Consider the following 70,079-nt stretch of genomic DNA (forward strand, 5'->3'; position numbering starts at 1 on the left):
GACGTTTAGATTGGTGCTTCATCTTTGTGTCTCTTGTCCCTTCATTTTTTTGCCCCCCCCCCCAGGGTGAATCCACCGTGGGCCGGGGCAGTTTCTGCCTCAGATAACCTGTTCATTGGTGAGAGTGGGGTGTTGAAGTCTCTCACTTTTAATGTATGAGGTTCAGTGTGTGAATTAAGCTTTAGTACTGTTTCTTTTACAAACGTGGGTGCCTTTACATTTGGGGAATAGATGCTCAGAATTGTATGGATCTGTAAACATGAAGCAAGCTTGAGAGTAGCTTAGGCTGTACAGCAAGATACTGTCTTTTACTAGGCTTTTTAGGGAGGACAGTTACATAGGGGGAAAACAGTAAGCATCCAATCAAAAAAATAAAACTGAGTCTGTGTGCAGATGTCGTCATCGGGTATATAGAGAATTCTAAGAAATTCTTTCTGCAACTGCCTTTTAAACCTTTTACCTTTATGGGTATGGGTGATCTGCCTGTATGTATGCCTGTGTGCTGTGTGAATGCCTGATACCACAGAGGTTAGAGAAGAGGAGGGCGTGGATCCCCTAGAAATGGAGTTTACTTACAGTTGTGAGCCGCCATGACGGTGCTCAAAACCGAACCTGGATCCTCTGCAAGAACAGGAATCATTCTTTCCTTCACTCATTCAACAACCCACTAGGGTAAAAGAGTCAAGCAAATTTCTAAAACTTGAGATACGCAAAAGCACATGTATCTCTGTACAAATGCAACCAATAATAGGAAGTTAGATTAAGAAAACCGTTTTACCATACTTCCAAAAAGAATGAAATAGGGAAACAAGTAACAAAATAAATAGAACATTTACACTCCAAATAAGATATTGCTAAAAAAAAAAAAAAAAGAAAAAAAAATTTACAGATCTAAATAAATGGGAGTTATTTAGGATGGCAATCCTCCCAAACAAATCTTTAGATTTCACATAATCCTCATCAAAATCCCTCTAATTTCTTTTTAAAAATAGACAAACTGATCCTAAAGTTAAGGTAGGTATCCCAAGTCTACACACACGCACACACACACACACGATCAATTCTGAAAAAGAAAAGCTTCAATAGTCTTAAAAAGATTTCGGACTAGAGAGATGGCTCAGTGTTAAGAGCACAGATTCAGTTCTCAGCCACCCTCCCCTTCCCCGCCCACATACACACACACATTAAATATTTTTTACTGTTTTTTTAAAAAAAAAAAGAATGTTCACACTGGATTTAAAATTTAATAGAAAACCACAATAAACAAGATAGCATAGTACTGATGCAGAGAGAGGTGCAGAGGTCAGTGGAATAGAGTTTAATGTATGTGAGCAGATGTTCACACTTCAAGCCAGCTGATTTTTGACAAATGTTTTAAGCCCATTCAATAAGCAAAGAATAGATCACTCAATAAATTCTGACAGGACAACTATATAAACCCTTGCAAAGAAAGAAAAGTTTGACATCCCCCCTTCCCCAAGAGCTGAGAGATGGATCATAAGTTATGGGCAGGAGTTGCTCTTGCAGAGGATCTGAGTTTGAGTGCTAGCACCCACATGGTGGCTCACAACCATCCGTAACTCTCACTCCAGGGTATCAGATTCCTTCTTCTAAATGACCTCCAATTAGGCAATACTTTCTAGATATGATTTTCAGTTCTCATGAGAGGGACTCAGGAGAAAAGCAGAACCCCTGATCCCTTCCTTGGCCAGGTTCACTCCTTGGGAGCTTATCACCTGGGAACCAGAGTACAGGCTATAGGGATATCTGGGGCCTGCTGCTCCAGGTGATTCACAGCATCCTTTGTTTGGGACAAGCCCCACCTTTTTTGCCTTCCCAGCCTGGAGTGGTGCCTCTGACCAGGTGAGCTGGAGGGAAGCAGGTACAAGGCGGTAGACTTTTGTTCTTAGTGAGTTTTTGTAGACTTGTTGAATAAATGCTTCTTTGCCTGCTGCGGGATCTTAGGGCCATTCCCAGCGATGGTAAATGGCTGTTTCTTGTCATTCTGTCTCTTTCTTTGTTCCCACTGTTAAGTTTGTCTCTTTGGGAGCACATCTATGAAGTACTTTGTGGTCACAGTCTCTAAAGCAGAATTCCCTAAGCTGGTTTTTGTTTTGCTTGGGGGTTTTATTTTTCTTTATTTGCTGTTTTCCTGTTGTGCTGTTTGTGTCTGAAGCAGGGTCTTGTCAATGGTCCAAGCTGGTCTGGAACTCTCAATCCTTCTGCCTTAGCCTCCCAGGTGCTGCGATTACAGTTGTACATCTCCATGCCTGGCTCTGAACTGGTATTTTTGTCTTGTAAATATCCTAAGATTTTGTTCCAGAACTCAAACATGCCCGACAGAATGTTCTCTTGCTTAGGCCTGTGTTTTCTTTATTTATATGTTATTTTGTAGGAAAAAAAAAAATATAATGACCATTTAGTTAGATTTCAGTTTTGTGGCTCAGGAAAGACTTAGCTGGGTGGAGACCACTTAATATTTATCGAGAAGTTGGGCTAGACTGGCAGTTCCAGGCTGTTGTGTTTATAAAAAGATAAAGAGAGACGTTATATGTTCTATGGAGGTGTAGTCAGGTATGGGGGAAGGGGGTGCCTCGGAAGACCCATGCTATGGCATCCCTTCCCCCTGAGGGACCAGCCACACAACAGTATAGTATAGAATAGAGTTTATTAAGGGCATGGGGAGGGGAGTTAAGAGGACAGTAGAGGCAGAGAGAGGCAGAGAGAGAGAGAGAAAAATAGAGTAGAGGAGTAGAGGCCGGCCATGAGCACATGGAGAGAGGAGGGGAGAGAAGGGAAGAGCAAGAGAGCAAGAGAGGAGCAAGAGAGAGCAAGGAGGGGGCAAGCAGCCCCTTTTATAGTGAGTCAGGCCTACTTTGCTGTTGCCCGGTAACTGTGGGGCGGAGCTTAGACAGAATGCTAACACAGGCAGACTGGATTTCTATGCCTAGTGTCTTGGCAGGGATGGGGAGAACACAGGACAGCTGAGCCTCTCTCTCCCTAGGGACTCAGAGTCTGTTCACATACTGTCTTCGGTAAGATGCTCCAAGTTTTTATGTGGTGGCTCAGAGCTTCAGTAAGTGACTGTTCCTGGAGACTAGTGAGGAATGACAACCTCTGTCTGAAGTCTCAAAAAGCTTCAAATTGATCTGAAATTTAGATATGATGTCCCTGCTTAGAAAAGGAATAAGGTTTAGAACGATGCAGCTGTTGAGGTTTGACATCAGTAAAAGAAGATCGGAAGCCACAAGATCAAATTGAAATTGGAGGAAGGCTTAGAGCTGAATAAATCCCTCTCATGCTATAAGGAATGTAATTTTGGTTTTTTGTTTTGTTTTGTTTTATGTTTTTCGAGACAGGGTTTCACTGTGTAGCCCTGGCTGTCCTGGAACTCACTCTGTAGACCAGGCTGGCTTCAAACTCAGAAATCCACCTGCCTCTGCCTCCCAAGTGCTGGGATTAAAGGCGTGCGCCACCACTGGAATGTAATTTTGCAGGTATGTAATTTTGTTCCCTATTGCATCCAGGATTACCTGAGGTTCACATCCGTAGAGACTCGAATATGGGAGCCTCGAATATGAGGCCTCTGTCAGACTTCAAAAAGGTGAAAGCCCCTTTCTCATTAGGATCCTCCCAGTCCAGGACAAAGTCAGGGTCACCAATAAATCCCTTGGATGGAGATTGGATCTCCCCCACAAAGAAGAGAGAAAATTGTTGCTTCCAGTGGCCCCCACTTTTCAGGTTAGACATGGTTCTTGGGGAGGCTTGTAACCCTGCATCTTTGGGCATCCTAGTATAACATACCCTGGTCAGCATATTTCAGACTAGGTAGAATCCTCAGGCCAAAGCTGGTTTAAGTTAAACCAGGTGGCCACTAGATGGAGCGCTAGCTTTTGCTGAGGCGGAACAGTTGCTCTAGCTGTGGCCTTAAGTTGGGTTTGTCTTTTGGTTCTCTGCTCAGTCAGCTCTTCTGACTAGTGATGATTCCTCATAAAGTAGGGAAAGGATTCTGGAGTCAGTCGCTGGACTGGTTTTTGAAGCTTTTGTCCTGTGGAACAAGTAAGCCAGCTTACTCTGCCTCAGCTTCTGAAGACACTTGAATTGTAAGATGTATTCTCAGAGTGGCTTGGCTTTCTGTAGTCTCAGGGTCCAGGTTAGTATAGATGCACACGGTTTCAGCTCAGCTGAAAGAAAGCAGGGCTTTGTTTTATTTTTTGTTTTTTTGTTTGAAGCTCCTTGTGTTGTCTCCTGTAGGTTTGATAATGGTCTTTTCCAATTTCTCTGAGAGTCTTACTGGTCCAATTGGCCTTTCCCTCATGACATGCTCTGTCAGTGACCATTGGGGCTCTGCACTTAGCAATAGAGCTGGTCAGGCTGTCATTGGCTGAAACATGTCAGTCCGAGTATGGGTCAAACACTGTTTGGGGACTTTCCCTCATGTATGCAGTCAGTGGTCTTCCTAAGTTAGGTCATAAGCCAAAGTAAGCCCTGGGAATTCTTTAATGAAAGTGGAGGGATCCTGGCTAAGTCACCCTAATTGGATTGTGTTTAGGACCAGTCAAACATAAATACCATAATCCCTCTTAGCCACTTCTTAAGGAAGAAGGATGTTTTTCCAGAAGGTAGTTCTTCATTGTAAGCACTAGAGATCTGGCTTAATGGTTAAGAGCATGTACTGCTCCTGCAGGGACCTGGGTTTGATTCCCAGCGTTCATCTCAGATGGCTCACAACTGGCTGTAACTCCATTGCCAAAGGAGCTGATACTCTTTTCAGGCCTCCACAGCACCTGTACTCATCTGTACTATGAGTGTATACACACACACACACACACACACTATATATCTACATATCTACAAAGCTACACATCTACATATCTACACATATATACATATACACATATACACATACATACATACATACATACATACAAATATACATACATACATATATACAATGTATATGGGCCTGATGCATGAAGGCCAGAAGAGAGCACTGGATACCCTGGAACTGGAGTTATACATAGTTGTGAATGGTCATATTGTTGCTGGGAATTAAAGGCAGGTTCTCTGTAAGAGCAGCAAGTGCTCTCAACTGCTGAGCCATCTCTCTAAATCTTTATTTTTACTTTTAATTGCATGTGCACCTGCATGTGTGTGTATGCATGTGTGTGTATGTGTATATATGCATGTGTGTATGTATGCACGTGTGTGGATACATGGGTGCATAAATGTGCACTTTGCGCTTATATATACATATGTGCATGTGTATGTGCATATGTATGTATTTGTGTGTATGTATGCATGTGTATGGTGTATGCATGTGTGTATGTATGCATGTGTATATACATATATACATATGCACACACATATATACATTATATGTATAATGTGTATACATTATATACATCAGGACCATAGGGTGCACAAACAGATGCAGGCAAAGCATCCATAAACATAGATTTTTAAATATTTAAGATAACTCTGTAAATGTTTAGATTTTATTAACTTGTGCTTGAGTGTATATAACTGCACCACATGTATGCAAGTGCCCAAGGACACCAGATGAGGGTGTAGAATGCCCTGGAGCTGGAGTTACAGGCACTTGTGGGCCACCTGCAGCGTCTGGGAATTGAACCTGGATTCTCTGCGAGAGGCTTAAGTGCTGTTAACTGTGGAGCCATTGTTCCAGCTCCATAAAAAATAAGTCTTAAAAAAACAAACCACGTGGTAATCAGTCTCTAAATCCCACATTATTCTAGAGGATTAGCTTAAGGCACAGTGACGCTGTGGAGGGATTTCTCCACTCAGTCACCTTGGCTCCAATGTATGCTAAGCTAATCGGGAAACAGATTGCAAGTGTGACTTTAAAGGTCTTCTTGAATATGAAATGTAGAAATAATGAACCAACCCTCTTCCCCTAAATTGGTCCTGGTTGGAAACACCCAGTAAGTAACTTGCAAACACTGAGGTCAGGCAGTAGATGGCAAGATGACTTAGTAGCGTAGTTACTCGGAGCTGCCTCTTAGAGAAACCTATCAGGTCACCCCGCTCTGGTGTTCACAGACCAGCTAAAGCCAGCTTCACCCTCAGAAAGCAGCAGCCCTGGGTGCCTTTTTCAGCATCATGTATATTTTGGCCTCCCTGCCTTTAAAGGATCTGAGAAAGCTCTGGTTCTTATCCTGCCTCACCTGCCTGCCTTCAGTATGCCTAGACACACAACCAAACATGTAGGTCAAAGAAAACAGAAAAGAAGAATGGAAGGAAGGAGAAAGGGAAGAGATGGAGGGAGACGGAAAGGCGTGGAGAACCTGAAATTTCTGCCACAGGAAATCGTGTTTGGTCTGTCCCCTCTCCTGGCTAAATGACCCTAGGTAAGTACTTGGATTGGTCTCCTCCAACCTCTTTGGACTTAGCAGAGGAATAACATAAGTCAAAGTCATTAACCTAATAAAAATATTTAGTTACAAATGACTGAAGCCTTGTGTAAACAAGCTTAAACCTAGTAAACAGGAGGGGAAATTATTTGGTCAACACAACAATCTTTTGGTTATTTTAGACAGGGCCTCTAGCCTAGCCTGGCCTCAGCACTGCCCTCTAGTGTCAGTTTCTGAAGTACTGGGATCGGTGACATGGGCAACCACACCCAGTCGGGTTAGCAGCTTTACAAGGTCTGTGAATTCAAACCCACTGTCTCCACACACATTTGAGGCCGCCCTTAGTCCCGGCATTACCTCTGTCTATCCCTACCCTTTCTCCCAGTCTCCCAAGGAGGAAATGTCTTTCCTTGTAGTTCTGACCAAAATCCCAGGCTAGCCCGGGGTCCAAAGTCATCATTAAATTAACTTCCTGGGAGGAGGGAGGCTTGACAAAAACTGTCACACTTGGTTATACCAAGTGCCCCTTGTTAAAGAGGGGGATTGCAGGACAGTTAAATAAATCAGCAGAAGCCAGGATGGCGGAGCAGCTAGCTCTCTTTCCACTCTTTCATCTGTTCATCCAGTACACCTCAGTATGTTTTCCTGGAAGCTCTTCCTCTTATACTTTCCACAGGTAAAAGGTTTCACTTATCCACCACACGGCCTTCTAGCATATGTGCCTTTAAAGCAGTCATAAGTTCTAAGCTGTATAGGATCATATATGTCTTTCTACTGTAGACTTTCCTAGTGTAGTGTTCACAGGTGTTGGGAGACCCTGCTATTAAGGTCACAGTCACCATGTCCATAGGTCTCCAAGACAGGTGCAAAATGGAGGACTCCCCTCCTCAGCAGGCTTCCTCTCCTGTCTGACCTTGTCTGGAGAGCACAACTCCCATATCCTCCACTTGAGGAAAGTCATGTAGTCTTTGGCCAAATTGCAGGTTAAACTTCCTCTCTCCTGACAAGAACCTGCCTGGCAAGTTCCTAGAATTCCTCTTCATGTAAATGAGGCATTGCCAGCACCTCTGCCCTAGTCAATAATGTACACCCACCCTAGAAACCCCTACCCACTCCCCAAGATCTATATAGCTTTTCTTCACCCTAAATAAAGTTGAGCAGTCTCACTGAAGCTGAAGTCATTCATTGTACTTATGGCTGTCTGAGCCCTGCCCCACACCTCTGCTTCTGTCACCCTAGTGGCTACTGGCGGATAACCTCCGAGGAAGAGGAGGCCCACACACAGAGACAAGGATTAAACATTTCCAGAACCTATTATAGCAACTGGCATGTAGTATATACTAATTAAATATCTTTAATTCATTTGATAATTATCTATTAGATACCATGGTGTCTAATAATAACATTGTCAACTTGACAGGGTCTAGAATTACCTACCCAAGAGACAAAACTTCAGGCATGTCTGTAAGGGAGTTTCTAGATTGAGTTAATACAGGTAACTCACCCAAAATATTGGTTGCACTATTCCACAGGCTAGGTGGCACAAGCCTTTAATCAATGGGACACAGAGGCAAGTGGATCTCTGTGAGTTCCAGGTCAGCTAAAGCTACACAATGAGGCTCTGTCTAAAATCAAAACAAGAACAAAAACAAAAAACAACTTATGTTTTTATTACTTAGTAATTGTGCACAGATTTGCATATAAAAGAACCAGCAATGATTGACCTCATTGAACAAAGCAATAACAGCAAAAACTCTGTAGAAGCTCATTAAACTAACTTAGTTTCTACTTCAAAAGGAATCTTCCAAATCTCTAGTTTAGTAAAATAAATCTATATCACTGGCAATCAAAAATTTTAATTTCTTCCAGGTTCAGGAACAGTGTTAGTTATTAGAAATAGATTATGTAGAATTGTTTCTCACATAGACAAGGATGAAATGCTTATTTTGTTAGAGCAAACAGATATACACCAGGGTTTCAAATAGCAAGGTTGTCCAGATGCCAGATTTTTCTCAGATGTCCTTTTAAATGTGTAAGCCACTGAAAGGTCAGCATTATACTTATAATGAAACCTTTTAGGGCTGGAGAGATTGCTCAGCACTTAAAAGCAATGGCTTCTCTACCAGAGGGCCCAGGTTCAATTGCCAGCATCCACATGGAGATTTGCAATCTTCTGTAACTCCAATTTCAGGGAGTTACAGAAGTCCAACAAGGGCACTGCATACATGTGGGGCACAGACATACATGCAGACAAAACAGCCATACACATAAACATTTTTTAAAGTTTATAAGTGATGATAATGATACTGGTGATGAAAACTTGTCACAGAGGGATCCCCCAGAGCTCACAATTATCCATTTTAAACAGGTGCCTGTTGGTTTCTGGAATCTGAAGCTAAAGGAAGGAAATAGCAATTTCTCCAATGTGTTGTGAAAAGGTTCCATTATTTGTACTGATGTTCCTTTAAGAGAACAAAGTTGGGTACAGTTGTGAGGATGGGCAGCTTCTCTTGTTAGACCCTGGTGGTGGTTTGAGTGAGACATCTACCATTTACCAATAGCTTTGACCATTTAAATACTTCGTCACTCCCCATCCCACCCCCAGCCTCCATTGGTGATGCTTTGGGGAGGATTAGGAGGTGTGGCCTTGGAGGAAGTAGGTCACAGTATTTGAGAATTTAAAGACAAAAAGAAGGAGAAGAAGAAGGAGGAGAGAAAGGGGGAGGAGGCGGAAGAGGAGGAAAAAAGAGAAAAGAAAGGAAAGCAGAAAAGCAAAGCTATCTCTACTTTGCTGTGCTTCAAGATGTGAGACCCCCTCCTCGTGTGCCTGTCACCGTGTTGTCCACCTCTGCCATGATGAATTCTTCTCCCTCTGGGACTTTAAGCCAAATAAACCCTTCTTTAAATTGTCTGGGACATGGTGTTTTATCACATCAACAGAAAAGTAATTCTCACACCCTCTGTAAATCACATCATGCACAGTCTCCAGGAGTTGTCTATCTTTCTCCTTCAGTCCCCTGGGGCTGCCTTGTATTTCCCCTTTCTCAGTGGGGTTAACCAAGCTACTCAGCCTGGCCCAAAGGAAAGCAGGGCTGTGCTCTATCCTGGTGTGCCCACTGATCATGCTGGCTCTTGGGCCTATACATATTTCTAGGCACAGAGCCATAAGACATCGATGTACTAAACTTAAAATAGTTGTTTACTTAAAAGACTTCAGCACAAACTAATTTGTAAGTGAGCCTTGGCTTATTTAAGACAGTTTCCAAGGATGCCAGAAATCAGAAGTAGAAACACAGTAGTCTTTAAACAAAACTTAAAATCTTGTCTTTTTAGTCAATTACAGGATGTTACAGAGAATAATATCCTTAAGAATGTCTTGTTTCTCAAATGAAAGGGCCGGTGCAGATCCAGAACTGCAGGATCTCCATGACACAAGGCAATAATAGTATATCCAAGAGAAGTCCCTGTGAGGATTCAGTATACGTGCTGTAGCAGAAGCCAGAGGCCTTGAAGCAGACCAACGACTCATTGCAATGAACATTTGCAAGTAGAGATGTGTGGACAGCAGGAGGAGGAGACCCTATCCTCTATCAACATCTATTCTGATTCTTCAGCCACCCAGAGGTTTATATTCTCATTTTTCCAGGATTTGGCATTATTTCTCATGTAGTCACTTACTACTCTGGGAAAAAGAGAACCATTCGGATACATAGGAATAGCATGAGCTATAATATCCATTGGTTTCTTAGGCTTTATCGTGTGAGCTCATCATATATTTACAGTAGGCCTAGACGTAGACACCCGAGCCTATTTCACTTCAGCTACTATAATTATTGCTATTCCAACAGGAGTCAAAGTATTTAGCTGACTAGCAACATTGCATGGAGGAAACATCAAATGATCACCAGCAATACTATGAGCTCTAGGATTTATCTTCCTATTCACAGTAGTCGGACTAACTGGAATTGTTCTATCAAACTCCTCATTAGATATTGTACTCCGTGACACTTACGACGTAGTAGCTCACTTCCATCATGTTCTGACTATGGGAGCGGTATTCGCTATCATAGCTGGCTTCATACACTGATTTCCCCATTCTCTGGTATATTGTGTGACACACTGTGACACACCACAGCTTCCAAGACAAGATCTTTAAAAAAAAAAAAAAATTATCTTATTTTATTCTTTTTTCGGGTGGGCAAGGGTGGAGAGTAGATACAAAGGAATGGGGAGAATTCACAAAGAATCAATAAAAAGTTCAAAAAAAAAGAATGTCCTGTTTCATTAGACATAAAGTGGGTTCTAGTTTTTCTTCTGATGTCTTCACATTAGAACATTTACAATTTTTAAATAGATGACTCTCATCTTATTAGATTTTCTCCCGATAGCTTTTTTCCTAATAAATAATGAAAAGTCCAACAGTTTAAATCATTAATATTGAAGTTTCAAAATGTCTGAGGACTCCAGGTGGCCAGCTATGTGTTCAGACCGCTTTATATGTTGCCCAGGTCCCCAGTAGATGAATACACTATACAAAGCACGAGTTATTTATTTATTTATTTTAGCTAGCCACTCATTTCCACCCTCTAATTGATCAATTACCTTTCTCAGCAACCTCATGATTTTCCCCAAATAGTTAATGGATGCCTGGGCAAAGACAGAGCACAGTTTTAAAATATTCAGTTGCATTATTTTTATTTATGCGGAGGTGTGTGCACATGAGTGCAGGTGCACACAGAGGCCAGATGAGGACGCTGGATTCCATGGCGCTGGGAGTTGATGGTGAGTCACATGATGTGGATGTTAAGAACTGAACTCCAGTCTTCCATAAGAGCAGTGGACAGTCTTGACTGTTGAACCATCTCTCCAGCTGCTCCCTCCCCATTTTAATATCACTTACATTTTGAATTTTTGAAAGGTTAAATTGAGGTAGGATAGAAGGATTAGGAATTTGGGGGGGGGGAATCTGAGAAAGAACCCCTCCATCTTGGAGTCTTAGAAAAATCAATTTCTTGCTACTGGAGAAGGGGGAATTTCAGTACCATTTCTGTAGAGATCATGAACACGAATTTCTAGAAAGAAGCTGAGTCTTGCAAAGGCCGATTGCTTTGAATGGCAGTGGTGTGGAGAGATCGTAATGTTCCAGGTCCAGAGCCTAATTGTTGTGAGGTATCCACCAGAGAAGACCACTTAGACACTGGTTCAAGGCAATGGAGAGTCTTTATTAGCTGGCCTCTGATTATACTGGGTGTTTGGGATTCCAGTGAAATCCCAAGCCTTCCCCAGGGTAAGCTTTTGAGGACAAAATTATGTCCTGGGTTGACATACTTCAGTTAACAAGCCCAGTTAGCCAGAAACAGAACTACAGAAGCCAAAAGGCAGGGTTAGTACATTTAGAGACTTTCCAAGAATTATGGACTTTAATGGATCAGGCCTTTGTTTTAGTTTTGGCAAGTGGTGCTGTCTGCGTGCTGAGTTTTACAGTCTGAACAGTGCTTCCACTACAGAGTCAGTTGTGCCAAGGTCTGGGAGCCTTCTCATTACAGAATTATGACTTATTTGGGCATATCTTTAGTCCCCTAAATAGCCATTTCTGGCCCATCCCTGTGTCTGACATACAACCTGTGATTAATGGATAAGACCCTTTTGGAATCTGTTAGCTTAACAGACCATTCTCAGACCACCAGCCCAAAAAGCTAAGAATCTGATCAGGTGGCATTTGAAGATTTTGCTCTGTGTGTGTGATTATTTAAATAGGAATGGCCCCCATAGACTCACATGTTTGAATGCTTGGTCACCAGGGAGTGGCACTGTTAGGAGATAGGGCCTTGTTGGAGTAGGTATGGCCTTATTGGAGATGGTGTATCACTGGAGACAGTGGGCTTTGACGTTTCAGAAGCTCAAACCAGGCCTAGAGCAGGCACTTCCTGCTACCTCCAGATCTAGATGTAGAACTCTCAGCTCCTCCTCCTGCACCATGTCTGCCTGCATGCTGCCAAGCTTCCTGCCATAATGATAATGAACTGAACCTCTGAACCTGTAAGCCAGTCCCCAATGAAATGTTTTCCTTTATAGGAGTTGCCTTAGTCATGGTGTCTCTTTATAGCAACAGAACCCTAACCAAGACACTCCAATTGGCTGTTACTCTCCTCTCTTCTGTCAGTGTATTTTTAAAGGGTCTTGATTTTATGATTTTCTTTGTTCTGTTGCCATAAGAACTCCATGAAACTGCTTTTATGTTGGAACATAGAATTTAAAGTAACCAAATTGACAAGGCTAAAGACTCCTTTTACATATAGGTATTTTATGTTAAAACATCAATGACCCAGCTTACGGACCAAGTCTATATGGCCTGGGATACCGCCTCATTCTACTCCCCTGACATTGTCTGAGAATCCCAAATCATCATAAGCCTATATTGAAAATCTCTTTGAATCCAATTGCAATACTTTCTTCAAGATTAGTGTACTCAAGGAGACTGAAGAAGGAATGTCAGAATCAGAGAGATCCAAGAAAGCTTCTCAGCAGTCAAGGTGCCCCCTAACTTTAGGAAAACAAGACCCAAGATGGTGAGGAAAAGGGTGGACCAGATAGCTCAACAGAAAACAGTACTTGTCTTTGAGTATGATGTTCTGATTTCAATTTTCAGTATCCTATGGTGGAAGGAGACAAGTCCTACAGGTTGTTCTCTGACCCCAACATGTATACAATGGTACACATACACACATCACCACCACCACCACCAAATAAAAATAAATAAATGTGTAAAAATCTATATCTATCTATCTATCTATCTATCTATCTATCTATCTATCTATCTATATCTTTCAAAGCATGTTGGAAGACAAGGAAATGTTACAAAACCTGGCATGTTAGTATGGGGTGGACTAGATGGCCTTGGTCTCAGAACACTGACTCTTTGGAACAAGAAGTAACTATACAGAAACTAGGACATTCAGATAAGCCAGTGCCTTTAAAGAGAGCAGAAAAAAGATGAGTCAAAAGAGCTCTCTAAAAGAAACATGGAGAAGGCCTGATTCTATCAGTGTCATACCAAGTTTTGTTTTGCAGAAATGAAGATATCCTAGAGACATTTATGTCTCTCAATTTGACTGTCAGGCTATTGAAACAATGGACCTTAAAGAAATGAGAATTTCCCCAGGAATCTAACCAGGGAGAAGGAAAATGTGACAGCCAGCAGGGAAAACTCCATGAAAAGGGTTTCACACAGTTTTAACATCCTGTCATTCTCCCTGACAGGAAGAGACTGGAGTCCAGACAACCATGGGTCAATGGGAAGAACCACACGGTCTCCAGTACTGCTTACATGTGACTATCCTTGACTCCTTATTTAAACTTTAAAATCATATCAGGACCCCAAAGATAGACATGAGGGGTTTGCTGCATCTCTTTGTTCCACTTCCAAATGTGGCCACATAGAATGAATCTTCTTTGTCTGTTTTTCATTAACAGGCTATTTTCATTGGCTTGTTGAGGACAGGTGGCCAAACTTGGCTTCTGACACATCCTTCAGATTTGTTAACAGTGCCTGATAGGGAATCATTATACAGTGAGTCACTGGAAATATGTGAATGCTTGTGTTGCTTAAAACAACGAACAGCCGGGCGGTGGTGGCGCACGCCTTTAATCCCAGCACTTGGGAGGCAGAGGCAGGTGGATTTCTGAGTTCGAGGCCAGCCTGGTCTACAGAGTGAGTTCCAGGACAGCCAGGGCTACACAGAGAAACCCTGTCTCCAAAAACCAAAAAAAAAAAAAAAAAAAAAAAAAAAAGCTGGGTGTGGTAGCATGCACTTGTAATATCAACATTGGGAAGATGGAGATTGGATGATCTCTGAGGTTTGCTGGTCAGCTAACCTTGGCTAATTATCAAGTCCCATATCCCTGTGAGGTACTATCTTATAATAAAACAAGATAGTCAAGTCCTGAGAGACAAGAGGCAACATCCAAGGTTGACTTCCTGCCTACATACGCACATAAACATGCGCGCACGCTCGTGCACACACACACACACACACACACACACACACACACCATCTTCCACAGTACACACAAAAGAAAAAAAGGCAAAAGAAATTTCTTCAAAAAAATAAAAGATTTGTGTTACTTTTATATAATAAAAGTGTGCCTAGCAACACATGATAATTAAAAAAAAAGGGGGGGGGGTAATGGGAAGAGGGTTGAGCGAAATAAGATGCCAAGCCAGGACACAGAGAATTCAGCGTTTGAATATTGAAATGGGGACCAGGGACACAATCATCTTTTGTGTCTTGGGCCTAATTACCATGTTTGAGGCCTGGGATTTAAAATGGCCTATTCAGAAAGAAAATTCACACTTCATTATAGCAAATTTCAATTGGAGTCCATGATTTCCCTCCAGTTGTGAGCTGTACTTGTGAAACAGCTGTGCAGAGCAGCCAAGGAGAGCGGTGAACGACAGTTCATTAATCAGTGCCTTATATCATATGACACAGGCTGGGAACGAAACTATGACTCAAGAGTCCTGAGCTCTAGAGCGGTGTTTGTGAATAAAACGCCATGTTGGATGGTTCATCCATCAGCTATCCTTGAAACTCTAAACCAACTTCAAAACAAACCTAACTCCATCCTGCAAGTGGGAGGTCTTGGAAGCTGTTGATTGGTACTGGTGGGTGAAGGGATAAGAAAAGGCCATTTTTCAGTCAGCCTTCCTCAGACTCTTCAAAATCTGCTTGGATTCCCACCGTCCTGCCTCCCTGGGGACAGTTGGTCTTTGTTTAAGCAACACACACACTGGTCTTTATCCAGGCATTCACTCACGTACTTACTGAGGACTTGCTGTGTAATGATTACCCTGTCATCACTGTTATCTGAGGGTCACAGTAATGACCCTGTCCCATGCCGGTCAATGCTCTAAGTGCATTAAATCAATTTTGTGTCACAAGGACCTTGTGAAGGGGAGGCTGATAGCTCGAGTTTACACAGAGAGGTTTGATAATTTATCAAGGTCACCCACTCTTAATTGGAAAGCCAGTATTAGGACCAAATGGTTTTCACCACAGTCTACACTCTCAACCACGTGATATGCTGCTTCTGAAGAAAAAAAAATGGCCTCATCCCTGTCATACATAGCCTGCTCTGAAAAGTGTCCCTGGTTATCCTACCTACCTCTTCATTCAAGTTTCTGAAGGAGCTGCACACTCCGTGGCTAATCGCAGCTTTCTCCTGACCCCTGTAATTGCCTCAGGCTGCAACTCGGACCCACCGAGGGCCAGCAAGTTATGAGGGAGCTGCTTTTCAGGTTTCCAAGAAGAAGCCCTGTTTTTCTTCTCTGTGGCTTTTCAGCCTATGAGAAGCACCCAGTTTCTCTCTTTGCTGCTGTGCAGTAGTGTTCTCCACAGAGATACAATCTGAGTGAACAGAGTGGAGAAGAACATGGGTTCTGGGCCAGGCCTGCAGCACTCAATTCCAAGAGTACAGGGCTGCTGGGGTTGCCTGAGGCAATTCCTTCTTTTGACTTGGTTTATTATTATTGTTATTGTTGCTGTTGTTTTATTTTATTTTATTTTTTGGTTCCTTAAGATGGATAGCACTGTGTAGTCCTAGCTGGTCCGAAACTCACTTTGTAGGCATTGAACCCAAAGAGGTCCACCCACCCCTGTGTCCCCATTGCTGAGAACTAGGAGTGTATTGCCACTGCCGCCACCCCCATCCTACTAAATGAAGTCACTATTTTTTTTTTAATATATGAGCTGGACTGATGACTCAGCAGTTAAGAACATGGGCTGCTTTTTTTAGATGACCAAGGTTTTATTCCTAGCACCTCCGTGGCAGTTCATAACTGTCTGTAACTCCAGTTCCAGAGTGTCCGGTGCCATAGTAAGACTTTTAGGAGTAACAGGCACATATGTGTACACATACATACATGCACGTAACTCACCTGGACTCCTAAAATAAAAACAAATTAATGTTTAACGGTTTAATATTATTTAACAGTTTAATATCATTGACTTTCTCAATTTTTACCCAGAGCTGAGTTTACTGGATAAGCCCACAGCATCAGGTTCCTATATGAGGAATGTAGGGACTCTTCAAGTGTCAAATACACAAACACAGTTTGGTGCTGTTGTCCAACACACAGTGGGCTTTGCTTTTGTTTGTTTGTTTGTTTGTTTGTTTGTTTGTTTTTGAGACACAGTTTCTTTATATAACAGCCCTGACTGTCCTGAAGTATACTATGAAGAGCAGGCTGGTCTTGAGCTTGAACTCACAGAAATCCTCCTGCCTCTGCCTCTTGAGTGCTGGGGTTAAAGGCGTGCACCACCATAACTGTTTTGTTTTTGTTTCTGTGTTTTTTTTCTTTATGCTGTACCAGCGATTCAGGTGCTTCTTGGCTTTATTTATAGCAGGCAAGTGCTCTACCACTGAGCTGCTATGCTCAGCTCTGTTTCCCTTTATTTTCAGACAGCATCTCTTCAGGATGCTCACACCGGCCTGAATCTTGTCATCCTCACCAGTAACCAGGATTAGGTGCCACCCCACCTGGCCAATGCATACCTTTTAATTTTGTGTGTGAACCAGGGACAGGGCTCTGAATATAGAACCATTCTTGTGTATTGCACTTTTATCTAGACAGAAGACAGCAAGGGCATAGATAATTCTTCAAAACTGTCTATTTTGTCATTATAGTTATTTCCTGTTAATGTTAAAATTTCCTGAAATGCTGCCTCAGCAGAACGATGGTCAGAGACCAGAGTCTCTTGAACACAGGACAAAGTCAATTTAGGCACCAAAAAATAGTCAAATGTGGGGCTGGAAAGATAACTCAGTGGTTAAAAGCACTGACTGCTCTTCCAAAGGTCCGGAGTTCAATTCCCAGCAACCACATGGTGGCTCACAACCATCTGTGATGGGATCTGATACCCTCTTCTGGTGTGTCTGAAGACAGCAATTCACATACGTAAAATAAATTTATTTAAAAAAAAAAAAAAAAGTCAAGTCAATGGTGAGGTGACTAGTGCTCTTAACCGCTGAGCCATCTCTCCAGCCCAGGAGAGAAAATTCTTGCTTGGAGTGTTACAGTTCAGTAAGACTGGCACTCTCAGAAGATCTTTGATGAAATAACGTGTACACTTTATTTCTTACGGATAGATATAAAATTTTTGGGGTGGGGTAGGATCAAGAGGCAGATGCTTTCTGTTAGTTTGGTCTAAGATATTAGGGATGACTCATCTGCATGTAGAGGGGCTTCAGGTGTTTTCTTGAGGTGACTGATTGTCACAGTCCTCTCAATGAGGTGTTGTGGTCATGTGTTCTAGGACAGGAACCAGGTCAGGAGTAGATTTAAATGCCTACAGTTCTCAATTGTGAGTATTGCCAGGGTTTCTGAGTCTGTTCAATCTTACCAGTTTTCTGTCTGGTGGCATGGTCCACTTCCCCTCACTGGAGGTCTTAGGAAGTGCAGCCTTGTTGGAGGAAAGTATGTCACTGGAGGTTGGCTTTGAGGTCACACTGTCTGCTTGCTCCTCAGATGTGAGCTCTCAGTTTGCAGCTCCAAGTTGTCTGCTTTTCCCACATGATAATGATGGATCCTAACCCTCTGGAACTTCAATCCCAGTTGAACCCTTCCTTCTGTAGGTTGCTTTGGACATGGTGTTTTATCACAGCCAAAGAGCAGGAACTACTGTGAGTGAGATGTGGTGGCGCACGCCTTTAATCCCAGCACTCGGGAGGCAGAGGCTGGCAATCTCTGAGTTCTAAGTGTACAGATGGAATTCCAGAACAACCAGGGCTACACAGAGAAACCATGTCAAAGAAGAAGGTGGAGGAGGAGGAGGAGGAGAGGAGGAAAAAGAAGTAATTACTACACTATGCCTTATTCTGAACTCTGAAAGTGCCTACACACATGTGCACACACTGATACAAAGTCTTTTTAAAGATGTAAAATGTAGTGATTTGAAATATGTATAAACTGTGAAGAAATTACCACAAATATTTATCTTTCTTTTTTTCTTTCTTTCTTTTTGTTTGTTTTTGTTGTTGTTGTTTTGTTTGTTTGTTTGTTTGTTTGTTTTTTGAGACAGGGTTTCTCTGTGTAGCCCTGGCTGTCCTGGAACTCACTCTGTAGATCAGGCTGGCCTTGAACTCAGAAATCTGCCTGCCTCTGCCTCCCAAGTGCTGATATCAAAGGCGTGCTTCGTCAACACTGCCTGGCAAAGATTTATTTATTCATTTTATGTATATGAGCACATTGTCACTCTAAGACACGCTGAAAGAGGGCATTGGATCCTACACCAGATGGTTGTAAGCCACCATGTGGTTGCTGGGAACTGAACTCAGGACCTCTGGCAGAGCAGTCAGTGCTCTTAACCACTGAGCCATCTCTCCGGCCCCACAAATATTTTTCTAATTATTTATTTATTTATATTCTGACTTCAATTCCCCCCTCTCACCCCCACAGTCGAATATTATACCACCCAATCACACAGTTATTGTATGTGTGTCTGGGTGATGACATTCGGCTTTTAGCTTTTGCTATTTGAGATAAGTTCTTACCAAGCGGTCATGACCAATCTCAAACCCTCAGCAGTCTTCCTGCCTCAGCATCCCAAGTGCTGGAATTACAGTGCTATTTATCACACCTAACCATTATTGCTATGAAGAGACATTGTGACCACAGCAACTCTTATTAAGGAAAACATTTAATTGGGGCTGGCTGACAGTTTCAGAGGTTTAGCTCATTATGGCAGGAAAATGGCAGCAGGAAGGCAGACATGGTGCTGGAGAAGGAGCTGACAGTTCTCCATCTTGATCCACATGCAACAAAAGAAGACTGTGTGCCACACTGGGTGTAGCTTGAGCGTCTGAGACCTCAAAGCCCACCCCCTAGTGACACACTTTTTCTAACAAGACCACAGCTACTCCAACAGGGCCATACATATTTTGACAAGGCCACTTCTCCTAATGGTGCCATTCCCTATGGGCCAAGCATTCAAAGAGAAGTCTATTCAAACCACCATGCTGAGTATGCATTAAAAGGGGGAAACAAGCCATCAGTAACTTCATTACTTAAAAATAAGCACTATTCATAATGGGTGATGTGCGTTTCAGACATTCTAATCTATTCAAATCTGCACAGAGAAGATAAAAGTCTTATCTATCATTTTTAAGCCTTTTGAGCATCCCTGTGCACAGGAAGTATTATCATCCTTGGTGACCTGTGAAGAAAAGGGCTCACTGTGCAAGGAGTCAGTCTTTTTGGAGTGGCTATGCTACTTCTGACATTCTTAGAACACTAAGTAGCTCAGAAATCAGATGGGCATCCAAGAATTTCTGCACAGAGGATATCTAGGCTAAAACTGGGTACAATAGTGTCATGAGGTTATACAACTACACTGATGATAAATTTGAAACCAGAATTCAGATCCCTTTGATGTATGTTTCCCCGAGGCTCATCAAGTCTGGTTCTGAGTCTATTATCTTGAACTTGAGCGCATAGAGAAATCTGTTAAAGGGAATTTAGGTGGTGGAAGCTAGTGGTCTACAAAGTTAATAGATCCAAAAAGGGTTTTATCTGTTAGTCAGAGGATTCCAGTTCCGACACAGAGGTGAGCAAAGAATAGCTATTTAAGGGGTTAAATTTAGCCCAAGATAAATTATAACCATTCCAACCTCTCCACATCTCTGCAGTTCAAATCAATCAGCCTTTGCAGACTCATCTTTCCAGAAATTCTTGTTCAACACCCATAATAGCTGCACTAATTTATAATCCCAGGAACAGTGTGTAAGAGGTCCCCTCTCCTCCCATCTTATCCAGTGTGTGTGTGTGTGTGTGTGTGTGTGTGTGTGTGTGTGTGTTCAATTTGGTGTGCCTTCCAACTGGGTGAGATGACATCTTACTGTAGTTTTGATTTGATTTGATTTGCATTTCTCTGATGATGATTCATGATATCAAACATGATATCAAACACCTATCTTTTCATATATCCATGACCATTAGTCATCTTTTCTTGAAGGTCTGTTCAGCTCACTTGCCCCTTTTTTTCTCATGTGTGTACGGCATATGAATTTGTGTGTGTACATGTACAGGTAGATATGCATGCACATGTGTGTGGATGGCCAAAGTTGTAGACAGGAGTCTTCTTGGATACCTCTTGACCATATCCATTGAGAAAGGCACTTTCAGTTGACCCCAAATCTTGGTGACACAGTTAATCTGACTAGGCAGCCTGTCCCCTTTTCAAATCAGATTTTTTTTTTTTTTTTGGCCCCTATGGTGGCTATTCCTAGTTGTCAACTTGACTATATCTTTAATGAACTAAAATCCAGAATTGGAAGGTTCACCTATGATCCTGATCTTGAGGCATAGTGGCTTTGAAAAGCTTAGCCCCATGCAAGGTAGTACACGCCTTTAATCCCAGGAGACTAAGGCAAATCTCAGATCCAGGCCTGTTGGCACACACCTTTAATCTGGGCCACACCTTCTGCTGGAGACCTACATAAGGACATTGGAAGAAGGAAGACTCACTCTTTGCATGCTTGCCTTGTGGGACTGAGCAACTGCTAGATCCTTAGACTTCCAGTCACAGCTGCTGCTGGACTACAGACTATAAGTCATCAATTTACTATTCCCTTACTAACTAGAGACTACCCATAAGTTCTGTGATTCTAGAGAACCCCGACTAATATAGTCCCTCAGTTTCTTGGATATCTGGGTATTAACCCCTTATCAAATATCTCCGTGTTGCTTTATGTGAGGAGGCAGAGACTTACTTATTTTTAAATTATTGCTATATGTATTCATGCTCGTGATGTATGTGGAGGGCATGGGTGCCTCAGGGCATGCGTGGAGGTCAGAGGAAACCTTTATGGAGGCAGTTCTTTCCTTCCATCAGACTGCCAGGTTTACATGGCAGCCATCTTTGCCCACAAGCTACCTGTTGACCTTTTATTGTTTTTGTTTTTGAGGCAGGATTTCAAGTAGCCCAGGCTGGTCTCAAGCTTACTAGGTTGCTGAGCCCTCCCTTTTGAGACAGGATCTTACCAAGTATCTCTGGCTGGTTTTGGGGTCACTAAGTCACTCTGTAGACCAGGCTGGCCTCAATCTCACAGAGATCTACAGCCTCTGCCTCTGGAGTACTGGGATTAAAGACTTGAGGTATCGTGACAGAGAACCTGAACTTTTTTGTTGTTTTCCTTACTTTATTTCTTGGAGGTGGGAGGCAGGGAATGAGAGGTTTAAAACATTACTTCCTGCTTCAACAAGCTCCCCCAACTCCCACCAAGAACACACTACCAAGTGCTGCTGTCCTGTATCAAAGGCCACGTAATCTGGTTAGCCCTCATTCAGCTTCCTTGCTCTCACAAAATGCCACGCCTTTCTCCCCAGCACTCATTAGGGTTTGTCGTCACATTTGGGTATGGGATGAGCCCAGTGGCATCTGCTTTCATTACGAAGCTGTTCTATGCGGGACAGTCTGTTCCACTTACTGATGTGTTAGAACTCAGCACAGTGCCTAGTACATGCTACTTCTCCAATAAGACCTTATTAAATCAAGGAATGAAGAAAAAGCCTTGTGAATACATGACCAGCTGTGTGGGTGGACTGCATTTGTTGGATGTTTGGAACACTCGGTTGCCTACAGGAAGGGCATTCATGAGCTACTCAGTCAAGTTTTACCTTCATATTCCGGATCTTGCTACTCCTGGACAGCAGCGGGTATGGAGAGCAAAATGAAAGCAAAGGTCATGGACTTGCCACCCCCTGTTACATGCACCACGAAGAAAGTTTTCAAAGCTTAGTGCATTGCGACCAACAGTTCGTATTTCAAATTCAGAGTTACACAAGATTGATCCTAGAGTCCCAGCGAGTCCGTGGGCTGGGGGCTGGGGCGTAGATAATGGCGGGAGGCTGGGACTCCAGCACCTGGTTTGTGAAGCACAGATCCTACTCTATGCTCCCCCGACTGGCTGAACAAATTGCTTAACCTGAAGCTCTGCAGAGTAGAAATAATATTGCCTGCCCCTCTGTGATTTATATACAATTAAGGGTGGTTCACAAGAGGTGTTTCGGTTGGTTGGCTTTTTTGTTTGTTTGCTTTTGGTTTGGTTTGGTTTGGTTTGGTTTGGTTTGGTCAGTGCCCTTTCCTCCCCACCTCAAGAATGGTAGACAGGCCACCTACCACTGAGTCACACCCCCAAGCCTGGGAACTTTCTTATTCAATCTCATAGACACAGTGGAACTGGATATGGCAGGGACATGAGCCACTTGTATTTTGCAACAGCGATGTGGGAGCCAGTGAACTGGGCAGCATGCTTGGTGTTTCTTCTCAGTTGGCCTTGTGTGTACTCCTGAAAGACCTCCTCTCACACTCCTTATTCCTACTGACTAGGGTAGAGATAGCTGGAATGACAGACAGCACAAGCTGGAATGGCAGATGGCACAGTGACTCACAGGACAGTGTCTTAGCATTTTATTGCTGTGAGCAGACATCATGACCAAGACATGGGGCTGGTTTATAGGATCATAGGTTCAATCCATTATCATCAAGGTGGGAGCATGGCAGTGTCCAGGCAGGCATGGTACAGGAGGAGCTGAGAGTCCTACATCTTCATCTGAAGGCTGCTACCAGATACTGACTTTCAAGCAGCTAGAATGAGAGTCTTAAGCCCACACCCACAGTGACACACCTACTCCAACAAGGCCACGCCTCCTAATAGTGCCATTCCCTGGGCCAAGCATATATAAAACATCACAGACAACGAGGGAATGAATTTACCTCATGTGTAGGTAGTGGGGGTTTGGGCGTGGAGGCACATGTTTGTGTGGCTCTTCAACAGGGCAGAATGAGTGATAACGTGACATTGAAAACCACTGAAGTACTCAGAGGCCCTGTGTCACTGGGAGAATCTTCAACCTGGAGACTAAATGCTGGGCAAGGAGACAAAAGCTGAGGAGACCTTGTTAAGAGAGGTGTTGGTCAACTAAAAGCCCAAACATGAGAATAGAGAGATCTCTGGTGGTTAGGTGGTTAAGAGCACTGATTGTTCTTCTAGAGTAATCAGGTTTGGTTCCCAGCAGTGACATGGCTACTCACGATTGTCTGTAACTACAGTTTCAGGGGGTCTGACGCCCTCTTCTGACCTCAGAGAGCACTGCACCCACATGGAGCACAGACATACATGCAGACAAAAACACTTGTACACATAACATAAGATTAAAAGCAAAAGCACAGATAGCCTTTCTTCTTGCTTGCCTTCTGGGAGCCAGCCCATAGGGAAGGCCTGGCTCACCTCTACTTTTTGGCTTCTCTCCCTTAATAAACGATCTTTTTCCTTGTAAGAGAAGAAAGATGACAGAGAGCAGCAGCAGCCTCCTATACCACACAAATAACTTCTTTGCAGGGACTTGACGAGTCGGACTAGTTTACCAAGGTAGGAACAGGCAGAGCTATCTTTGGCTTCTGTTCTCCCTGACACATTCCTCTTTCATGAGTAATCAATTTGTTTGATCAAAGTGTATGGTAGTCCCTTGAGGAGAGATCAACAAGAGGGTTGTGTAACTTCAGGATACAAGTTCTGCCAAGTCCCACCAGAACTTTCCCCTCAGTTGGTAGGCACTTGTACCTCCGTTTCACACATGAGGACAGTAACAGTAAAGTTGGGTGACTCAGAAGTGGTTGTGTGCAATTATTCTCAGCCCCACGCCCCATGTCCTGCTTCAGTCTCCCCTATAGTACTTCTCCCCTACGCTGTGTCTATTCAGTGTCTCCTCTTTCCAAGTTTCACAAGACAAATGTGTTTGTTATGGCTGGGCAAACCCTGGGTTGTTTTGCCTCAAAACTCCCAGAATTACAAAATGTTCAAAACAGCAAGGCAAAAGGGAGGCCATTTCACCCAATTTATTTTGCAGACAGGGAATCTGAGGCAGAGAGAAGGAAAGCAACCCCGTCATGTCCTCTTTGTAGATGTTTGTGGCACAGCCTGTTTAGCTTACATGTCTCTCTTTGCACCAACTGCACGCTCAACCTAGCCGTGTCCCAAGCTTGCTCCGCACGTGCAAAATGCACGTGTGCAGGGGACTACTGGCTGGATACTTTTGCCCAAAGTAATTGACACCATGTCCTGTGTATTCAGTGTTCAACAAATATTTACTAAGTGCCTATGTGTGGGAGATGTTGTGAAAACAACGGTCAGAAACAAAACGAAAACATTGTTTTTGTCCTTGTGAGTCCTCGAGAAGTATCTAAATGAGGTAATTTTAGATGCTAGGAAGGCTAGAAAGAAAATAGAATGGGAATAATGGATGTGAGGTGGACCTTCAGATAGTGTGGTGTTGCAAAACCGTAGCACTTGGTGTGTGGTCCTTTCCACACACCCCCAACCCCCAACACACACACAGCTTTTTCTAAGGAGAACATTGAATCTGAGAAGGAGAGAGGGTGGCATATCAAGTTTCAGTGGCCCGACTCCCTTAACCAGCTGCCCCTGAGCGGCCAGTAGAACCATATGGTTTGGATGATGAAACTCAAGGCGAAGAGTGCATCACCACGCAGTCCACGTCACTATAGGTGTCCCGAGGTGAGGGTGAAGGGAGGTGGGGTGTGCGTCTAGGGAGAAGCAGCCAAGCAGCAAATAAAAAATTCCAAAAGCCTCTGGAAAGGACAGCCCCTGCCTTAAAGTAGAGATTCTCTGTCACCAAGAGCCCGCCCAGACGACCGCTCCCCACCCCCTGCCCAACCCGGTCTGGCCAGCGCCAGGCTTTAGAGGATTTGTAGTTTATCCGGCTCTTCACTGCAGCGTTGGTACGGCCAAGACAACTACAAGACCCAGAAGTCAGCGCGCAGGCCCGAGGCGGAGTCGGCGGCGGTGGGTGTGCGAATGAAGGGAGCCAGGAGGTGCGGGTGCCAGGCGCCAGGATGCGGTGGACGGCCACCAGGTTTGGGAGCAGCCCAGGCTCACCTTAACCGGCGCGGTGCAGACGGTCCGGCAGCGACAGGCATGTTGCATATGCACATTAGACGCAGTCCCGGCAACCCAGCAGTGTAGCGTCTTGGTGCTGCAGTGGCAGGGTGCAGGGTCCCGGTAACCAGGGGGTGGGAATCCAGCCCCTGAGCTAGGCTGGCGCTGCTGGCGGAGAGCCTTGGGTTTTTGGGGGACTGGTGTCTACCTGGGGCTGTGCGTGATGTCTTGTTCTCCTTTTTTCTGTGCCAGGGTTAACCTCAGCAGGTTCGCGATGCAGCGGGCAGCGGTGCTGGTGCGGCGGGGCTCCTGCCCCCGCGCCTCGGGCCCCTGGGGCCGTAGTCACAGCAGCGCTGCAGCCGAAGCCTCGGCGGCGCTCAAGGTGCGACCGGAGCGTAGCCCTCGAGACCGCATCCTCACCCTGGAGTCCATGAACCCGCAGGTGAAGGCGGTGGAGTACGCTGTGCGGGGACCCATCGTGCTCAAGGCCGGCGAGATCGAGATGGAGCTGCAGCGGGTGAGCGCGGGGCCTGCGGGGCGCGGGGCCAGGGGGCACTCATGGCGGGAAGAACCCTAGCAAGCTTCTTTGGGGTCCAACAGCAGGACCTCCACCCCCACCCCCGGCTTCCAGCTTGTTCATTGTGCCATTTTTGGCTAGAGCGAGAGAACGCCCCCTCTCTCTCCCGTCACCCACCAGTGCCCCGCATCTGGCACAAAGTGAGGCCTTCGACGGTTCACTTGTTGAATTGTGCCCAATTATTGAGCGGCCTCTGCTGCCAGGCACTGCTTGTTCCCTAAGTGCCCTACCCTCGTGGATCCCTTGGAAGGAGGAGAACAAGCAAATACAGAAGTGAGAGTTTCAGATGGAGAATAAGTGCTTTAAAGGAATACAAAGGGGTAGGGGCGGCGAGGTTAAAACCCTGTTAAGTAGGAGTAGAGGGAGGAAGGAAAGCTGTGCGGCTGGCTGGTTTGTTCCCGAACCCTTTTTTCTGGCTGAGGCATGCTGGGTGTTTGCCAACCACAGTTGCTTGACAAGATCGGGACTCTGGCGAAGAGATGAGTAGAATTCCTTATTTTGTACCTGGAGAACTTTTGATTGCTGTAGTCAAAGAGTTGGGTTCTTATGACCTTAATGAGGTGAACCTGGGACTTCATCTTGGTGGTGCCAGGGATGTTAGCTTGAACTTATTTATAGCTGTTTCTCCCTGTCCTAACTAGGGCGGTTTGGCTGTATGTAAGACATGCATGTCCTTGGATGAAAACAAGTTCTTTGTTCTGGGGCCAAGGTCTGGCTATGTAGCCCAGGTTGGCCTGGGACTCCACATCCTCCTACCTTCACCTCCCATGTGTTGGGGTTTACGGGCGTCCACACACTACAATGCCCTGCTAGAATACTGAGCTTTAACCTGAGTGAGATTTGGAAGGCAGAGTCAAGAGGGAACATCAAAAGGAAACTCTCCTAAGATTAAAAAGAAAATGTTAGCCAGGTAGTGGTGGTGCATGCTTTTAATTCTAGCACTTGGAAGGCTAAGTAAAGTAAGACAGGCAGAACTCTGTGAGTTCGAGGCCTGCTTAGTCTATAGAGTGAGTTCCAGGACAGCTAGGGCTACACAGAGAAACCCTGTCTGGGAAAAACCTTGAAAGAAAGAAAGAAAGAAAGAAAGAAAAGAAAGAAAGAAAGAAAGAAAGAAAGAAAGAAAGAAAGAAAGAGGGAGGGAGGGAGGGAGGGAGGGAGGGAGGGAGGGAGGAGAGAAGAGAATGTCACCAGATCGTTCTGATCTAAGATGTGGATGGATGGGAGGGTTTCTTGATTTTGTTCTGACACTCAGCAGATTCCAGTGTCTGCAGGGTAGTGTGGTCACTCAGTATCCTTGAATATGTGAGAGGAACTCTTAGGAGCTCTCTTTTCTTCCCATCAGAACTTTTATGAGGCCTGCCTACATCAGATACCCAGTTCTACTCAAAACACTAACTTGGATAAAACAAGTCACTATCTGTTGCTGACTCTTTGCAGGGCTGAGTTTATTTTTTAAGATTTGTTTTTATTATTTTTAAATATGTGTATGTGTGTAGTTATGTGCACATGAGTGCAGGTGCCCATGAAGGCCAGAGAAGCTTCTTTGCTGGGCATGGGTGGTACAAGCTTTTAACCTCAGCACTCAGGAGACAGAGGCAGGTCGATTTCTGAGTTCGAGGTCAGCCTAATCTACTGCCAGGGCTACACAGAGTTGGAGCTCCTTGGAGCTGAAGTTCCAGGTGCTTGTGAGACGCCTGATGTGGGAACTGAACTGGATTCCCTTGCTAGTAACCCTCCATCATCTCTCCTGCCTACAACGCTGTTTAAAGGTTGGCCTGGAGAAGGCTGGCTCCATTTCTGTGTCTGCCTGACACACCGGTGGGCTGGAGACATAGAGTGTGTGTTCTTCTTTTTCAAACTTTGGTATCTGGGAGGCTGCAGCTGTCCCTCCTGGAGTTAACAGTCTCCTCACTAAAACAAAGCTAGACAGAAAGCGTCCCCTGTTCTGTCCCATCACAGCTGGTTTCTCTGGTTCCAGAGCTGGGAGAGATTCCAGGAATTATCTCTACCTTTTGTGAACTAGCCACTTTCTTGTCGGCTCCATAAAGTAGAGAATGAGGAGGACCAGGAGGACACTGACCTTAGTTTCAGGCTGCCATATTGTTATTCCAGCTCCATGTCCCCCAGTTCATTACATTTTGCTGGGATGTTTTTAGCAGGCAGAGAATGTGTGAGAATGGTCCAAGAGCAGGCAGTGCTGTGAGCAAGAAGCTGGGACGTTCCGGGTCTAGGAGTAGGTGCTGATGTAGTTAGTAGACATCTGTTTGGCAGAGGGAGGTGGGGTGAATTCGGTGGAGAAGGTAGACAGAAGTCATTTGGATGGCTCAGGACTTGACCATGCATCTTGGCTGGACATGGGAGCTAGCAAGGGTTTCCAGCAGTGGTATGGCTCAGGTAGATATATGTCTTGGTCGCTGGGCCAGAAGCATCCTGACTTCCAAAATAGAAGTTCCACACTCCCATGTTTGAGCTGTCCAAGTTAGCTGAGAAGTTCTGTCTGTCCATCTACATTCTCTGATACTTGCTTTTGTTTTAAGATAGGTTCTCACTATGTAGTCCTAACAGGCCTGGAACTTTCTATGTCAGTCAGGCTGACCTGGAACTCACAGAAGTCCATCCACTTGTCTTTGCTCCCCAAGTGCTGAGATGAAAGCTGCACACCACCGTACCCTCTCTGCTGCTTAATTAACCACATCTGTCAGTGTTTCTTTTCTTCTTGGAGGGTGGGGGGTCGGTGCTGGGACTTACATTTTAGGGCCTTACTGACTTAAACCAAGCACTCTACCACTGACCTAGAGCTGTGTTCCGAACCTTCTTTATTTTCATTTATTTTTTATTTGTATTGGCTTAGTTGTTTTTTTCTATCTCTGTTTTGAATCTCTGATGAAAATTGGACCAATATTCAGAGGGATCTGATCTGGTCGAGAAGTTTGTATGGAATATGACTCCAGGCAAATTTCGTGTATTCTCTGGGCATCAGTTTCCCATTCTCTACACCTTGGCCTGGGGAACCTGAAGTGACTTCTGTGTTAGGTCCCAGAACCTTATGTTGCCTATGGAATTGTTTCAGTGGGTGCTTTGTCAATATCACAGGCCAGACACGTGGCTTTGGTGTTTGTCTTCAGGGTGGCGGTCAGGGCTTAGTCCCCAAGCTTTTTGCTTCCCTGGTAAGATAACCTGAGGGATGAGGAGAACAGACTAAGGGATGTGAATAGCCAGGCCAAGGAGGCCTTGCACCCTGACAGCAGCTCCACCAAGGGAGAGTCTGTTTGGGGGTTTCAGATCCCATTGTTCATTGGGAATAGCACTTTTTAATAAGCCGCAATTAAAGGGGTTTTTAAAAAGATCTGACAGTTTCTCAACCTACTTCTTTTTTCTCTTGTTTTTTTTAAGGGCAAGGATCAGGGCTTGGTGCAGTTAAGCAAAGAAATGGCTTTACTTTTCCAGTTGTAAAAGTAAATACCAGCCAGGTGTGGTGGCTGGGGCCTGTGTCTTACCTCTTAGGAGTCTGAGACATGGCGGTTACTTGAGTTTAGGAATTCAGGGCCAGCCTGAGCAATATAGGAACACTCTGTCTCAAAGATTAAAAATAGAAAGTGCTTACCAGGTAAGCATGAGAACCTGTGCTTGATCCCCAGAACGTACATGAAAAGCCAGGCATGGCTGTTTGCACACGTTATTTCAGGGCTGGGGAAGCACATCAGGAGGATCCCCGGGGCTCCCTGACCAGCCACTAACCTACGCAAACCAATGAGAGACCCTGTCTCAAAACATGAAGTGGCAGGCTCCTGAGCAACCACACCCAAGGTTGGCCTGTGACCTCCACTTGTTCACATACACACACACACACACACACACACACACACGCACCTACAGGAACACAAAGTACACAGAACAAAAACAAAAAAGCTCACACAGGGTAGGAGGTTTAGAATTAGAAAAGACGGGTTGCCTTTGTTGACATCATTGTGTGTTGTGAGGATAAAAATTGTGGAAGACTGCTTTCCCCTTTCTGAATCCCTCAGTGTGTGGCTTTCTGGGTCAGCTTTGCTATAACAAATGATCCTGAATGGAAAGAATTCAGCTTTACTTACTGTCTTAGTTAGGATTTTACTGCTGTGAACAGACACCATGACCAAGGCAACTCTTATAAGGACAACATTGGGGCTGGTTTACAGGTTCAGAGGTTCAGCCCATTATCATCAAGGTAGGAACATGGCAGTGTCCAGGCAAGTATGGTGCAGGAGGAGCTGAGAGTTCTGCATCTTCATCTGAAGGCGGCTAGTGGAAGACTGACTTCCAGGAAGAGTAGGTTGAGGGTCTTAAAGCCCACGCCCACAGTGACACACCTACTCCAGGAAGGCCACACCCACTCCAACAAGGCCACACCCTCTAATAATGCCACTCTCTGGGCCAAGCAAATACAAACCATCACACTTACAAATCTTATTTTTTTTTTTTTTTAGATTTATTGATTTTAAATTTTTATTATTGCATGTGAATGTGTGCTTTGTTTGTCTGTCTGTCTGTACATCCCATGTGTTCTGGTGCCTGTAAAGCTAGAAGAGGGCCGGGCGGTGGTGGCCCACGCCTTTAATCCCAGCACTTGGGAGGCAGAAGCAGGCGGATTTCTAAGTTTGAGGCCAGCCTGGTCTACAGAGTGAGTTCTAGGACAGCCAGGCTACACAGAGAAACCCTGTCTCAAAAAAAAAAAAAAAAAAAAAAAAGCTAGAAGAGGGTGTCAGATCTCGCAGAACTGCAGTTATGGACAGTTGTGAGCCGCTATGTGGGTGCTGGGAACCAAACCCATGTCTTTAGTAAGAGCTCTTACTAAGTACTCTTTCCCGATGAGGCAAGTTGCCTTTCCAACCATGTTCCTTATAAATCTTGACTTTTCTTGTCTGCATGAGTGAAAAAAAAAAAAGGAAATAAACAAAGGAAGGACCCGATGGCGCCTAGGTGCGGTAGAGGAGAAGGGCTGTCGCAGACATGAGGGAGAGCATGGCCAAAGGCAAGGACACCTGGGAGAGTCCAGAGTGGACATGACCCTGAGCCTGGCCAGAGGAGAGAGGGTAGAGCCGGGAGAGTAAAGAGTGGATGACAGGGGAGTGGGTGAGGTAACTAAAAAAACGATTGGGTTCTATTAGCGAGGGTAAGCCCAGCTCCTGGGCTGGAGGAGTTTAGGGTAGGAGGTGTGGTATACCAGCCATACCCTGTAACAGGTAGGGAGTGAGGGATGCTGGGAGAACATGGCAGCCAGGCCCACTTTGATATGTTAAATAGGCATTCTGATAGGCATTTGTCCTAGGCTACCTGGGATAGCCCTAACGCTGCAGAGTGTTACCCTGTGCCAAGTCTCAGCTTCTCCTTCTGTGAAATGAACCTGTTTTCAGGACCTGTGGGATCTCACTGGGGTTTGTCTCCAGCGCTTCTTTCAGGACTTACAGCCTTCTTTTAATTAATTGATTAATTGTCCTTTTGCATCTGGGATCGAGGGGCCTTTCATAAAAAGTTTCTGGGGTCTGGGAAGGCCTCACTCCCACCCCGTGCCCAAGTTTGGTCAAGATTTATTTGTGCGTGCGCCCATGCATGTGTGCATGTGTGCATGTGTGTTTGTGTGTTCGTGTGCATGTGAATAGAGGTGCCCACAGAAGCCAGAGGCACAGAGCTAGAGTAGCAGGGGGTTGTGTGCTGCTGGGCTGAGTGCTGGGTTCTGTTCTTGGTCATCTGCCAAAGCAACGGAGCACACTCTTCCCCTGCAGCCTCTGCACCGTTTCTTATTCACTTCCTGTATTTGCTTTGGTTCTTCTCTTGTTTGGTCCCGGCTTCCTTCTCTCACTCTTGAGCTCCTTATTTTTTGTGTTAGGAGTATTTGTTGAACCAAAGGGAGACTGAGGCCTTCTTCAGCATAGTCCCATCGAGTGCCTGGGCCAGCCCTCGAACAGGGAAACTAACTTGTTTTTGTCCCTGCTTCCTCTTCAGCTTTACTGGGCTGTGTATAGCTTACAGGTACAGTGTGTGTGTGTGTGTGTGTGTGTGTGTGTGTGTGTGTGTGTGTGTGTGGTGTGTGTGTGTGTGTGTGTGTGTGTGTGGTGTGTGTGTGGTGTATGTGTATGTATGTGTATGTGTGGTGTGTCTGTGTGTGTGTGTGTGGTGTGTGTGTGATGTGTGGTGTATGTGTGGTATGTGTGTCTGTGTGTGTCTAGCGTGTGGTATATGTGTGGTATGTCTTTGTGTATGTGTATGTATGTGTGCATGTGTGTGTGTGCGCGTGTGCGTGTGCGCGTGCGCGTGTGCGTGTGTGTGTGTGTGTGTGTGTGTGTGTGTGTGTATTTAAGGTGTACAGCATGGAGGCTGGAGAGATGGCTAAGAGCAGTTGCTGTTCTTACAGGGATCCAGATTTGATTCCCAGAACCCACACTGGGAAGCTCACAACCATCTCTAAATTGAATTCCAGGGGATCTGATGCCCTCTTTTAGCCTCTGAGAAAGCTTGTACTCTCCTCTGCCTCCCAAACCCTGGGATTAAAGGCACACACCACAACCTTTTTTAAATAGCATTTTTCTTGTGTGTGTGGTGTGTACATTTTCTTGCATATACAGGTGCACACATATATAGGGTGCATTAGAAGCCATATGACAACATTGCTATCACTTTTTAGATGCTGTACACCTTAGATTTTGAGACAGGGCTCCCACTGGCCTGGAGCTCATTGATTCAGCTAGGTTGGTGAACCCCAGGCATTCACTTGTCTTCACTTCTCCAGTACTGAGATGACAAGCATATACCATTGCATTTGAGGTTGTCTTTTAATGTGATTCTGGGGATCGAATTCAGGTAGCTGCACTTGCGACACAGGCACCTTAACAATTGAAAATCTCCTCAGTCTTCCTGTTTTGATGTCTTGCCTTGTTCCTGTTTGACTTGTCCACCAGTCCTGTGGCCTTTAATGTGGTTGGACTGTGGGCTGGAAGGACAATGATAAAACTTTTTCCTTTTCCTCTGAAGAAGTGCTTCACCACCTTCCTTCCACCCCTGAACAAGTGAAAGCGGCAGGAAGAACCCCTCCTTCCCTTTGCTGCATGGTATGCACTTGGGAGCTGTGTGTGTGCAAGTGTGTTAGACAGATGAACTCACACTACAGTCTTGTTAGTCTCTCTGCCAAGGCTCTGCACTGGGGGCAGTGCACCACTGCGTGCCCCTACAGGCCTGGATAAGCACTTTGGACTAGAATCTTTCTGGAGTACCTTGGTATTTCCCGTCCCATGTAGACCTTGTCTTCCCAGAACAACCTTCTGAGTTGCTGCTCTTGGCTGTGTAGAGTTGTCTGCTTGTCTATTCAAGGGAGCCAGTTTCCTGTCCTAAGCTCATCCGTCATGCAAAGTGTCTATGGTCTGTAGGCACAAAGACCCAAGTTAGGAGGTGTTTAGTGTTCCCAGGCTTGGTGTCAGCAAGCCCTGAATTGGCTGAATAGTGCCGGGGGAGGGTACAGGGAAGGGACATCCAGGGCTAGATTCCAGGCATTATCTCCCCCTGTACTAGGCTGGCCCAGGGCCCAGGCCTACATCTGTGTGTTGAGTCCTGGCCTTCATAGCTGTGGCAGATTTATTTTTTACTGAAGAATAGGCTGTGGTGATACTACAGAAGTCATCTATACTCAGGAGCTGAAAGCTTGAAAGCTCCAGTGACTTAAAGGCTGATGTAGGGCTCTTCAACAGGAACCCAGGCCAGTGCGAGGGTGTGGGGGCCTGCCTTTTGTACGCTGTGACTTAGGTAGGTAGGCCCACTCTCAGCCTCGTTGGTTCCTGCCTATGTGATGACCTTGAAGCCACATGCCCTTCTCTGCTGCTCTCACCCTGACCCAGCCTGGTGCAGCAAGTGGTGCCACCACCGGCCTTGGTCTGTCAGCATTTGACTGCCAGGAAAAATTCTCCTCCATATTGGCCATCTCTGAGTAGCTCAAAAAATGAGATGCAGGCACTTACAGGGTCCCCTGTCTCCTAGACACACCTTTCAGAGATTTGAGCTCTGTTTGTGAAACACTGGGGCCTTTTCCGGGCTTCTTTTCTTGGCCTACTATGCCCTGTAATTTAGGGATGTAAAACTTAGGTGGCAGCTGTTTTTCTTTTTTGAGGTATTTTACTGATTGTAAAAATGCATGGTAGGGAAGGGACAAGAGATGACTCAGTAAGAGTGCTTGTTAATATACAAAAGAACCTGAGTTCAAATCCCCAGCTCCCAAGCAAAAAGTCAGGCATGGTCTCACTTGTTCCTGAAACCCTAGTCTGGTAGGAGCAGAGACAGGATTGCCAGGGCTGCCTGTTGATCAGCCTAGCTAAAAAGCAGTGAGCTCCAGGGTCAGTGAGATAGCCTGTCTCAGAAACAAGAGGGAGAACTATGAAGGATAGCCCGAATCCTCCTCTGGCCTCTACATGTTTGCTCATGGTCAGGCACACACCTGAGTGTGGTGCACATGCATGCACACATGGACACACATGGACACACACATACACTTGTACACACACTCAGAACAAACTTCACCAGTATCAAGCCCATAGAAATATCTCTTTAAATTGTGTTTGGGAAAGCACAGCTGGAATGGGAGGTTGCCTTCCCTGTCTCCACAGGGACTGCAGGACCTTCTTCCTGGACTGGCTGTGCAGGCTGTGTTTATTCCTGATTGTCTTTTCAGTCACCCTGGGAGGTCCTTGAACCTGTCTAGTCTGTGCCTCCAGGCTAATTCTGGATTTCTCAGGGGGCTGTGGAGACTCCCACGTTTTCACATCTCTGTGATCCTTCTTACCTTTGTAGCAGCTGGAGTGTCTTTCCCTCCTCTCCTGAGTGACATCCAAATATCTGTTAGTTCCTCTGTGACCCCTACGTCATTACCTCATCTGTCCTTGCTCTTAAAAAAAAAAAAAAAAAAGGAAGAAGAAAAGAAAACTAGTGATTTTGCAAAAACAGGATTACAAGAGAACAAAGCCAGGTGTTAATTCCCAGGGATGAGCATCTTCTGGAGGGTGACCATGAGCTCAGCATCTCTTGCCCCTTGCTTATGGTTTCAAAGTGGAGCTCTGCTTGGGCACAGGGGACAGGAGCTATAGTCTCTCCCTCCCTGACATCCGGCATATTGTGGCTGGCCTCTGTTCCTTCTCTGCTGCCACTTTGGTCCCAGTGCCTTCTTTTAGACATCTCTATGAGGTGACAGGCCATGGGGCTTTCTCAGGATGTCCCAGTCCACCTAACAGCTTTTTCAGTTTGTCCAGAAATTGGGAGGCAGTACAACAGAGTGGTTGCTAACCACACTGGCTCCCTGAGTTCAAATCCTAGCACTCCGGTTTATCAATCTGTGACACTGAGCAAGTTTGTTAGTCTTTTAAAACCTCAGTTTTCTCATTTGTTCTTCCTCATGGAGATGGTTGTGAAGCCTCACTAGGACAGGCATGTCACAGGCTTAGTGTTAGCACTGTTCTTGACATTTGCTGAGGCTCAAAATAGGATGGCTTATTAATATCCTGTGGCAATCCTGCAACTTGGCCTCAGGAATGGAGGGTCTATGAGTCCTTAAGTAACCACCTGCCACCTTCTCTCTGCAGGGCATCAAAAAACCATTCACTGAGGTAATCCGAGCCAACATTGGGGATGCCCATGCTATGGGCCAGCAGCCAATCACCTTTCTCCGTCAGGTGAGCCAACCCTCAAGAACAGGCCTCTGGGGGCCCTGAAGTGGAACCTGGGAGGGAGCAGAACAACCATCATTAGCATCCCTCAGGCATGTGCCATGGGGAAGTGGCAGCCCTTTCAAGTACCTGCTGTCTCCGTTTCTCTCTGCAATTCCTCTTCCAATGTTGTCAAAAATATCTTAACATACTTTGGCCTGGGATAGGATGCTTCCAGGAAGGCTTTTCTTCATTGTTAGGTCTGGGGTCCTGACAGAAGAGCTTTGGTGAGGGTGTTCATGTGTATATGTGGGACAGAGAGGTGCAAGCATAGGGGAGTAGGAGGAGGTGCCCCAAGAGTGAAAATATAGCTCAAAGGGAGCCCCTGGGTTTGAGTGTTGGATCTGCTGCTGACCAGCTAGCTGGCTTTGTGCATGTAGAAGTTGTCAGGGTGCCTTGGAGGGCAGAGGAAGGTCTTCCTCCAGCCCAGCAAAAAGTGCAGTTATAGCAGCCACAGCCACCTGCTCTCGGTTGCCTCCAGTGTAACGCAGCTCCCTCACAGGAGCTCTAGGTGATGGCGGTTTCAGGGTTTATGTCTGAATATCAATGGCAAAATGTTGCATGGGCTGACAGTACAGGATCAGTAGGCAAGACACAGGGAAAGCTTGGTTGGAACATGCCACCGGACAGCCTGAACGAGGTAGGAGGCGGGGCTATGGAAAGTTTTTTCCTGGAGGACTGGGCCTGTTTCTGACCAAAATAACAGTCCTATATGTATAAGGTCCACAGGCCAGGTAACAAACTTTGGGAGTCGGCAGCTTTGTCCCCTTTTCCTAATCTGTGTCACTACCTTCAGAAGGGGCAGAAAGTGGGGGTTCCCTCTTGTCCCTTGGGGCAGAAGGCTATTGGAGGCCCAGCCACACCCCCTGTATAACAGAGGAGATCTCGCAGCAGATCCTGGTCTGAGGATACCCTGCAACCATTGCTGAGTTTCAAAAGACTGGAGATGAGTGTATTAAGGTCCAGCATGTAGAACTGGGGGGACACACAGTACCTCTGCCAGAGAAGTAGAGGCAGGAAGAAGGCCAAACTCCTTGATTGTAAGTAGGAGTGTGGATCTGGTCTTGGGTCAAGAGTAGGTTCCCAACAGTACTTACCTTTACAGGCTGTTAAACTCATCCCCAAAGCTAACCCAGCCCTGGGGCCACAGTTGTCCTAACTTGTCGCACATGGTGTCAGCTGCTTGCAGCTGTCATCTGACTCTCTGATCTTCATAATGACCCCGGAGAGGGGGATGCTAGGTTATTGCTCATTGTACAGAGGAAGAAAAGCCAAGAAGCTGGTCAGTCACCTGACTGGTATCGGAGCTGTGACCTGGCGTGGCATGGCGTGGTTCCTCAGCTGCCAGCTTTAGACAGGTGTGCTTGGTTTTACTGGCACCTAGTCACACAAAGCCTTAGTTAATCCTCTCAGTTTTCATGTGTAGGGTGATTTTATGTTACAGGGAGGAAAAGCTGTTCCGGCCTTCAGATCTGAGGGTTAGTCCAAAGGAAGAACAGGAGGGGAAGGGCACAGGCTATGTGTCTTCAGGGGCCTTAAAATCTTGTTCCTGTCAGCAAGATTTTGCAGCCCACTGAGGCCTGGCCCCTTGCCTAGGAGATCCTCTAGTTTTTATGATCCTGGGTATTTGGGTCTAGTGTTGTTTGCGGATGAGTGGAAGCCAGAGCTGTGGCGAACTCTCACGTTCTGCCACGGCTCCTCGTTTGGCCACCCCATTCTTGGGTCAAGCCTTAGTAGTGTTGCCTCTCTGCCATCAGATTCTCTCCTGCTGCTGAGAGCCAGCATCTTCCTCTTTGCTGCCCTGAGATCCTTCCAGCGTAGCCCTCATGGAGGGGCTGCAACACAGTGTTTGGAGTTGTCTTCTTTCTTTACCTTGCCCAGTGTCCTGTGTGCTTGGTTACCATATTGTAAACTCACTGTACCCTCTTCCTATAGGTGATGGCACTCTGCACCTACCCAAACCTGCTAAACAGCCCCAGCTTCCCAGAAGATGCTAAGAAACGAGCCCGGCGGATCCTGCAGGCTTGTGGTGGAAACAGCTTGGGTGAGGCCCAACTTGCAAGGTGCTCTAGGATGTGAAATGAATGTGGGTTCCAGGATGGGTCTGGGCCCATAAGCAGAGGGCCGTGAGGTGACCGAGTGTGTGGGAGGTGGCTGATGTCCAGCGTGTGCAGATGCACACTCACCTTCTGATGTACTAAGGCAGTGGTATCGTGCCATCTCAGTCGGGTACTTAAGCATAAGTACCTCCATTCTTCTGAATTTGGGCTTGTTTAGGCCAGCAAAGGTTTAGTTCAGTGACCACCCATAGCATCATGAGGCTAAATAGAATGCCAGTTCCCAGCTTTTCTTGTGTCTGTGGCATTGTCTGAGAAATGGCTACTGTTGGCTGAGGACAGGAAGCATCCAGGGCTTTCTTTGTCTTTCTTCAGTTTAATTGTTCTCGTTACTCCTCCCACTCTGCTGTATTCCTTCCACCCTGCCTCTGTTCCTCTTGGTGGAAAGCCCAGGCCCAGCGGTCTGCCGCTGATAGAGCACCAGGCTCCGTGGAAGAGGGTCCTGGGATTTGACCCCCTGTGGATGTGAAAATGATATTTTTCCTCCCTGCCCTGCTTGGAATCCAACTCTTGGCCTCTAGCTCTTTGTTCTCATCCCATTTTGTTTCCTGTTGATCTCCTCTGCCTTTCCCCAGCGCCTGTACAGCGTTCTTAAAGCTTTCTTAGGATGCGTGCCCTGATATTCTGAGACCCAGAGCCAAGAGCGAGACAGATATTTTTCTGAACTACTCAGTAAGGGAATAGCCCCTTGGTCTCTGCCTCCCTCCATGTTCCCTCCCCGCTTTTCTGCTCTGTCCCTTGCTGTGGGCTCTGTGCTGCTGGCCATGGTGACTCTATCAACACCCTTGATCTGGGCACGGTGGTATCCCTGTTAGGAAGGGGCCAGAGTCCCCTGCTTCCCTGCCTGGCAGCCTGAGCTCTAAACCATAGACTGGCAGGGAGCAGCATGTGTGGCAGGGCATTTCTTTCTCTAGACCCTCCACCCAGCATAGAGGAGGAGTGTGTTTCTCAAAGACCCAGTGGCCCTGAGATTTCCAGAAGTTTCCTGGGGAGGCAGGGGGAAGGGAACTGGCTTTATGTGTGTCTAATGTGAGTGGGGAGGGAATGACCTTTGACCTTTGCTCTGCCCACTAAATCTCATCTATTGATTTTTGTTCCTCTTTGTCAGCTTGAGCTAGGGGGGTAGGTGGGAGGCCATGCCTATGGAAGGGTACTCTTGCAGTGTTATGGCAGACCAGTAAACCAGAAGGATTTTGTGGTCTACTGGGCTCTGTCCCAGGAACGTGTGAGTACAGATGAGGGAAATATATTCTGAGCCTTCTCGTTTTCAAACGAGGAAGTGTTTGGGCTCCACCTTCTGCCCTTGCAAGAAAGGCTGGTGTGTCTGCTAGATCTTCATGTTAGGTGACTTTACAACCAGGCCCTGCCCATTGCAAGGAACGGCTAGTGTGGTCTCTCTTAAGCAGGGATGTTGAGGTCTCACTGTCTGTGAGTCTTAGGCGACCCAAAGTGTTCCTTCCTGCCATAGGAGTGTGAGGACGTGGACTGTGTCAGTGTTCTCTAGGAGCATGCTGACCCACGTGCGGGTTATTACTGAATGTGTATATGAAGTATTTTTTTTTTATAGTTTTAAACGTTTTTATTTCATTTCATGTATATGGACATTTTGCCTGCATATATGTCTGTGTACCACTTGCATGCCTCATGTCTGTCGCAGTGAGAAGAGAGCTCTGGCTCCCTTGGAACTGGAGTTACAGTTATAAGCCATCATGTGGGTGCTGGGAATTGAACCCAGGTCCTCGGGAAGAACAGTCAGTGTTCTTAACTGCTAAGCCATCTCTCCAGTTCATTTATACATTTTTAAAGAATTTATGTATATGTTTTTGCCTGCTTTATCTGTGTGTGTCCCAGCTGTGTGCAGTGCAGTGGTACTAGAAGAAGGTGTCAAATCCTCCTGAAACTGAAGTTGGAGGAGCAGTAAACCATGGTGCTGAGGCTTAAATCTGGGACCTCTGTGAGGACAGCAGGTCTTCTTAACTGTCTTTCTAGGTTCCATGCATGAAGTCTTAAAGTTCATCCCTGGTTTTCTCCTAACCTTTAAGATTGTTTTTCCTTAGCCAGACATGGTGACACGCCCTTTAATTCCAGCAGTCAGGAGGCACAGGCAGGCAGATCTGATGAATTCAAGTCCAGCCAGAGCTACATAGAGACCCTGTCTTTAAAAAATTGTTTCTTAACTAATGCTTTCTTTATTGACCATCTGACAAGCAATTCAGTCCTTAGGTTGTGTCCTGGATACTAAATATCCAAGTAGGAGCCTTGGGAGTTGTGTCACCCCACTCTGGACCCAGCATGGAACAGGCACTATTCCCCACACTGAGAGACACAAGTGACTGAGAGGAATGGAGTACACGCCCAGTCTTGAAAGAAGCAAGCAGTAATTGGGCTGCAGAGAAGGCTCAGCCCTCAGGAGCATGTCTTGCTTCTCCAGAGGACTGGAGTTGAGTTCCTAGCACCCATGTTAACCTGCTCACAGCTGCCTTTAAGTCCTGCCCCTGGAGGGTCCAGTGCTTCTGGCTTCTACAGGCAGTTGCTCTCATGTGCATACACCCACACACAGATACTTGCACACTACGTAATTCTTTTAAAAGTAACTCATATGGATTTTATATGTATGTGTTGTTTGGAGCTTTCATGACTTATTGGATAAGAGGCAGAAAGCTATAGAAGTACATCAAGAGAGAGATTAAGAGAACTGACTGGAGCTTGGTGTGGTGGAACACACCTTTAATCTCAGCACTCAAGAGGCAGAGTCAGACAGATCTCTGAGTTTGAACCCAGCCAAGTCTACATAGTGAGTTCCAGCCAAGGCGATATATAGAGACCCTGTCTCACAAAACCAGAAAATAATGAGCCAAGGTTGGCATCCAAGCCCAAGAGGGGGATGAGTGGGAGAGAACTTGCAGATGCACACCAGATAGAGGGCACAGCATGGGCAACGATCTTGAGGTTCAGAATGGGTGGGATCCAGCAAAAGGTGGCAATGGATTATTCAGGGTGGCTGGGGAACTTGGTGACAGTGATATGCCAGTTTGTGAACTTGGAAGTAGATGAGTAGTCTCTCAGGGAAGTGATTTCTAAGCAGAGGTGTAATGGGGAGGGGCCGGGGGTAGCTATATGCTGGGAGATCAGCCTCCAGGATCTGTGTTGGTGCTACTTAAAACCCTGAGCTATTTTGGTGTACTAGTGTCAACCCATTCTCTCAAGATCTGTAGAACCATGTTCAAGCAACTAGCTAAAACATTGTTGTAAAATGTGCCTATATCCCAGATGTGAGCACTGCTTGACACTTTAGAAACCAAGGCTCAATATATAGAAGATGCTCAATAAACACTGGGTGGGAGGATGTGTGGGTGGACGGATGAGCCCAAACAAGTAGGTAAGCATCTTGCCATAGCCCAGAGGAGTAGGAAAGAGGCCCCACCTTAGTGTTCATTGCCATCTTTATCCCCAGTTAATTACATGGATGTCACACTCATTCTATTGAACTAGACATATTGCCTCTAATCATCATCTTGCTTGTCTCACAGGATCTTACAGTGCTAGCCAGGGCGTTAACTGTATCCGTGAAGATGTGGCAGCCTTTATCACCAGGAGAGATGGTGTGCCTGCAGACCCAGACAACATTTACCTGACTACTGGAGCGAGCGACGGTATTTCTGTATGTGCAAAGGTGGCCTTTGTTTGTTTGTTTGTTTGTTTTTCCTTTTTTTTTTTTTTTTAAGATTTTATGTATTTAATGTATATGAGTACACTGTAGCTGTGTTCAGACACACCAGAAGAGGGTATCAGATCCCATTACAGTGGTTGCAAGCCACCATGTGGTTCCTAGGAATTGAACTCAAGACCTCTGGAAGAGCAGTCAGTGCTCTTAACTGCTGAGCCATCTCTCCAGCCTCCTGTTTGTTTTTCAAGACAGGGTTTCCTGTAGTCCTGGAACTCTCTTTGTAGACCAGACTGGTCTCAAACTCTCAAAGTGCTCAGACTAAAGCCATGTACCACCACACCTGATGGTGGCCCGTTCTTATCCCAGCGTTCACTTAGAGGACACACAACCTTGCAGGTTAGGGCCAAGTGTTTGAAGTAGCTAGCCAGGCAGAACACAGGCTTGGTAGATAGAACAGGCCACCCTCTGGTACCCCTGTCCCAGTAACTTCTAGTCCCTGATAGTTTGCATGACCCTGGATACAACTGCAGTATCAGTTTCCTTCCAGAGGACCCGCCGGCAGGTCCAGCTGGTGGGGAGCTAGGATACCTGAGCTTGCCCACTGGCCTCTCTGTTGCCCAGCACATACTGTGTTCTTCCTTTGCCCAGCACTGTGCTAGATGTTGGGGAGACCTTTGGAAGCCAGATTTACCAGTTGGTCTCTGCTTCCATGCCAGTGTTATGACAGACTAGCATTAACATTAACATCACATACATAAAGATCACCTCCCAAGTGTTCAGTTTCTGTTCTGTAGTGAAGAGAATATATACTGTGACAGCAGCAGGAGCTATAAAGGCCCTCTGAAAAAGACTAAAAGATGCAGGTGTGTATGGGGATGGCAGGAGAGAAAGTGTTTTCTAAGCTGAAGATCAGTGTAGTATTAAAGATCTTGACCTGGAAAGAGGCCAGCATTTTAGAAATGAATCCCAGGTGGGTGAGCTCACACAGTGGGGGATAGTTACCAAAAAAGGGCCAAGGAAGCAAGTAATGGCTAAGTTCTATAGTGCCCTGGAAGCCACGCTGAAGTCAGAACATTGGCATTTCAGTAAAGGGAGGGAGTCCACATGATTTAATCAATATGCAGTTCAACTTTGGCCTGGCCAGAAAGAGTCAAGTAACAGTAAGTGAAGGAGAGCTTACGAGATGAGCTGGTTCAGGCTGGGAGTCAATCGGCAACATCGTGGACTAGAATCAGTGGTTACGTGGCTAAAGACTTCTGTGGCACAGGTAGGTGGACTAAAACTAGTGGTTACGTGGCTGACAAGTCTGCTGTGGCTTCAGTTAGATGAACTAGAATCAGGGGTTATGTGGCTGAAGTCTGAAATTCTAGGCTTGTGGTGGGCATGGCCTCCTGGGTTTTTATTGGTTGGCTGGTTTTGTTTATTCGCCAGTGCTGAGGATCAAATCTGGCCCTTGGCATGTTGGGCAGGTGCTTACTCGGGTGTGCTTACCTAGCTGCTCACACCCCACTCACTTTTGGCCTATTTCTATACAATACTCTAGCCCTCTGCTCAGTGCCATTTACCTGTGCATTCTTCCTACATGGGCAATGGTTGCTATTATCTTTTCTGTCTTATTGGGGCTCTTTGTCTCCTCACAGGCTCTTGCTTTGAAGTTGAGTGTGTGTTTTCCAGAGCCTTCAAGTAGATAATGCATTCATCTCCTACTTGAGCCTCTGAGGAGATAGGCCCCAGACACTGAATGCTTTCTAGTCTGGCAGGATTCTTGCATCGAGGAATTGAACGTCAGATGAACCCTGTGCACATGCAAAATGGAAGGTCTCCCAGCAGACGATTTTAGCTTACTGATTCCGAGAACCACTGGCATTTTCACCAACACCTCATTGGGCCCCGTGGTTTATTTTCTGAAGAAATATAAATATATGTACCCCGCTTTGTTTAAGAAGAGGCGGAAGTACCTATCACCTGGTAACTGGTGGTGCCATTTCAACGGTCTGTCCAGCACATGTGGGCCAACTGATGAGTACGCTGGTAACGCTGAGTTTAAATGAGGAGATCAGGATGAGGTCTGAATAATCCAGGGCAGGACCAGCTTGGAAACTGTTCTAGAATGTGTTTGCTTGCTTGATTGGTTAGGTGTTTTGAGACATGATCTCACAGTTGAGGTAGCCCAAGCTGACCTCAAATTCATGATGGCCCTGCCTCAGCCACCCAAGCACTGGGAGTATGCATGTGATGCTTTACGCTGTCAGATGTCCAGTCATACTACATGCCATGCATTATGTCAAGAACTTTAAGACATTCTATGTTTCTTAGGACCTGCTGCACCCTTATGTTCCCGTTAAGGAAACAGAATGAGGAAGATGAAGCATCCTTGGTAGGGTTGCACTAGAGGCCCCTGGTAGACACCTGGGGCAGAGCTCATTTGGTTTGTCTGCCCATTGTCTCTTGAAGGTAGAGAGAAGCAGCAGGAACCCTATAGATTAGCTGTTCATTTACCTCAACCTGTGGGCCTCAACCTCTTTGGAGAATGAATTTACAGGGGCCACCTGAGACCACTGGAAAACACAGATATTTTCATACAGTTTGTAACAGTAGCAAAATTACAGTTATGAAGTAGCAATAAACATAATTTTAGGGTTGGGGTCACCACCCCATGAGGAACCGTATTAAAGCGTTGTAGCCCTGGGAAGGTTGAGAACCGTTGCTGTAGATGCTGCTCTGTGTTGCAGACGATCCTGAAGCTCCTGGTCTCCGGTGGTGGCAAGTCACGGACCGGTGTGATGATCCCCATTCCACAGTACCCCTTGTACTCCGCGGTCATCTCCGAGCTCGATGCTGTCCAGGTGAACTACTATCTGGATGAGGAGAACTGCTGGGCTTTGAATGTGGACGAGCTCCGGCGGGCATTGCGGCAAGCCAAAGACCATTGTGACCCTAAAGTTCTCTGCATTATCAACCCTGGAAACCCCACAGGTCTGTACTTGACTCTCTTGCCTCATTCTTAGGGGCTTCGAGTGGCTGGTGTGCCAGACACTTGACTACTAAAAAATTAAATTACGCAAGGTTTTCTCTGTTCCAGTTTCCCAATTCACTCTAGATTTGCGAACAGCTGTGAGGCTCGCCTCAGGCCATTTCAGGAGACAGAAGCAGACACCTTTTTTTTTTTTTTTTTTTTTTTGGTTTTTGGTTTTTGTTTTGAGCAGGGTTGTATTACTGACAGGAGCTGTTCTTTTTCATGTTTTACCTTCAATTGTAAAGACTCATCTCCTTGAGGTTCACACAAACTATTACCACTTAGTTTAAGGTCGTTTGATGCTAAGTTCCTCCTTGTTTCTCAACTGGATTCAGAGTGCTGGTATATGCAGTTTGGCTTTTCCTTTGAGAAGAAAATTATATATATATATATATATATATATATATATATATATATATATATATATGCAAACAACAACAAAGCCTGTTTCTAGACCCAAATTTTGTATATTTTTCTTTAAAAAGAAAAAAAAAAGTGCGCAGCCCTTCCTGTTGCGATTCCTGGGCTGCTGGCTTGTGTGTCTCCAGGGCTCTTTGGATCAGAGAATGAGAACTCCTTTCTCCTTTGTTGAGCTAAATTGAATTGGGGCCAGAATACATTAGAGTTGATTGTGGAATCTGCTGCTCTGAGATGTGAAAGGATGCTTCAGTCTGCTGAAAACAACCACTTTAATTCCTGAGTGCAAGCAGAGGTGCCACTGGTGCAAACACTGGCGTGTGTGCTCCAGTGCCTTGGTGGGGGGATGGAGTTCTACCCAGGATGTTCTACTTCAGGGAAATGACGCAGCCGCACTGTGCTCTCAGTGGTGCTGTAGGTCAGCATCACAAAGCGAGCTTTGAAAACCTCTCAGACCAGTCCAGACAGCAGTGCTCTTCACAGCTGATGAGAACTGCTTCTTCAGGACTGTGGTTCCTAAACTTTTAGCTTGTCAAAGTAAAAACTGTAGGCTGTGCTCACCAACACTTTAATGACTGGGCTAGGGCTGGAGAATGGGCAGGTCCAAGATGACACTTCTGCTGATCCCAGGGCCACACTTGGAACAGCAAGTCTCTCAGCATTTGTATGCTGAGTCGGCTGTTGAGTCAGTACTTTTTTGTTTGTGTCTTTGGAGACTGTGTTCCTGTCTGATCTAATACTTGCTATGTCATCTGGGCAGGCCTCAGACTCACAGCAACCCCTCTCCAGGCTCTGACAGGCTCTGAGTGCTGGGATTACAGGCATATGCCACTGGATTTTCTTTTTTGTTGTTGTTGGTTTTTTTTGTTTTTTTTTTTTTTTGAGACAGGGTTTCTCTGTGTAGCCCTGGCTGTCCTGGAACTCACTCTGTAGACCAGGCTGGCCTCGAACTCAGAAATCCACCTGCCTCTGCCCCCCAAGTGCTGGGATTAAAGGCATGCGCCAACACTGCCCAGCTAGTCTGGATTTTCTACTCAGGCATTTATGTAAATCTTTTTACCTAGCTGCCTTGGAGAACATATCTCCTGTTCTACTGTTCTAAGTAATGAGGTCCGGTGACTATATATTATTATAAGTAATGTTATCTATCTATCTATCTATCTATCTATCTATCTATCTATCTATCTATCTATCCGGTGACTATATATTATTATAAGTAATGTTATCTATCTATCTATCTATCTATCTATCTATCTATCTATCCATCCATCCATCCATCCATCTACCTATCCACCTATCCACCTATCCACCTATCCACCTATTCATCTATCTATCTATCTATCTATCTATCTATCCATCTACCTATCCACCTATCCATCTATTCATCTATCTATCTATCTATCTATCTATCTATCTATCTATCTATCTATCCATCCATCCATCCATCCATCTACCTATCCACCTATTCATCTATCTATCTATCTATCTATCTATCTATCTATCTATCTACCTATCCACCTATCCATCTATTCATCTATCTATCTATCTATCTATCTATCCATCTACCTATCCACCTATCCATCCATCCATCTATCTATCTATTTATCTATCTATCTATCTATCTATCTATCTATCTATCTATCTATCTATCCATCTACCTATCCACCTATCCATCTATCTATCTATCTATCTATCTATCTATCTATCTATCTATCCATCTATCTATCCATCTACCTATCCACCTATCCACCTATCCATCTATCCATCCATCTATCTATCTATCTATCTATCTATCTATCTATCTATCTATCTATCTATTTGAGACTGGATCTTACTGTGTAGCTTTGGCTGTCCTGGAACTTACTATGTAGACCAGGCTGGCATTGAACTCACAGATATCTGCCTGCCTCTGCCTCCCAAGTGCTGTAACTAAAGGAGTGCATCACCATGTCTGGCCTCATAAATAATTCTTAGAAGACTAACTTATGAGTGGGCACCATCTTTCCTTGCTTTCTGGGGTCTTAGTGTATGGAAATCAGTCAGTTGCTAGAAGAGGGGTGGTAGGAAATGGAAACTTTCCAGCCACATATCATAGTCAGCTTGGCTAAAAGGAGTCAAAGATGCTTGAGGTGTAAAGCCAGGGTGCTTCTGGTTTCAAGACAAAAACCCAGCTCAAACTGAAAAGCCGTATGGTGGAGCTGTGGAATCCAGGCATAAAGCAGTAACCTGAATCAGCATTATCTCAGCTCCACTGTCCTCTGAGTTGGGCTCTTTCTTAGAATCTGGGCCTTTAGCAACTCCAGGCATTGCTCATCAGATGAAACCTTAGAATACATCTTCTGTGAGCTCACTGAGAGTCCTAGGACAGGAACTCACTGACCCATCTCGGGACAAGTCAAACCAGTAGGACTCTGATAAGACAACTCTTTTACTTATTCCTTTAGAGGTCCTCCTTAGGCTGGCCTTGAACTTGCAACCCTCCTTCGTCAGCTTAACCAAGCGCTTGGTTTAGAGGTGTGTGTCACTACACCTGGGGGTTAGGCCAGTGTCATTTCTCTTATTTCCTGCTGGGGTGTCCTCACAGGACAGCTGTGGTATGTTACAGGAGGGAGAAGGTGTAATCATAGATGTTTCTGTCAGTTTATAGGGAATTCCTTCGCTTTCTAGCTTTTTGGGCCTGTATCAAAGCTGTATCTTATGTCTCCTCCAACTGAGTATAACCTGACCCCTGTAAAGCCATACATGACTGTCTCTTATTCTCTCGGCTGTTCATGTTTGTCTCTTTGGTGTCTTCATGTGCAGTGATTGCTGAGTCCCAAGCCCTGGGTGCATCGTGTATAGCAGTGGAATTCTTGTATCTCCTCTTCTTCCACCCCCTTTCCTCCACCAGGCTGAAGCCTTTTCAAGACTCTGGTCCCTCAGTTCCTCTTTGTGTTCCCTTTTGCGTTTTGTGAACATATTTTCGTATATTCTAATGTTTACATCTCTGCTTGTATTCCAGTCAGATATAGTTAGGAGATCACGAGACCCCACTAAGGGTTTGCAGGCTGCATCTACCCACAAACTGGCCAGCCCCTGTCTGCAAGAGTTGTGCTGGTTCTATGTAGACACCAAGGCCTGTCAATCTGCTGGAGTCCCAGAGCCCCAAGCTTGCTTCTTATAAAGCCTGGCTGGCGCTTGATGGCCAAAGAAATTTCAGTCCCTTATTTGAGAAATTGACTTAATTTCCCTTCCGAAGGTGAAAATCCTGACAGAATCATTTTAAGATACACTTATATATTTTATAGACATTTTTCATACCATTCTGTAGATAAATATATAGACTTTTTTCTTTTTAAGCAAAAGGTAACATTCTATGTGCTTTTCTGCATTATATTTATATATGCAGAAATGGTTCATGTGTATATGTCTATATTTGCGCACATATGCGTAACATACTTATACGCTGTGCACACAATAAAGAAATCAGCAAGCCATAACTGAGCATGCCAGAACTTACTGGTGTTGCACACAAAGCCCAAGGAAAACACAGGGGGAAGTTCCACTCCCACCTTATCCTTCTCTCTGTGTTCCAGTGCTGTGCCTGCAGGCTGCTGCCTCAGCATCTTGCTTTTGAAGCCATTCTGACATGGGTAATGGGTGTGTCTTCCCTGCTGGTGTTGAGGCAAGTCCTGAAGGAAGCCAAGAACGGCAGTGTGCTCTCTCAGTGTGCAGAAGCAGCTGGCCGGAGATACCAGCCTGGCTCATTCACTTAGTGTTCTGCAAGTACTGATTTGAGTACTCTCTGGCTCTCAGGGTAGATGGTAAGCTGGGATTAGCTTGGCTTCCTTGTGGGCGTGTGCATCTGCCTTTCTGGGAAGACACCCACAGCTTTTCTTCAGTAACTCGAGCTTGGTTACCATATCAACCAGTACAGTTTTCTTCATCGCTTGCTGCTGGTGTGTAATCTAGGAGCGGTGGGACCTGATGAACTCTGCTCCATCAGTCTTATTTCCCACTCACTGTGTCCCGCTCACTGTGACACTCGCACACCATCCTGTCCTCCAGAAAAGACACACGTCATGCACACATGTGCACACCACAGCCGTAGGTGTGAAAGGCCATTCCTTCCCCCGTGCCTGACTTCATCGCATTGGGCAGGAGTGGAGTTTGTAGGCATGACTGGAGCTTAGCTTCAATGCCGTGCCCAGCAAGTAGGAGGGTGGTCTCCTGGGATCTTCAGAGAACTTAGGACACCCAAGTGATTTGGGTGGGAGCATTACTTGGGGACAACTGACATAGCATTCCAACCTACATTTTGGTTTTCTTGGGGATTTTGTAGGCCAGGTACAAAGCAGAAAGTGCATAGAAGATGTGATTCACTTTGCCTGGGAAGAGAAGCTTTTTCTCCTGGCTGATGAGGTAAGAGCAGTCCCAGAGATTGGTGGGGTAAGTTCAGAGGGAGGGGACAAGCCTTCTTGTATAGGGGAGAATCCAGGTCTGATTATTCTATAGCCAGAGAGAACTTTCTAGGCAGAGTGATTCTGGGCAAGCAAAGGTGAGGAGGTTCATTCTTAACCTATGAATTTGGCGCATAAATTATCTCTTTGGTTTGGACTCTACTTGTATTGAACGCACACACATTCTCCCTATGAATGGGAGACTGAGAATTCACTATGTAGCCCAGGCTACCCTAAAACTTACTATATAGTCTAGGCTGGCTTTAAATTCACAGCCATATTCCTGCTTTAGTCTCACAGTGTTGAGACTACAGGTATCAGCCACCATGCTCAGTTAAATTTCAGAATTGTAACAATTTTAACAGATTACTTTAAACTTAGAGGAGGAGGAAGAAGAGAAGATGGATGATGTCACGGGTATCTATATGGTTGGAGCCTGAACTCAAACCTGTGTCTTCCAGTTCCTTCTCCTTTCATCTCTGTATGTTGGCCTCATACATGGACTGTCTTTCCAGCCTCGAAAGCAGATTTTCATCCTTGTAACTTCAGCAAGTTTATACCTGATTGGTTCAACTCCAGCCATAATTATTGGGCCAACCACTGTAGCCTGGGGTTGCAATATGCAAATTAACCAGGTCCAGGCCAGGTGCAAGTTCTCTGTCCTGCCCTTCCCAAATTCCACCTGGAAAGCCAAGGCGGCCTTCCCTGAAGGAGATGCCCTGGCTCCTACCTAAGAGGGGTCTGTGGGGGTGTAGCTGCCTTGTGGGGGAAGAGGCTAAAGCCACTCCTAACATGCAGTTCCCTGCCTTTTGGTAGTCTCTGGTCTACGACTGTAACTTCTCGAATGCTAATCACGAGGCCTGGGCTTCCCATTCTTTGTCTGATTTGGAAGGAACTGCGAGTTGATCATAGCCCATTGAAACTTTCCCTTCATTTCAGTGTGTTTATCTTTTCTTTTCTCTTTAAGCACCCTGCCCTGTTACCACATTTAAATTGCAGATCCATCAGTAATCATGGATCTGAAAACCTTACTTTCTAAAGAAAAAAATAAAAGGCATCAGTGAGACCTGGGGACTCCCTCTGGAAGCGCACTGACTACCCCACTGGTCTGGGAGGAGGGCAGGGCCTCTGACTGCCCCACTGATCCAGACAGCCAGCTTCCCTGAGTGTGGAACAGGTGGGGTAGTGTTTTCTAGGCTGTGAGTGTGGGCTGGCAAAAAGAGACAAACCTGGCAAGTGGCATAAAGGACACCCCACAGAGTTCATCCTGGAACAGAGGGTGGAGGACAGGAAGCTGCTCCCACTAGTGGAGGAACCAACAGTGCTTTAGGAGAAAGTTTGCTCTGGAGGACGGGGTCCCTGATGTCACCCCTGGCCTGGTGATGTGTTGGACAGGCAGGCTAGAGACTGGGGACGGGTAAATGTAGAAGTCAGGGAAGCTCCTAAGCTGTCTTAGGATCCAGTCTGAGGCTTTTCCCTTGCTTGTTCTGGAAGGCTCCTTCAGGGGCTTTCTGGCTTATGTGTGGAAATAGTATTGGAAGTGGGCCTGGCTGGTTTGTTCAAGGCTGGACTTTGTGACCTTTCCCCCGACAACAGGTTAACTCTGTACCTACGTACCCCTCTTGGGTGTAGACCATTGGCTACTCTCAGCTACAGCCTTTATTTGTTCACGCCTCCCAGAAGGACTCATCGCCACTGTCATGTGTCCCCTGCAGGTATACCAGGACAACGTGTACTCTCCGGACTGCAGGTTCCACTCCTTTAAGAAAGTGCTTTACCAGATGGGGCATGAGTATTCCAGCAACGTGGAGCTTGCCTCATTCCACTCCACCTCCAAGGGCTACATGGGCGAGTATGTTGGCCGCCACTCCTCCCCACCGCTGGCGGGTCTGCTTGGTTCCAGTGCTTGCACCCTCCTTTCTGCTTGCTGCTCTCTTATGGTCCGCCCACATAGTTAGAAAGCAGCCTTCATCACTTGCCACCGGTGTAAAACTCAGGAGACAGGCTGCATCTCTGGCAAAACTAGTAGTATAAGAACCATGCCTGTGCAGAGGCTCAAGGGAAACGCGGCCATGCTTAAAAGAAACCAGACTGGATAAGTGATAGGAATGAAAACAGGTCCCATAGCAGCTCCGAGTCTGGAATCTTCTGCTCTGTGTGCAAGGCTGCCTTAGCACTGAGACGGTTATAAGACCAATATTCGGGGCCCATATTTGTGACTAGTATTTACTGAACACTTACCCTGAGTTTGCAGCACTGAGAACCCTGCTGTCACAAAACCAGTATGTTACCAAGGAGTGAAGAACTAGGCTAAGAGGAAAGCCATGTGGCAGGTGGAGAACTGATGTCAGAGAAGAGGTGGAACTGCCAGAAGGTGGGACTGGAGAAGGAAGGGAAACATTGAGAGAACATTCTAGGCAGAAGGAATGGCATATGAAGTCTGAAGAAATGTTTTGGTTAGGTCAAGGGAGCCTCTCCTTGCATTGTTCTTGGCTTAATTTAATGTAGATTAAGTGTATGAATTATGTCTCAGGGAAAAAAGCAGCTGTAACAAAATGGCCTGAAAGTATAGAGGCTGAAAAAGGCTATCTTTTTCTTTTTTTCTTTTTTTGACATAATGGTTCAAAGATACCAGGAAGGCAAAGCTGGGCTCCTTGCAATTGTCCAAGGACTGTGGCTTGTGAGTGTGCCTCCTCAGCGTGTAGTACCCATCGTCTCTAGGGTAGGGGCTATCCCACCTCCCAGGAAACAAGGGGAAAGAAGGAAGAGACTGCTTGCTTTTCCTTGTAGGGGATGACTCTGTAGTATTACCTGCTTTTCTACCACCGGCAAGAACTCAGCCACAGCCGCCTGCTGGGTACCGAGGGTGTGGTGTTAGGGAGCTGGTGTCCAAACTGCATTTGTGAGGTCTTCCTGTAACTGGTGGATGTGTTCCTTCTGCCCAACTCTCCAGGTGTGGGTACAGAGGGGGCTACATGGAGGTGATCAACTTGCACCCTGAGATCAAAGGCCAGCTGGTAAAGCTGCTGTCAGTCCGCCTCTGTCCGCCAGTGTCTGGACAGGCCGCCATGGACATTGTTGTGAATCCACCAGTGCCAGGAGAGGAGTCCTTCGAGCAATTCAGCAGGGTAAGTCTGCCTGGCCTGTGTCCATCGCGGCTATCGTCAGGGTCATGAGTGGACATAAACCGCCACCACGCCATGTGGTCATGCATCTGGTGGTATGTCTGGGTGTGTCCATTCACGGCCATCTCTCAAGGGGGCATCTTGATGTCTCTTGGTTGCTGAACCACCCTCATGAGTTACCTCTAAAGATGCAACAGAGATACAACAGTTTAGAAGTGGGAAGACTTCCTATGTGAGTGAATGGACTCTTCTTTCTCACTGTGAGCATTGGAAGTGGCAGGATCCCAGGAGGAGAGCCCTATCTCGCAGAGATTTTTTTTTTATTATTAACCTGAAAAGAAGGGGAAGTAGCTAGGTCTCACAGTATTGATGTAAAAAATAAAAACCCAACAGAACCATCTTAGATTGTAGACTCTAAAAGTCAGTTCGTATAGGCTCCTCTCTCTCTCTCTCTCTCTCTTTTTGGGGAGGGCACCATAAGGGGGAGATTTGCTTGTTTGCTTTTTTGGACACAGGATTTCATAGCCCAACTAATTTTTTAATTCAAGATCCTCCTGTTTCAACCTCCTAAAGGCTAGGACTACAGGTATATCGACTACATTCCCCCCTTCTCTCTTTCACCCCTCCTCCTCTTTTTTGTAGTAAAATACAAACAACTAAACTGTTTCTCGTTTTAAACAATTTTTATTATTTATTTATTTAATGTATATTAGTACACTGTTGATGTCTTTAGATACATCAGAAGAGGGCATCAGATCCCATTACAGATGGTTGTGAGCCACCAAGTGGTTGCTGGGGATTGAACTCAGGACTCTGGAAGAGCAGTCAGTGCTCTTAACCACTGATCCATCTCTTGAGCCTCTTTTCTCATTTTAAATATACACTTCTATCCTGCTGTAGTGAATGCCTTTAATCCCAGCACTCAGGAGGCAGAGGCAGGGGAACCTCTGTGAGTTTGAGGCCGGCCTGATTCATAGTAAGTTCCATGTCAGCTAGAGCTATTCAGAAAGACCCTGTCTAAACAGACAGATAGACAGACAGACAGACAGTTCTGCTTCATTAAGGAAAGCCATTGAGATTGCTGTGCAGCCCTCTCCCATCCCATCTATCTCAAGAGCTTTTATCCCCAGTTGACACTTGAGACCTAGTAAATACACAGTTCTCCACTTTCCCATTTCCCCAGTTCTTGGCAACCAGCATTCTACTCTGTCCCATGAATAACCCTAAGACATATTTGTATAGGTGCAATTATACAATGTGTGTGCTTTTGTGACTGGCTTATTCCACTTGGCACAGTGTTCTCCAGGTTATCCCTGTGGCCTGCCCAGAACAGCAGAGGTCTCTTTGGGATTGAGGACTGGGTCGTATGTCATTGCATGGCTGTATCACATTTTGTTTGTCTTCTCATGCTCAGCCCTCACCTTGTTCTCCTGTTGTACAACAGGACTTGCAGAAATCCCAAATGATTATCTTCCAGCCCTGGATGCTTGTCCAGCTCTGGGACCGTTGCTGACTCTGCTCTGCCTGGGTCTGTGTCCATGTACACCACACTGACAGAGAATACAAAGGGATAATCCCTAGATGACATGATGGGGCTATCTCCAGGGGGACTCATGACTCTCACAGAATTGTTTCTAGGGTATTCCACCCAAGACCAGGGCCGTTTGGACTGATGGATGCAGAAAGACCTGTCCATGCCTACCTCCTTACCCTGCCCATTTACAGTGTTTGTTATCTGCTGCTCACTGTCTGTCAGTCTGTCACAATGAACAGTGTTTGTAGCCTTGTGTAGAATCATTGACACCTGTGCTTTCTATTACCATCAGGAAAAAGAATTTGTCCTTGGTAATCTGGCCAAAAAAGCAAAGCTGACAGAAGATCTGTTTAACCAAGTCCCAGGGATTCAGTGCAACCCCTTGCAAGGAGCCATGTACGCATTCCCTCGGATTCTCATCCCTGCCAAGGCCGTGGAGGCAGCTCAGGTCAGAGTGGAAGGCTGGCTGTCTTCCTGGATTCACTTGAGCTGTCTCTGAGAGGGTTGGCTTTTTGCTTTGGTGCTGACCTTAGGAGTTCTGAACTCTGTGGGCCTCCTGGACAGACACAGTTTACTGTGTGATAGCTTCTTAGAGTCCCAGCTGCAGCAGAGTATGGTGGTAATAGAGCAAGTGAGAGGCTAACCCCAAGTGAGAGTCCAGGGTGGACCACCACGTTGCTACTCTCGGGGTGGAGGCATAGCTCAGCTGTTAGACGCTTGCTGCTTGCAGAAGATCTGAGTCTGGCCTTCAACACCTACATGATCACTCACAGCCATCACAACTCCAGTTCTAGGGGAGCCAAGCCCTCATCCTGTTTCTGAAGATACCAGGCATGCATGTAGAACACAGGCATATAAGCAGGCGAAACTCATACACATAAAATAAATACACCTGAAAACCATTAAAACAGCAAAACATACTGACTCTGAAGGGCAGGACCCAAGTGGGGTGTGATACTGATGTTGGAGAAGCAATGAGAGGCCTCCCTTCCCCCAGCCATTGCCTCCTGCAGCAGTGATTCCTAAGCGTGAATATTCACAGTGAATGCCTTGGGTTTGGTTTACCGTTGGGGAGCTGAGAACCTGTGTGTCCAAGTCCTCATATGCTATTGCAGACCCTACTTTGAAGCTCGGGGGACAGTAACGTGTCTGTCAGTAGCATCCTCATCCTATCCTGGAGTATCTGAATACCTTGTTAGACACTAGGGATCCAGGCCCACCCTAGATGCTCAGAATCACACTCCCCCTTCCAGAGCCGAGAATCCCTGAGGGACGGTTGTATAATAATCCACTCTATTTAGTGCTGTTTTCATTGCTGTGACCAAACACCTGACAAGGTACAATGTAAAAGAAAAACGATTTCTTTTGGCTCCCTGGGTTATGGGTATGGCCCTCTGGTGGGAAGGCATGAGTCACTTGAGGCTGAGGCAGAAGCACAGGGCTGCTTGCTCACCTCTGGGCGAGTGAGGATCGGGAAGCAGAGGAAGGGGAAGCCAGTGCCGTTGTCTTCTTGACTTTTTCCTCATATCCCAGCCGATGGGCACGTTCTCCATATTTCCTCTGGAAATGCCTTCCTTCAGCCACAGGTTTAACCGTGTGCCTCTCTAATGCCCGAGGCTGTCCTAATCCAGTCCTTCAGCCACAGGTTTAACCATGTGCCTCTCTAATGCCCGAGGCTGTCCTGATCCAGTCGGGTTAGCTTTCTTAGTCATCATTAGTACTGCCAGCGCTGGCTCCAAGGCTTATCTCCCGAAATCCACTACTGGATTTAAATCCCAGGGCCCTGGATCATTTGCAGTCTGTGCCCATTGAACAGTTACTGGGATGGGGTTGGGAAATACTGGAACCCTTGAATGAAGATCAGGAGTTTCACAGCCACTGCCTGTTCAACAGTAGCCTCAGATGTCTGGGTCCCAGAACCAGCTTCCTGGCTGTGAGCTGGAATCCTACCTGATTTTGCAGGCAGGAAAGGGAGAAGGAGTGGCCTGCCACAGAAAAGAGGCACTGCCACTCTGCATTTTGGTTCTATCTGGCTTTGATCCCTTCACCCCAAGTGGGGTCTTACTTTATATTTATAGCCCAAGTGAGACCCCACTGTGTAGCTCAGGCTGGCTCTGAATTCAAGACACTGTTTATTTAAGTTTCTTAAGTGCTATGATTATAGGTGTGAACCAAACCCAGCTCTGTTTTGGTTTGGGTTTTTAATGTGTGCAGGTCTCATGTATGGCCAGACATGAATCTCAAGTTCTTTCTCTTCTCTTCCCACAGTCCCATAAAATGGCTCCAGACATGTTTTACTGCATGAAACTCCTGGAGGAGACTGGCATCTGTGTCGTGCCTGGCAGTGGCTTTGGGCAGCGAGAAGGCACTTACCACTTCAGGTATTTGGGGGTGGGTAGTGTTGGTCCCTTGGGTTCTTGCTTTAGAGACTGCAGGGTATGAACCTCTCTTCTTGAGTGGCTTCATCACGGCAACCTCAGACCCTCTGTCAGAAAATAAGGAAAACAGGGGTGCTTCATAGCCCCAAGTATCCCCGGACTGTCCTGCCTCTCTGCTGCTTCCTGTCCCCTTTACACTCTATGCATCTGAATGTACAGGACAAAGCCAGGGCCTTAGTTAGATTTCTGTTACCATCATAAAGAGCATGACAAAGCAACTTGGGAAGGAAAGTGTTTATTTGGCTTATGGGTCCATGCTCAGGGAAAGCCCAGGCAGGAACCTGAAACCGAGAGCACAGAGGAACACTGATTAATGGCTTGCTTTCCATGGCTTGCTCAGCCTGCTTGCGTATGTAATCCAGGATATCTGTCCAGGGGTGTCCACCCATGGTGGTCCAGACCTTTCTGCATCAATCATTAATTGATTAATTGATAAAGAAAAAGCCCCCACAAACTTGTCTATAGGCCAGTCAGATGGATAAAGTTATTTTCTTGAGTGAAATTCTTCCCAAATAAATCTAGCTTGTGTCAAGTTGACAGAAAAACCAGCCAGGACAGCCTGGCACAGAACAGGTGTTCAGTACCTCCTTGGTTGCACTATGGGCCATGACAGTATCCTGGGCCCCAGAGCCTCTTAAGGTACTATACTAAGACCACAAACCAAAAGGCCGTTCACAGCCATGTCTTGCCCAGCCCTGTTCAGACAGACACATGGATTCCCAGAGCTGTTAGGCAGACGTTCCTCACTGAGGCCAACTCTGTTCAGAACAGTTATTTCTTCACAGCTCCTGTGGCAGATGCTAAAAAAAGAATTGTCATGAGTTACTGGCATTTAAAGCCAAGTCTTTGCACAGTCAAAGATATGAGTTGTGTCCTTAGATGTACTAACTGCTTACCTGGCCCTTTTATCCTTGGCCAGGTTCTCTGCTGCGATTTATGGTCCCATCTAAAATGGAGAGCTGGGATTGCAGTGTAGCTCAGTGGTAGATCACACGACGAGTGAGGTCCTGGCTTCCATGCCTACCTAGCACATCACCAAAAGTGTAGTTGAGTTGGGAAGCCTGTTGTCAGGACTGCAGGGAGAGCTTACTTTTATGGGAACTGGAGATGTCTTTGAAGTGAAACCTGTGATTTGAGATTGGCTTACTGTCAGAAACTGAATACTGGGACACACACATGTGCCTGCACACACACACACACACACACACACACACACACACACACACACACACAGAGAGAGAGAGAGAGAGAGAGAGAGAGAGAGATTTCTGAAAGAAAGGCTGAGAGTCATGTTCTAGGATTAGAATAGTTCAACCACTTGCCTAGCATGGATGAAGCCCTAAATTCAATCCCTAGCACCACAGAACAGGAAGGAAAAAAAAAAAGTCATGTTCTAGAAAGGTCTCTGTACTAGTCAGAATGTGCTGCTGGAGCCATATGTGGTGGGGCATGCCTTTAAGAAGCTGAGGCAGAAGGATTACTGTGACCTCAAGGCCAGCCTGAGCAGCAAGGGTGAGTTCCAGATCAGCTAGTGTCATATGACGCCCTGTTTTATAAAAGAAGAAGAAGGGCTGGAGAGATGGCTCAACTGCTGAGAGCACTGACTGCTCTTCCAGAGGTCCAGAGTTGAATTCCCAGCAACCACATGGTGGCTCACAACCATCTGTAATGGGATCTGATGTCCTCTTTAGGCAGGCAGATATATATGCAACAGAGCACTCATACATTAAATAAAATTTAAAAACAAAAAAAGTATAAAAGAAGAAAAGAGGAGGAAAAAAAGGACAGAGGCAGGCAGATCTCTGTGAGTTCAAAGCCAGTCTGATCTACATAGCAAGTTCTAAGACAGTTGGGGCTACATAGAGAGACCCTGTCTTAAATACACAAACAACAACAGCAACCAAACCATGGTGCGGCCGTCTATGGTAATGAAAAATACATTTTAGTGACTCAGAATCTGGCTTATTGCTTTAGTAGACAGGTCTGACTGTAGTGGAAATGCCTGTGTATAAACCACTATTATGGTATGTGTCTGTATTCCCAGCCTTCTGGAGGCCGAGTCGAGAGGATTGCTCAGGGTCAGGGCTTCCCCTCTCATCTTGACAGCACGTGAGGCTGGAGGAACTAAGGAGACCGGAGTTTCACAAGTGTTAGGTGCCTTCCTGGGCCTTGAGCTGTCAAAGCAGACAAGGTGGAGCCATTTCTCAGGGCTCACCCACCCCGACTCATCACCACTCAGCAAGGGGTGTTGTTGGATTCACCCTGTGAACAGCCAGGCTGATGTCAGTCTCTTTCCTGACAGAATGACAATTCTCCCTCCGGTGGAGAAACTGAAGACAGTGCTGCATAAGGTGAAAGACTTTCACCTCAAGTTCCTGGAGAAGTACTCATGAGGAGAGTGAGAGCCAGGACCACCCAGGCCTCCCTCATGGACTCTGCCTCAGACCTCATGCAGGTCACCGACCCTGTTCATCATCATTTTCCCAAGGAGACTTCTTTCTTTGTGCCTTGATGTTTGAGAGTTCTTCTGAGCAAACAGTGATTTCACAATGCCTCGCAGGCCCTCTTTTTTGTTTTTTTGTTTTTTTTTTTAATGCAACCAAAGTAGAGTCAACCTTCTATCCAGATGTACTTGGGATTCTCTGAATCACTGTTCTGTTTGGAAAGTTACTTTGGGTCTGGAGCAGCCAGGGTACATTGAAATGAGATATTTCAGATCTGGAGAAACAAGCAGGTGTTGGGAAAATACGTGACTTAACATGATAAGGGATGGAAATCTAGAAATCAATAGTGAGATCCAAAATAACAAAACCCTCACCAGTGTGAAAATGTAGTGTTTTAGACAGTAAACCGCAAATCTAGTGAGAACTCAGAGAAAGCTGCTCGTTCTGGGCTGGAGACAGGCAGCAGGCAGCGCATCACAGACAAGAATATGGAAGCCAGTAGTAGGACAGGGGTCACATCAGATACCAGGTTAGATTGTACTGTCTACCTAGAACAGCTTTCTCCAGGTTTGCTGGAGCCTTTGTGCATACCATTGCCCTCTGCTGGTGGCAGCAGAGATAAGCAAGGGCTGAAAATGGAAGCGATCCTTTTACAAGGCCTTGAAACAGTGTTTTTAATTGTTTCAAACTGGATTTGGTTTGTTTGTAACTAACTGAGCACAGTACCTGGTTACACTGGCTGCCAAGAAGGAGCACATGCAATCTGATTCAGTGTTCTCTTCACTTCAGTTTCCTGCCTCCCTCCCTGATCTTTGGACAGCATCTTATATCATCAGCCATCCCTGTGTGTCACAAAGTAGCAGCCACCAAGCAAGTATATTCCTTGAACTAGCACACCTGGGTGGGCCATGTGTACACCAAGGAAACAGGTGCTACAGGGAGCGCCAGACCAGGTTTTCCTCTCCATCTCCTGTCTGTCTCCATTCTTCAGCGAGAGTGAGAGAAGCCATGGGGGGGAGTGCTAGCTCAGGAGCCTGGGTACCCAGTGAGTTAGGGGAGCTTAAAGAGCCTGAGAGAGAAAGATGTGAGGGCTGTGGAGGAAGGCTGCAAAGCGTCCTCCTGCCCTGTGATTCCACACTGCAGAGAGTGCAGTTTTAAAGAACTTCAGGTTGTTAACACTCACAAGCGTTACGTTACTGGGAGGGAATAGCCGCATCCATGACAGTATGTAATGCTCTACAACTTTTCCTTTAAAAGCTGAAAAGGTAGCATGTGTGCTTGCCAGGCATATAATCCAGATATGCTCCGGAGTTCTGAAATTCCTCCATGAAAGGTTAACTAGAAGCTAGTATATTTTTTATATTTTTGTAACAATTGGCTTTTTTCATGGGGGGTGGAGGTGGAAGGGTTTAGTATTTATAGTCCTAACAAGTCCAATACTTTTTATAAGTGTCTTCAGATTATAAATAATCCTCCAAATTTTGCAATGTTTACATGTTTTTTTAAGATGACAAATATGCTTGATTTGCTTTTTAAATAAAAGTTTAGCTGTTCTAATAGATTAACTTCAAGTAGGAATGCTGGCTGTGGTAGTTTGGCTTTTCTACAGGTTCTGTTCCCATGCTTCTTCCGTTCTGGTGTCACTCGAGCGGCGTGTGGGTGGGGCTGTGGAAGCCTGGCCAGGCTGGACCTGGACAGCCACACCTCAGAGACATTGTTTCCACTTGGATGTGAGCAGGCACAGGCCTGCGTATTCTCTGCTACTTCCCATTATCAGCTCTTCCGGCCTCCTTAGCATGGGTCCTTGTGGTAGCCATGCTGGGAGGCTCTGAACAATAAAAGATGTGGAGTGGTGACTGATCAGCTTGGTCAATGCAAACTAAATGTTCGTGGGGCTGAGTATGGTGGCATACACTTTAATCCCAGCACTAAGGAGGCAGAGGCAGAGGCAGACTGACATCTGCCAGTTTGAGTCCTGTCTGATTTACATAGTAAGCCCCTTCGCAACAAAATTGAAAACAACAACAGAAGCAATAAATGGTTAAGTGGATGTCACTAATTACCTGTCTGTGTGTGTGCATATATATGCATATATTTTTAATATTTCTTATATATTTAATATATTTTATATATGCATAAATATATGTTTTACAGGAACATATATATGTTCCTGTATACATATAAAAATATATGTTCCTGAACAGTAAATATGCCTAAATATCACAAACTCTAACCAACAGCTCTGCTTCTTTTTTTTTTCCTTTATTGTATATTTTTTATTTACATTTCAAATGTAGATAAACCCTTTCCCGGTTTCCCCTCTAAAAACCCCCTATCCCATCCTCCCTCCCCCTGCTTCTATGAGGGTGTTCCCCCACCCATCCATCCACTCCTGCCTCCCTGCTCTGCCATTCCCCTACACTGGGGCATTGAGCCTTCACAGGACCAAGGGCCTCTCCTCCCAGCGATGCCTGACAAGGCCATCCTCTGCTACATATGTGGCTGGAGCCATGGGTCCCTCCATCTGTACTCTTTGGTTGGTGGTTTAGTCCCTGGGAGTTCTGGGAGGTCTGGTTTGTTGATATTGTTGTTCTTCCTATGGGGTTGCAAACCCCTTCAGCTCCTTCAGTTCTTTCTCTAATTCCTCCATTGGGGACCCAGCTTCTGCTTCTTAGGGTTTGACCCTAAAAACGGGGAGTTGCTGAGTTGGAGAAGCTCCGTGGGTCTTTTGTTTGTTTTGACACCGTGTCTTGCTATCTGGCTGCCTAGTATAATAGTTCATATATACCTCAGGATGACTTTAAACTCACTGTATAGCTGGGCAGTGGTGGCGCACGCCTTTAATCCCAGCACTTGGGAGGCAGAGGCAGGCGGATTTCTGAGTTCAAGGCCAGCCTGGTCTACAGAGTGAGTTCCAGGACAGCCAAGGCTACACAGAGAAACCCTGTGTCGAAAAAACAAAAAACAAACAAACAAACAAAGCCTCACTATGTAATCTAAGGGTGACCTTGAACTTCTGAAACTCACGCCTTTATTTTCTACACTGATATCAAGAGTGTGTGCCACCATTGCTCACTCTAACAAGATGTTGAAATTCATGTGGATTTTCACTTCTGCGGGCAGTTAAAGAAAAGATTGAGCCTTTATGAGGCCGGAGAGAGAGGTGGGGACAGGAGCTGGAGAAGCCATGGGTCACGTTGTGTCTCTGTAAGACATTGGACTGGTTCTACCCAGTTTTTCCATTCCATTCTTTTTGAAATGTGGCTTTCAAATTTAAAATTCTTTAAAACTATGCTTTTTATATTTTTATTAAAATTTAGAAATTACACAAAGAAAAACAACTAGGACTCTTACTAGGAGTCATTAAGAACCCGCTCAACATAGTTTAAGCAGAGAGAACTGACTATCCTGTGTGAGTTGTAGGGAAACTGGCCCGTTTCTAGTGTTTACTCTGACGGAGGCTGCCTTACCCCGTTGCACATATAAAATCTCATGGTACCCTGACCCCCATCCTTTCCTGAGTCAGCTTTTGTGGCTTGTGAGAATAGGGTCCTTTGAGGGGGTGGGGGTGGGGAGTCATAGTTGTGTACAGAGGAGGTGGGAATGGCTGTTAGGATTACCAGCTTTGCTGAATAACATTGAATCAGAAGAAACTCCCCATAGAAATGGGTTTGGCACAGTGCTATGCCAACAGACTTCATTTGCCACAGGCCACTTTAGTGTGGGGATGGAGGAATGCGTGTTCAAGGAGAATGTGTGTGTGTGTGTGTGTGTGCGTGCGCACGTGCGTGCACACATGAGTACACAGGAGCTCACAGAGGCCGGAGGCATCACATCCCCTGGAGCTGGAGTTGTGTAGTGACCCACTTGTGGGAGTCACAGCTAGTTGTAGCTAAGTGAACAGAGAGATGTTCTGTACCCTCCCTCACAGGAACCCACATAGGAACACACACCAGACTATCTAGGGGATAACTTATACTTTATCGTACAGTTGAATATATTAAATACGGATCAGAAACTGCAAATATTAGTCTAGATGGGGCAAGGGAACAATGTTGAGATGGTTTCACAGTATAGTCCTGGCTGGCTTTGAACTCAAAGAGATCTGCCTGCTCCCAATTCCTCCTCTCTTCACTGACATGTGCTTCCCACCATGACATGCTTCATCAGCAGAAGCCCGGACTGAGACAACAAGCCTTTAAATTCCACCAGATTTAGGCTCTTAAGACACAGGCAGATTATTTCCCAGAATACCCCATGAATGACCTCACTGGCTCTTCACTGGATCCTGTTCCCTCTGAAACCTCTGAGCCAGGCCTCTGCTGTCCCCATTTCTCTTGGGGTTATTCTCCAGGTTCCCACAGGCAGGACCCACTAAACTCTGCCTGTGGTGCTCAAAGGCTTTTCTAGCCCGAAGTTACAAACTCTTTCACATTCCTCCAACAAACCAATTCCAAAGAGGTAAGGACTACACAGTTGGGTTTACCATGGCAACAGCCCCACTTCATGACAGTTTTTTTTTTTTTTTTTTTCTTTTCCCATTTGTCATGATAAAGCACCTTGAAGAAGTCATCTTAAGGAAGAAAGAGTTTTTATTTGGGCTCACAGTTTGAGGCCACACACAATCCAAGGTAGCAGGAAGTCACAGCAGCAAGATCTTGAGGGAACTCTTCACCCTGAGGAATGCTTGTATTGAGCTCACTCTCTCTTTTTTATTCAATATGGGGCCTCAGACCGCAGAGTGGTGTTTCCCATATTTAGGGTTCCTCTCTCAACCTAACAAAGACTAACACACATATAACTGAATACTTGTTGCCATAGTGATTCTAAATCTTACCAGTTGTCAATCAGGATTAGGCACACACTGAGTATGAGGAGTGTGAACTTGTACTCTCCTGTCTCTTCCTCCCTGGTGCTGGTACTCAGCTCCAGACCCTTGGATTTCCAATGATTCAAGATTATGTCTTCGGCTGGGTTCCACACTGTTCCATATGATGTGTTTTTTAGTCACTGGGCTTATAAGATGTCTTAGAATGTGTTAATACTAACAATATTAATCACTGGTGCACAATGTGCTCATACTTTAGAATGTCCTGGTCAGATAAAAATATGTAACATTGGGAGCTGTCCAGATGGTTTACCAGTGAAGTTGGTTGCCATGAAGCCTGACGGTGTGGGTTTGGTTCCTGGAACCCATAGGTAGAAAGAGAGGACTGCTACAGGTTGTCTTTTGAGTTCCACATGCATACAGGGTCATGTGGTGATGCACACCTTTAATCTCAGCACTCAGGAGACAGACAGAGGCAGGCATATCTCTGAATTTGAAGCCAGTCTGGTCTACATAGTGGGTTCCAGGCCAGTGAATGCTGTGTAGTGAGACTCTGTTTCAAAAACTAACAATAGCCAGGGAGTGGTGGCTTATACCTTTAACCACAGTCCTTGGGAGACAGAGGCCAGCCTGGTCTACAAAGTGAGTTCCAGGGCTACACAAACCCTGTCTCAAAACAAAACAAAACAAAAACAAAAGAAGCACAACCATGCCAGGCGCACCTTTAATCCCAGCACTTGGAAGGCAGAGGCAGGCGGATTTCTGAGTTTGAGGCCAGCCTGGTCTACAGAGTGAGTTCCAGGACAGCCAAGGATATACAGAGAAACCGTCTTGAAAAACAAACAAAACAAAACAAAACACCCAGAAGCATAGCCATATAGGGATTTGGAAAGACGGCTCAGCAGTTAAGAGGATTTGCTACTCTTGCATAGGACCCAGATTTGGTTACCAGCACCCACATGGTACCACCAAATTATGGATGGACAACCATCCGTAATTCTAGTTCCATTCTATCTGATGCCCTCTTTTGATCTCTCAGGGTATCAGGCAGGCTCATGGTACACATACATGCAGGCACAACACCAATACATAAGAAATACATTGTTAAAAAGTATAAAGATAAAAAAGAAACATGTAACACTAGCAAAGGCATTCTGACTTCCTGCTGACCCACATTAGTTTGAGGACGGTTGTGTGGAGCAAACATAGTTAGTGGTATTCTGTTAATAAATATAAAAAAAGATAAGGAAGCTGTGAATGTGTTTGAGACAGATGTGGGTCTCTGAAGAAATGACAGGAGTGTGGCCAGTAGAGTTGGCCTCTCTGTCCCTGAAGCCTTGGAGTCACCTTGCTGCTGATGACAGTCTGAACATTAGTTGAGTCTCCTTTCTCCGATGGGAAGAAGTGAAGCCCCCAAACTTTGTTTCTGCAATAGGGCTTTCACAGTGAATTGGTTTAGACATCGTCATTCGTGGACTGATGATCCAGATTGTGACTGGTGTCTGGGATTGAGCCAGCTGTCTTTACTTTTCTGTTACTGTGATGAATGACCAAGGCAGCTTATAGAAGGGACGCTTATGTAGGGCTTATGGTTCCAGAGGAAAGATTCTATGATGGCCAGGTTAACATGGCATACTGGCTGGAGCAGTAGCTGAGAACACACATCTCTAACCACGAACAGGAAGCAGAGAGAGCTAACTCAAAAGGGGAAGAGTCTTTTGAAAGAAGTCCACCCCCAGTGATATACTTACTCCAGCAAAGTCACAACTCCTAATCTTCCCCAACTAGCTACCAACTTGGTGGCCAAGTATTCAAATGCCCAAGACTTATGGGAAGGATCTCATTCAAACCGCACACCGGGAGCCAGGCCAAGACTCTGAAGTTCTACCTATAAGATGTATCTTTCTGGACTAATGGGTGAGAAAAGGATGGGAGTGAGCCATTTTGTCCTGCCATGCTCTTCTCAAAGACTTGTTTGGAGACCCAAGGAATCAAAATACTTGGGGCCAGGGCAAGTTCTACCTTCAGAAGCAATAGCTGAATTTTCCTGATGTACTCTGTAGAATTAATCTTTAGAGGCCCATGAAAAGGCCAAAATTTAAAGATTCCAAATCCAGCTACAGCCAGCGGCCCACAGGGGCTCCTGATGCGATCAGGTTTGGCACATAAGGTTGGCACTGGGCTTTTAGATGGCTATCTCACTAATAAGTACCTATAGTTTCTCGGTTATCTATATAGCATTGTCCTTGACTGAATGCATCCTGTACTCCTGCCCCATGCTCATAATTTCTTATACAAATTGAACATAATAGGTTGACATCAGCTTCTTCAGGTGTGTGACTTAACGGATGAAAGCTGCTATCTTTAGTGTCTATGTTGCTTTCACAGCTGGAGTATTTTAGGTCTTAGGTTGAAGTGTAAGACCAATAAAGCAGGTCTCTGTGTTTGGTCATTATACAAGCCGCTCCACCTGTGAGACAGCATAAGAGCCGAAATGTTTTTGAATCCCAGTTATCTGGAATTGGCCATTGGTTTCTGGACCTTCCATACATACTTCAATCTTTGTCCAAGTTACAAATTCTGCAGCCAGTGTCCTCATTTATCTTAAGTAGATGCCATTAAATACAGATCCCCATTTTATGGGTTTGGTTTTTATTATGGGTTATATCACAGCTTTCTATATTTAAAAATTATACTTAAGTACAAATCAGTACTTGTTTGAGAAGCCAAATATGTCCTCATGAAAGCCTTGATGGTTTAGAAAAAAAAAAAAAGGTTAGAAAAAAATTGCTGGTGTCCAGCACTGCAGGATTATATTCATTTTTAAACATATTTGAGAGCCAGGCATGATGGTACAAGAGACTAATCCCACGATGGAGTGGGAGAATCACTTGATTCTAGGCATTGGAGGATCTTTGCAAGTTCAAGGCCACAGAAAAGAGAAACTTTTGTCTCCCAATCCTGTATTAAAGCGTTATATTGTTCTTTCAGAATGTGTTTTCAGGTCATTATTTCAGATCTTCCATATCAAAGAGCATGAAGCACTTCTGTCAGCATTTGGATTCCACTCTGTGCCAGTGTTCTGTACACTAGGAACTTTTGTGTGACTGGTGCTACAGATCAAATCCAGTGCCTTACTCATATAAGGCAAGTGCTCTGCCATTGAGTTCCATGGCCAGTCTAGAAAATTTGCAGTCTGTCTCACAACCGTCTGTAACTCCAGTTTCAGGGGAACCAACACGACTTTGGCTTCTACACAGGCACCAGGCATGGACAGAGAACACAGGCAGATATTCAGAATAAATACCCCTACACATAAAACAATAATTTACAAACGTAAGAAAGAGCTAGTTCTCTTTCCCATCTTGTAAGATGACAAGTGAAAAAGCCAGAAAGCTATACGCTGGGGACTGGAAATGTGGAACCACACCTGGTACACATGGTGTAGTTAAAAAAATATCTCTACAGGTGAGCTGGGAAGCCCAAGAGCAGTGTGTCCACTGGACTGTCCATATAGGAGAGGAACTGATAGTGTGAACATATTGTGTTAGATTGGCTTGCAAGATAGGTGCTGAATAGGCCAACAGTGATCAGCTGCATGCTGAAGAAAGCCAGGAACACAGTAGCTCCTCAGTCCAGGAAGCTGGATACTTCAGCAGTCCCAATCTGGTATTGAAGACCTGCTTGATTAATTCCTGAAGATCTTCTAAGTTCAGTCTGAAGCTGGATTCCGATGTCACTTAAGGGTGGTGGCAGTCAGGTCAGCAATGGGATTGATACACACACTTAGCATGAAGCAAAGGCAGGCAGACAAGCAACACTGGTTTTCTGGCCTCTTTAAACCTAGGCCAACTGCCAGAGGGTGTTGCCTGCTCTGGAGAAAAAGCTTCTTCCCTTAATTCCTTCCAGAATTCCCCACACAGATGTGATGGCCATGAAACACGTTTCTTAGTTAAGATACCATCATGTGGACAATTGGATTCACCATCACAATGGGCAACTGTTTTGGTTAGATGGAACAGGCAGAATGGCACCCCCATCTGCCATGCATTTCAAAGAGGACCTGCACAGGACATACTCAGCTAACTTCGAAGTTGAAGAGAAACTTGTTCTTGCTACTGTCACAAAACCAGTTGGTGATGACAGTGGTGGTGGCTATGGTTAAGTCTTGCAAAATATTATCCTACTAAAGATGTGTCAAGAAAGGAAGCTGCTGAGCTGTGGCAAAAACCCCTTTAGTGTGAGGGAGCTACACCCGGCATTATTGAATTTGGTGGTCACTTGTGCCCTAAGTCAAGTCTGGCCAGTTATCCTCAATAAGCCAATAGAGAGAGCCAAAGTAAGGGGAAAGCAGAAAGATTTATTTAATGTGGTCACATCGTGAATGGGATGAAGACATTCAAGCTGTTCAAGTCCATCTTCAGGGTCCTCAAGTAAAATTAAAGTTTAAATAAAGGGCCAAGGATATGCACATCTAAGCAGTTCTAGTCAAGGTGTGGTTCCGCCCACTACTGACCCATTGTTGTCTGGGCTTCAGTCTTATCCTGTCAGGGGACCAACTGGTTGTAGAACTGTGTGAAATCTCTTTCCAGGAAACAAGCTCCACCTGACACCCTTTCCTTCCCCCAGCACGAAATTCCTGGGGAAATTCCCATTTCTTTGGGGATCCACTGTTTCCTCAGATTGAGAGACACAAGCTGTCATTTCTGCCAGATGGGTTACAGCATCATCCTTAGGCTACCACAGAAGCAAGAGAGATTTCCTGAGGCAGATGAAAAAGTGGCTTGCTACCAGAGCATGGACTTCATTCCTCTAATCAAGTTCCTCTTTGTAGAATGCACCCAGATTCACCACCTTCACAAATCCCCAGATACATTGGTTCCTACTTCACAAAGGGACTGTAAAAACCAAAATAGGAAGGTGAGCTCTTTCATGTAGAGAAACACAAAGGTACAGCAGTGCAAGGTTTATCACAGAGAAACCCTGTCTCAAAAAAAAAAAAAAAAAAAAAAAAAGAAAGCCAGAGTCAAGACTGCCAAACTCGCCGGGCAGTGGTAGCGCATGCCTTTAATCCCAGCACTTGGGAGGCAGAGGCAGGCGGATTTCTGAGTTCGAGGCCAGCCTGGTCTACAGAGTGAGCTCCAGGACAGCCAGGGCTACACAGAGAAACCCTGTCTCGAAAAACCAAAAAAACAAACAAACAAAAAACCCTGCCAAACGCAATCTGTTCCCCAATTCTGGGGCTACCTGTATTCTATTTTAGCTGTAAGAAAGGTATACACCTTGACAAATTGGTCCACATTTCTCACCAACAACATAACTAAGTAACTGATACCATACTGTGCATTATTAGATTTACTTTGGTGTATTTTTGGTTGGTTTGTTTTAACCAAGTCTATTGAGACATGAGCTGCCCAGTCCGCAGGGCAGGGGAGAGTGGAGATGTAAGGAGCAGCTATGCGCAAGGCCCACCCTTACTACAGTACAAACATACAGAACAGTCTGAGGACAGTAGGAACCCAAGTCTACACTTCAGAAGGAACTGTTGAAATGAAGGGTAAGAAACTGGAACCAGGGCCAAGAGTGGGTGGTGCATTTTTAATCCCAGCACATGGGAGGCTGAGACAGGAACACCCTGATTTCTTCAAAGGCAGCCTAGAATACAACAACAAAACCCTGTCTCAAAACAAGTATTTCTCAGGTGTCTAAAGCCTTGGAAAAACAAGGTAAGTTACTACCATCATCAGAGCCAGCAGGCACCTAATGCAGATGACTATGAGATGACTATGCAGAGTTCTGGAACATGAAAAAGGATAAAGTACTTAAGATACATAGTCAATTAAACTCATGAAAGGATTCATGAACATTAGTCATCAGGGAAATACAAATTAAAACTGCCTTCTATCCAGTGGGGAGGCTGTAACCCAAGTTATGTGCTGCCGAAGATGTGGGTCAAATGCACTGCTGGAAGGAAGGTAAGGAGGTACAGCCATGGGGCTGGAGAGATGGTTTAGTGTAGGAGTACTAGCTACTCTTCTAAGACAACCTGACTCCTCATATGTGGAGGCAGAACGTCAATGGAAAAAGGTACAGCCACTTTGGCAGTTCCTTAGATGGTGTTTCAATTCAATTCTACTCCTGGGTATGCACCTAAATGAATTTATCCCACCCAAAACTTGCTTGTTGTTCATAGTTACAGTTTGAATAGTGTATTCCAAATGTCCACTAGGACATACAACCTATGGCATACTCATATACTGAATGTTTGGTTTAAAAAAAAAATAATTCTAAGCTAGGTTGTGGAGGCAGAGGCAGATCCCTGTGACTTTGAGACCAGCCTGGCCTACAGAGTGAGTTCCAGGAGAGCCAGGGCTACAGAGAAACCCTGCCCCCAAAAAAGTTCTATATGATGGGTAGGAATAAAACT

The 70,079-nt window shown here is 45.5% G+C and overlaps 1 protein-coding gene across 2 annotated transcripts; it reads left to right on the top strand.

The window, feature by feature from the left end:
- Positions 1-25,209: 25,209 nt before the first annotated feature.
- Gpt2 (glutamic--pyruvic transaminase 2) lies at positions 25,210-60,684 on the top strand. 2 transcript variants are annotated; one of them, XM_076915549.1, is made up of 12 exons: positions 25,210-25,368; positions 25,584-25,848; positions 35,505-35,594; positions 37,563-37,671; positions 41,275-41,405; positions 44,144-44,387; positions 49,166-49,245; positions 50,999-51,135; positions 52,237-52,411; positions 54,235-54,390; positions 56,211-56,323; positions 58,683-60,684. In XM_076915549.1, exons 2-12 carry the CDS (start codon positions 25,606-25,608, stop codon positions 58,771-58,773), a joined length of 1,569 nt encoding a protein of 522 aa, XP_076771664.1. In that variant the 5' UTR covers positions 25,210-25,368; positions 25,584-25,605; the 3' UTR covers positions 58,774-60,684. The 2 variants fall into 2 exon arrangements, with proteins under 2 accessions (XP_076771664.1, XP_076771665.1); XM_076915550.1 differs by having other exon boundaries at positions 25,214-25,454.
- Positions 60,685-70,079: the final 9,395 nt, after the last annotated feature.

This window comes from Arvicanthis niloticus, chromosome 18 (genome assembly GCF_011762505.2).
Source record: "Arvicanthis niloticus isolate mArvNil1 chromosome 18, mArvNil1.pat.X, whole genome shotgun sequence".
In the NCBI taxonomy this organism is placed as follows: Eukaryota; Metazoa; Chordata; class Mammalia; order Rodentia; family Muridae; genus Arvicanthis; species Arvicanthis niloticus.

What these genes read in the sequence shown, in the direction of transcription:
- Gpt2 (XM_076915549.1), top strand. Translation starts at nt 25,606, where the DNA reads ATGCAGCGGGCAGCGGTGCTGGTGCGGCGGGGCTCCTGCCCCCGCGCC. An exon ending in AGGCCGTGGAGGCAGCTCAG is followed by an intron (nt 54,391 to 56,210) that starts GTCAGAGTGGAA and finishes CTCTTCCCACAG; the next exon opens with TCCCATAAAATGGCTCCAGA. An exon ending in GAAGGCACTTACCACTTCAG is followed by an intron (nt 56,324 to 58,682) that starts GTATTTGGGGGT and finishes CTTTCCTGACAG; the next exon opens with AATGACAATTCTCCCTCCGG.